Below are 72,089 nucleotides of genomic sequence, written 5' to 3'. Positions count from 1 at the left end.
TCGTGGGTCTCATGATCGCAATCAACAGAACCTGACATTCTGTTGGCGTCATGACTATCCACTCTATCCTAGGTATCCTATGTGTCACTCTGGCCTGGGTATTGGGCCTTTTACCTCATAGAACATCCCACCCAACCTGCAAAACAGAACAGAAGACCCCAAGGAACACAAAATATAATCCATATGCATGATGTGCAAGCAGAAATAAACATGATATGCAAGCAGAAAATAAACAGGACATGCGAAACATAAAATAAATACATAAAATAAATAAATGCACGTATAGACAAAACATAGCACACCCAGTAAATAAACAAACAAACGGATAGGCTAGGATCGACTCACTAAGGATGGACCAGCAACAGGTCTAGCAACATCCCCAGCAGAGTCGCCAGCTGTCGCACGCTCGCGAAAAAAATGAACAGAGTCGCCACCAATATATTTATCCCATAAGGGAAAGGAATATCAGAAAACCTAACAAAGGAAGGAACAGGGTCTTGCGACCAGAGAATCTAGGTGCGGGAGTCGGTTACGCGAGGGGAAGGTATTAGCACCCCTCGCGCCCATCGTACTCGATGGTATCCACCTATGTTTGTTTCTATCTAAAGGGTGTACACTATGTCTATGTCTAAATGCGAAATGAATGCAAAATGTAGGGAAAAGAAAGAATTGTACTCGCACGGGCCCTACCCCGCTGCCTACGTATCCTTTTCAGGAATCAGAGTTACCGTAGCTCGGCTAAAGATTTTCTGTTTGTTTTTGTGTTTTTTAATTGGGCGGAGTCAACGTTCACGTTCTTGCATAAGGGAAGACCTACGATGCGTACGAACGGAAATGACATTGCCCTTAGGTGCCAACGAGGCAAAAGAAAAAGAAATGCTTGGTTTGTGTCTTTTAGGGTAGATGAGTGATGAACAGTTCCCAATACCGGGCCACTCACCACTTTCTCTACTTTGTTTTAATTTGAACCATTGTTAGGTGTTTTAAAGTGTTTTTGGTTGGGTATTTTTTAAGGGGAATTTACTTCACGATTCGAATCACATAAAATGTATAATGATCGAGAAGCAGATTAGGGAATGAATCCCACTCGCTTCCATCCCATTATGTAATGTTTGAGAAACAGATTAGAGAATGAATCTCACTCATTTCTCTCCCATTAATTAATGTTTGAGAAACAGATTAGGGAATGAATCCCACTCGTTTCTCTCCCATTAAGTAGTGACTGAGAAACAGATTAGGGAATGAATCCCACTCGTTTCTATGCCACTAAGCGATCGAGAAATAGATTAGGGAATGAATCCCACTCATTTCTCTATCACTTGCTTAATGTGATTCGCATCTTCCTTTTATTAATGTTTTAAAGAGTTGAAAAGAAAAAGAATGCAATAAGGAACTATTTCTAAATCTAATCTATGTTATTCTAATCTACAAATGGCCCTAAGGTCGAGGATAACTATCCTATCTCAATTCCTCTTAACAAAGAAGGAAGAGTCTAAGGGAACATGGCAAGCAATAGTAAGGAGTAAGCAACATCAAAGCAAGGAATGAGAGGCTAAGCATGGAAAGGGGAGAAAGAGGCCCCAAGTCAGTAGCAAAACAAGGGATTGAATGTCCCAACTCAAATACAAAAGCACCACGGTATCACACAAAAATATCCAAAAGAAGTTACCAAAGTATCGCATACGTCATTACTTACCAATTAGCGGACAAACATCAATTAATCAAAACAAAAACAAGTGAACACATGATCTAGGCTTGAAGTCAGTAGCGAACTCATTCATTTAGTTCTAATATCCTATGTTAATCTAAATTAGTCAATTAGCATGAAGCAATACAAAACTCTAACTAAAACTAGACAACACTAGGTTAATACTAGCTAAACGGTTTCAAATCGTGAATGAAGTTAGAAACATGTAATCAAATGGTGCAAGTCAGTAGCAAATAGCCTCTACTAGATGCCTAAACAATCACAAAATCATGCCAAGGAGTTTCACACAAAATTACGGGTCATTTGTACAAGTTACGGTGCGATCGTCAACCAAAAACAAGTTATTTACATGTGATAAAGAAAAATCGAGTAAAATGGGAAAACATGATTTAAAATTTTCAATTCCAGGTCTTAGGACCTCTAAACATACCTAATTATATGTACAAAAAGGAACCAACATTATTGCATGAATGCATTTCAATTGGAGAGCACAAACGTCACAAGTATCTATTAGAAACGCATGTTAATCGAGTCAAACAACACTAACCAAATACCAATCAAAACAAAGAATTAGGAGTTCATTTTTTATACACAACATCATGGGTTAGTCTACAGCAATCATACAAAAATTGGTGGATGAATTCTGATCCTAAGGTGTTAAACGAAATTATTTTGCAAAACCTAGCGAAATCAAGGGAAACATGAACATACCAAAGTAAATGATTTATTTAAAATAGCAAGAAGGTTCTAAAAATCCTTAAGAAAATATTACAATTATTTACACACATAAAACTATCTAAAACATATTTTTGTTCATTTTTTATTTCATGGAAAAATGATTTATGGAACAAAAGTTATGAGGAAATACAATTTCTAAACATTTGCAAAATCTGCCTAAGTCTGGGGCGTATTAGCAATGTTAGCAAGAACTGGATTCATGTTGTAGCACGCTTGGGCCTGATTACGGGGAGGTGCATAAAGCATGGGCGCTAAAGCCCAACCCAGGAATGCGTGGTGCATCAACTAACAGGGGGTACGGTTTAGAAATTCTTCCAAGGCCCTAGCGTGTGGCCCAATCACTCTGATTCCATTTCATTTTTCTTTCATTTTATCATTATCTGCATGTTATTTCTATTACTCATGAAATAAGCGTGACATAGAACCATACTAAACATGTATCAATTGGTCAAGCTATATTTAAGTCATATAAGACAAAAGAATCCCGTGGCCAATCAGAATTAGCCACCTCACGTTCCTATCACATGAACAAAACCAACCTTTCCAGCAAAATGGGAGTAGCGGCCAAATACACACCGGACACGTCAGCGCTGGCATTAGTGACACCTACAATTCACGCCGGAGATCCATTTTCCGATCATCTTCTCCGGCGACTTCACCACGCCGGAGATACTTGATTCTCCCAGAAATTGAAACAAGCAACAACACCTGACTCGGATTTTCTCATAGATTCCAGATCTAGCCTTGTTTTCCTCTAATTCTTACTCTAGCAACCTAACCGAACCGAATCTCATGAACCCTAACTTCAAGAAAATCACTAAGAATCATTCTAAATTCGATTTTAAACTCACACGCATTCATAGAGCTAAAGCACATAATCTAAACATGTGAACCACATACACGATGGAATCACATCTCCGGAATCACCAAACAGAACGCAGAGAGAATACAACCAGCTCAGATACTTATAAATGCACATGTTGGCGCTATGATGCTAAAGAAAGATCCGAAAACTTACCTGTTGAAGAATCTCGAACGAAGAACGAGAGTAAAGCTCCGCAGCTCCTTCTACGATGAACGCGAGACCGAGGTGACGCGAGTTAAGCTTCAGAATCGAATTCACCTTTCCAGAAATAATGCTCAGAGGTCCCACACGTTAGAGTGGCGCTTGGATCCTGTTCAAGAATCTGAGAAGTGCATGATGAAAGTGATGATGACGAAAGCGGCTGGTGTATCAAGGAGGTTGGTTCTGGTGGTGTTACGATGAAGAATGAAGGTGGTTATAGTGGTGGTAGAGCTTTGGTTATGGAGTTTGAATTTGGAGAGTGAAGGTTGATGGTGGTGGATTGATGATGAAGGAGTTTGTTGAAGGGGGTTGTTACGGTGGTTTTGGTGGTGAGTGTTGAGAGATGGAGAATGGAGAGAAAATGAGAGAGAAAAGGGTTGCGATGGTGAGGGAGTGAAATGAGGAGAGAATGAAACTGAAAAAATGAGAGAGAGCCTTGAATTCGTGAAGAACTTTTGCTTATATGGTGAGGGTGCAAGATTGATTATGGTGTGGTTTCATGTAGGATAGCATTCCTCATGCTTAGTGAGCAAGTTTGTATCCATGTGGTAACCATTCTCATGCCTTTCACGTGTGCAGCCTTTTGCATGGTGATATGAGGAAATGCTTGGTGAGCCAATGTACGTATAACATGCTGCAGCTGGATAATTCAAGGCTCATGACTGCTTCTTGTACTCCACTCATGGTGCCCTCTTTGCACTCATGCATTTCACATTCTAAGACACCACTTGCACCACTCTTTGAATCATTGCAAAGAGGGCGTGGCAAGGAACTGTTTGATATCAATTTGGACCTCAATGGAAACTTATAGGCCTCTACAATTGGCTTCAAAGTCAGCACGCCATGTGTTTGATCAAATGCATGCGTGTGACTCAGGATTCTGGCTTGCGCTTCCGGAAGTGTGTAACATGGCAAGGGCTTGACTTTGAACATTCATAACTGATTCCATATTCAACCAATTGGCTCAATTCTTGTTTTATTACATAGAGGTCATGGCAAAGAGTGGAAGCATACCAAGTTTGCTTCCATGGAATTTTTGTAGAGCTCTAAAATTGGCTTGAGATTTGACATACTATGTGCTCGATGAAATGCCAGGTCATGACTTGGTTTGTGACTTGAATTGTGGCCTAGATCAGATGAATTTTCAGCAACTTCAAACCTCAATATCTCTTGATCCGAGCTTCAAATGAAAAAGTGTCCAATTACAAAGTTGTTCTCCTCCATGAGGGGAACAACTTTGATGTTGAGAATTTTTCCAAAAAATGCCATTTTCCACGTGTAAACTGATGATGAAGTGGACTGCTTACCAAGCTTTGAAGTGCAAAAAAAATTTCTAAGTATGAAAACTTTCCATTTTTGTCATTTTTCTATTTTTGGCAACTTTTTGTCAAACTCCTGATTTTATCCGTTCTTTGACTTTTCTTGACTGATTTTCTACCAAAAGTCAATATTTGAATAAATCTTCTGATTTTGACCCAAAAGTCAACTGTTCTGGTTCTCTCTGATTATTGATGAAATTCCCGATTAAATCTTTTCCAGTCAAATCCAGTCAAACGAATGTGTCCACATGGTCAATATGAAAGCTTCTCACTCATAAAATCCGTTCCTGATTAAATGTTGACCAGACAGTCAACTGGTTGACTTTGGTCAAAGAAACCCTAATTCAGGATAATCAGATGAACCTCAAGCTTGTACTTCCCAACCAATGCCTTGACTTGAAGGTGAGAAAACCACTGATTCACGAATGTCTCCAGACCTCAGATCCTCATGTTTGGCAGGAAATCCCTTACCATAAAAGCTCTTTCTCGCTAGTCTTTGATTGGTACCAATGATATGCATGTATGCAGTGACATGACCTAGGCGGATGTATGCTCAGAGACTGTAAACCAGATAAATAAGGGTAGGACAAATTTGGGGTATGACAGGTGGCTTCTCGGTCACTAGTTGTTACAAGTTGTTCAACGGAAGATTCCATCCCCAAGGCCCTTCAAATCTTTATGACGAGGTTTTGGTTTCGATTTGGAAGTCGAAGGTTCCGCTTAAAATCAAAGCTTTTGGGTGGAGATGTTTTATTAATAGGTTACCGACAAAATATTTATTAGATTTTAGAGGTATTTCTTCTAACAACCTCTCTTGCGTTTTCTGTGATGGTGTCGGTGAATCTTCAGTCCATTCTCTTTTATCTTGTTGTGTTGCGGGTTCGGTTTGGAAGGAAATGATCGAGTGGATTAGTTTGATAGATTATAAGGCCGGTGGGTTTAAAGAAATCTTTTGGAGGTGGAGCTCTTTTAGCAATCATATGAAAGTAAAAAGAGGCAAGGAAGGATGTGTGTGGTTGGCTACTTGGTGGAGCTTGTGGTTAATTAGGAATGATATGTTTTTTAGAAATGAACGGTGGAGTGTTCGAGAGGTGGTTTGGGGTTGTAAGGCCTTGGTTTGGAGATGGTCATTTATAGAGAAAATTACTCATCCCAATTGTAACTTTTATGAATTTAGCAAAAACCCTTTGTTTTATTTATCTTAGGTTTCAATTGGAGGGTAATTTTCTTTTTCGAGGTTCTCCTCGTTCTTTTGTAATCTTGTTTGAGAACATTTGTTCTCCTATCAATATAACCTGCTTACAAAAAAATATTAATAATTATTGTGGTTACCATTTTCCTAGAATGTTTACGCTTAATATCTTAATGAAAAAGCCTTTCATCTTAAAATAACCAATAATCTCTTAACAAATTTAATATTTAGATTAACTTTTTTATTACCCTACATATATTGGTTTCAAGGTTTTATATCCATTTATGGACATATACTTGTGAAAAATACAACGAAATGATAAATGATCTTCGAAATCAGAAAGAAAGAGAATTCGTTTGTGCTTAATCTACGAAATTTGTATATGATATCCCAACCTTACAAGTTTAGATTTTGTAGACGTGTAATATGGGCCGAACCATTGGAGGGAAACAAAATTCTCGCGCAACTCCACAACAAATAAGTAGGAATAAGGGGACAGTTCTTTCGTCTCGATTGAAAGGGAGGTTTCCTCCTTTGTAGCTTTTACAAACACCGGCTTTTTCAAGGCCACCTTATCCTCCATATATTAGAGAGGTAAACTAGTGATGGGCATGGATACAGTCAGGCGACCCGAGCTCTAGTCAGGTGACATAAGCTCACGCCTGCCCATGTACTTAAATGGCTCTTTCATAACATCTTTGTGGTGATCAGATCATGAGTTGCTTCCCGTAGGCCTAAAATAAATTTATTATTGTCCACATTGTCTCAAGCATGAGGCCTGAGAAGGGCTAAGTGATTGAATTGGATGAATGAAGTTCTCTTTGAAACTTAGGGAGGCGAGCCCCTCAGGTGTAGCTCGGGGGAGAGTGCCTCGAGCATGGATTGAAGGACGAGTCCTTCTAGCAACGCTTCAAGGGAAAGTTTGTTAAGTGAGGCTTGGAGGGATAGTTCCTCAAGTGAGGCTTAGAGGGTAAGTCCCTCAAGGGAGGTTTGGAGGTAAAGTTCCTCAAGCGAAGCTTGGAAGGAAGGTTCCCCAAGCAAGGCTTGGAGGGAAAGTCCCTCAAGAGAGGCTTGGAGGATTAGTTCCTCAAGCGAGGCTAGTTGGAAAAGTCCCCTAAATTATTTTTAGAGTGTACTTCCCTCAAGAAATGCTTGGATGGAGAGTCTCACAAGTGTCTATTGTGAGGAACACATGAAACATTAAATGATTTAATATGATGAGTTTATCTTGGGACACAAATGTTGTAAGCGTTTGATCCTACTGTATGCGTATATCATAATCCATGGATTCTCTACCCTTTACCCATAAGTGTGTACTTATATTATTGGGCAATGATAGCCTACACAACCTATGCACTTTGACTTTATAAATAACAGACTCGTGATCTATTTTTAATTAATGCCTTTTCCATTATCTGATTGAAAACCTCTTCTTTTGTTCTTCCTTCCCAGGTTGAACTTCATCATCAATTCATTATTATCCCCATCACTTGTGTTGAGCCTAGTCTTTTGCCTCTTACTCTCTTTTTTTAAGATTACTATGGATTTAGATAAGAATAGAATGTGATAAAGCCTTTTAATCATGTGGAGTATATAGAGATGTGGAACAACTCTGTTAGAAACTATAAGTGGTTATATGAGATGGTTTATTAAAACCATGTTGAATTAGGGATATTTGGAAGTTATGATAATAGTTCATATTCTACTTGTGATGTTGACCAAGTGACTCCTAACACAAGAGGGAGATGAGTTGTAATATTCAAAATTCGTGACTAATTTATAAATTTTAACATTTATGTTGCCGGTTAAAAATTAGATAGAAGAATGAAGGAGATAAGGACAGAAACACACCAGAAATAAAATAATTAATAGAAACTAAAGAGAAAAGAGTAATATCCCCTAAGATAACAAAATATATGTTTGACTTTGTTCCAATATCTTCATGTAGATGAAAAACTATATCTTGCTAATAGATTGACAAAATTGATATATCATGGTGTGTATAATTAGCAAGATATATCCGCAGTCGAATCTCACTGAGATATGGTACTTCAGAACCAAGTAATTTTTCATTCTTTTCTCGAGGTCTGAAAGGATTTTTCTCTAGAAGTAATGATCTAACATCCATTGGAGTAGCAACAAATGATATTTGTCCATATAGAATTATTTTAACACTTTTGATATATAACGTTCTTGAAGTACAAATATTTCATTGTCAAAATGCTCAATTTCTAAACTTAGACATAACTTTGTCTTTCCTAGGTCCTTCATCTCAAACTCTTTCTTTATGCAATTTATACCTTTTTGAAGCTCTTCATGAGTTTAAATACTATTTATGTCATCCACATACATAACTATTATAACAAAAAAATTCCAAATCTTTTCATAAAAATACAAGGACAAGTGGAGTTATTTGTATATCCCTCCCTTAGCAAATATTTGTTGAGACAATTTTACCTCATGCGTCCAAATTGTTTTAGCCCATAGAGAGACTTGTTCAATTTGATGGAGTAGCTTTATCAATATCCAAAATTATGTGCCTTTGGTATATTAAACCCTTCACAGAGTTTCATGTATGTTACCATCAAGTGAGAAATATACAAATAAGTTGTTACAACATCCATCATATTCAAATTAAGTCCTTCGTGTGCTACAAGGCTAACTAAATATTGAAATTTACTTGCTTCCACTACATGTTAATATATTTCATCAACACTACTATAAAAATAATATTTTAGCACATTTTGGAGAAGGATTCTATCATGGATGGTGGCTAGTGATAATGAAGGGTGTGGTAGTATTTTCCCTCCTTACTATCACGGACTGATAGTAGTAGTAAAAATACAATAACGCGTAATATATCACTACGGTTGTATAAACCCATAGTAAAATATGGATGACAGAGGTTCGATATCCAACGCCAATATTTTGAGAGATTTTCAACATTTCACCACAGTTGAACGTTCCAATAGTAGTGAAAGACTTAGCGTACAACTTTTCACTACAGTTAGACCTTCCAATCGTGGTGATATGTTCACTTGTGTTTTTTATAACTTAAGTGGAATGTTTATTTGACCAACTTCTGAATAAACATATAACCTTTGAATCTGATTTAGAAAGTAATAATATGATAAATTAAGTTATACTAGAAGAACAAATTACACCTGTCAATTTTTTCAAGTTTCCTACAACCCACTATCAGTATCTCGCTCTTTAACAGTTAAAATTTGGTTAAATTCTTAATAATTTTGGATAATGAACATGTAAAAAAAGGAAGTGTTGGTTGAAGAACTACAAACATTAAACCAAATTCTAACCGTCAAAGAGCGAGATACGGATAACAGACTGACGAAAGCTCGTAAAACATTGATCAATATAAGTTGTTTTTTTAACATAACTTAATTTCTTATATTATACTATTTTCTAATTCAATTTAAGAGGTTGTATATTTAATGAGGGGGTTGCTAAAACACTCAAGCCACATACGATATAATAAACTCGTCTTTTAAGACATGTTGGTTGAACGGAATGAAAGCTGCAATGTACAAGTAATAACATTAACAATAACATACATATACAAACACATCATACAAACAACAACATTTATCATAATACCTCAACAATAAAATTTATCAATATACATCAACAAAAACAATAGCATACTTCAACAAAAACATCTAAAATAAAACAAACAACAACATTTATCAACAAAATACAATAACTTACCTTTAGAAAATAACAACATACCTCAACAAAAACATCAACATACTTTAAAAAAACATCTAAAATAGCAGAAACAACAACATTTATCAACAAAAACATAAACTTACCTTAATAAAACAACATACCTCAACAAAAACATCAACATACTTAATAAAAAACATATCCAACAACACAAACAACAATATTTATAAAAAAAAAAAAAACAAACTTACTCTAACATAAACAACACCTTACTCTAACAAAACAAAAACATACTTACAAAATAACTTAAACACTTTACTTATCTCAACAAAAATAACAATATAAAACCTATAATCTCATCTTAACAACAAGTAAATAGTAAATTTTATGATGGACGAAGACAGATATTTCATGTATATTTGAACAAGAAAAATAAGACAATTATTTTGAACAACAACAACATCATAACTAATAATGTTTCAAGTACGTACCTTTTTTTGAAAAGATTTGTGAAAAATAAAGATAAAGATATGAGCTAGATACTTGTTTCGTGACACCTTTCATTGATTCCAACACCATTTTTCTAACAAAAGAATATAAAATTGCAGGTGTTGGAATTCGAAGTGTGTCACTTTTCACATATCACACCGATTATTTATTTTGACTATGGTTATAAGTGATTTAAAGAAAAATGAAAGGTGCCTAATGGACGTATATTACTTCGCTTGGTTATGAGACCATAGTAAAAAATAGCTGTGAAATATGCTCTTTGTAGTAGTGCAAAATCAATCTTAGGTCTTTGTGAAAATCATTGAGCAACAAATCAAGTTTTGCATCTCACAATTTCACCATTCTTAATTTGTTTTTTCTCACAAAAACACATTTATATCTAATTATTTTCACACCTTGAGGTATTCGGACTACATGTCCAAAAATGAGTCGCTTATAAAGTGAATTTATTTCTTCTTCAATTCAATTTGTTTATTTTGGTCAATTCTCACTCTATCTACATCTTTTAATGGACTTTGATTAATGATCCCTACTATCAAAATAGACTTTGGAGAGTAGAAAAATTAGATTTCTAACCGGAGTCGTGTCAAACTTAACTTTTGAGAGACTCCGTTACTAAGCTAAACATAGCTTTAGTTGAGTCTTAAATTTTTTTAAGCGACCTTATTTAACCGTAAATTAAACGTGAAAAGAATGTAAGGAGACTTTTTGTCCTAACTTCATTATGAAAAAGTTTTGAGGTCATGTGGTATAAATCTTTTTGCAATACCCTTAATACCCTTAAAGGCGACCTTACTTCTAGTTCAAGGTTACAATCTTATGGCAATTGAGTTTAGACACTTGATTTTACAAAGACAACACATTTTCACTTTAAGATTAACTCCCTTATGCCACATCACTACTATATAAATGATAGGATACAAAGAAATCTAACTATTATAAAATAGGAAAATCGAAAGTTCAATTTTATAAGTGAATAATTATTATGCACGGTGGATTAAAAATATTTTACACTCAGTTAGGCATCACAAATATTTACAGATAATACTTTATAAGTGATTAAAAAAAAGATAAATATTTATAAAAATTTTAACGACCATAATTAATTGACAGTTACACTGTTAGTGCGTGATTAAAGAAAAAGATAAATATTTATACAAAATTTAACGACCATAATTAATTGATTATTAGTGCATTTCAATTAAATTCGTTTTAAAATAAGAGAGATTAAACTTATTTTAGTCAAAATAGGAGATAAAAAAAGTATTTAAACTAAAATAATTTAATTGTAAGTTAATTATATTTTCCCTAATAAACTTATAAAATAACTATAATCTCATGAATAAGTCTAATTCATTGACAACTTTATAAATTTTTGTGGTTTAGTCAATGAGATTCGACCGAAAGATTAGGACAATGGTGACCTTAATAAATAATAATAATAATAATAATAATAATAATAATAATAATAATAATAATAATAATAATAATAATAATAATAATAGCTAGGCTAGCATATAAACATTTGGCAGCACATACAGAACAGTTTTAGCATTTGTTTGTAAAGAATCATTATGTGGTCCCATTTTGTCTGAGTTATATTATGATTATTAACAAATATAAACACTACAGAGTGAGAGAGAGGAAAGAAGTCAGTGTCAATAGCTGTAACAAGGACCAAACACACACCATTAAATACACTCCCTCTCCCTCTATGGCACAGTGAAAGCAATTGACATTAATTCATATATGGATCCATCCATCCATACATACACAAGAATCACGAGCCAGCCCTTTTTATTTTGTCAATTTCTTCATCTCTATCTATATATCCATCCATCATCAAGATCTACCATCATGCTTCATTCATTCATCACAAGTATGTATCTATCTATATCTTATGTTGCTTTGAGAGGTTGAAGCTGCCAGCATGATCTGGTAATGAATCAACCACATGTTTCTTTTTATTTTTACATATAGTGTGATTTGTGTCTCATAGTATATATTTTTCATTATTATATAGTATTTTCTTCAACTTAATTACTTATTTGTGTCATCTAAACTTCAAAACTATGTTTTAATATTCATGATATATGTTTTAAACTATAAAATCTGGGCTGTTAATGTTAAATTGTCCAGAAAAAGTACTATCAAAATTAATAGTTTTTTTCTAAACTATATATTAATAATTACTCTTTTTCTTAAAATAAAGTTTTGATTTATAAATATAACAACTTATCTACATTAATACACAAATATAAATAAATATTGTCGTCTGAAACTGAACTCTAGACCAGAAATTTACATTCATTTAACTCAAGTAGCATCAAATTTTTAGTTATAAGATGTGGTTCGGTTCGATCAGGTCATCTTGCAGCTTCAATCACTCAATTATCAACAGATAATTAACATCCTCCATTTCAATCTGTTCAATTTCACAGGTAAATAAATCTCTAATCCTTATCCTATAAATTTATACAATTTTAATTAATGAAAAATTTTCAACTTTACATGTGCAAATACATGTGCTTTAACTCTTGTCATTAATTATAAATTACTTTATACCAGCTACTCACATTCACAATCACATGCACGTATTTGTTTATTACAAGTAATAATTAATTTTTGTATATATATATATATTATAGAAGAAAGAACAGAAGAAGAAATATATATGGACATTAATGCAAGACAAAGTATGAATCCATTTTTATTTCTTCTTTTTAAGTGGTACTGATTATTTGTCTGGTAATCTCAACAACCTTTATCTAACTTTTTTGGGATGCATTTAGCACGAGTACTGCACAGACAAAATTTGAAACGGTTTCATTTGTTACTTTCTTCCATAGACAACTGTTTGTGGTGGTCCTATCTTCTGTACTGTCGCAATCTACTCATCTTGTCTTATGCACTATTTCATTTTTTTATAGCTAAATGTGAAGTTTCTATAATAATATCTTTGAATTTTGAATAATTGGCATTGTAGTTTGGTTTATCTTAACCTAGGTTTAGGTTTGGTTTGGTTCTATTTAATTGATGAGATGCTAGGGTCAGTTCAATGTACGTTGATGCTAACAAACTCTTATGTAATTTGTGAACATTTATGAACCAAGACAGGTTTTAGAACCAACTCCAAAACAAGGTATGATTATTATTATTTATGAAAAGGGTCCCTCTTTTGTACTCACTTGGTTGCTGTCCCTGTCAACTATGTGTGAAGCTTGTAAAGCAAGGGCCTTAGTGGTTCCATGATATGCCATGGAAGTGGAACATAAGAGATAACGGTTTTAGATTGTGTTGATGTATAGTTACTTACTAGCTAATCCTGTGGCAGATGTAATAGGTAAAATATATTTATCTGGTTTTGTAAGTATAGTTCAAATGGATATATAAAAGACTATTTGAGATGTTGTGATTAAAATTCGAATTTACAACTCTTTGTTTCCCAGCACTTAATTAGTTGTATGGTTTTAAATTGCTCAATGTATTACGGTGTTAATTAATACTACTTCTGGTATTATTTATATAAGAAAGTTAATTATGGTATTATTTATGAGAAAGTTAATTATTTAGATATATATTGAATAATGTATATAGAAAATATATAGACTATATATAATAATTATTCAATACATTTAAAAAAATAAATCTTTTTATAATATAAAATTGGAGGGAGTATTTTTTGTAAACTATATAAATTAATATATTGCGACATGTGGCACTACACTATTTGTCCATGGGAACAAAGTTTCACTTTGCTTAATAAATGTTGGATGCAAAGGTTCTTGAAATACACAATTGATGTTGAATGCAAGGTTCTTGAAATACACAATTGAGATAATATTTGAAGCAAATTGAAATTTAATGTTTTGTAAGTTTAATATTTGGTGAAATGATTTGAACAGTTATGGTTGAAACAAGGTCGGTCCTTTGAATTTGGATGTCTTGGGCGAATTAAAAGAGTGGTGCCCCTATAATTTTTTTAATAATAAATATGTAAGGATAAAAGGAATAATTGGATAAAAAATATATTTTCATATTACATTGTACAAAAAGAATAGAAATATGGATCTTTGAATCAATGTTTATACTACATCAAAACATAACCCACTGTAAAGAGATTTATTCTTCTTCTTTTTTTTATCTGATCTTTTTTCCTATAAAAAATTGACCAAACCTTTAAAATTATTTAAATATCATCCTCTTAGCATTTTTTGTTACAAAATCGTTAATAGTTTGTTCATAATCAAAGTTTTTCAAAAAATTATTTTCAATTGGAATCAACGCAAGACTATTTAATCTATCATGTGAAATAGTAAATCTCATTTAATATTTTAATAATTTTAATTTAGAAAAACTTCTTTCAGCAGATGCAACACTGATAGGAATAGTCAATGTTACTCTATAATTCATGAATCACAATCAAGTAAACATACACGTAACAAGAATACATGTAAGATATGTGAACATAAATCACAATCAAGTAAACATACACATAACAGGAATACATACATGGCAAACATGTAACAGGAATACATGTAAGATATGTGAACAGGAATCACAATCAAGTAAACATACACATAACAGGAATACATACACGGTAATACCAACAAGCAAGGAAAACATGTAACAGGAATAAATGTAAGATATATGAACATGAATCACAATCAAGTAAACATACACGTAACAGGAATACACGCATGGCAAACATGTAATAGGAATACGTGTGAAAGATATCAAGCAAACAAGCAATGCAAATACTTGACCAAGTCAAGAAAATTAATCCACACAGCTTGAGGAGTATCCACTCACTCAAATAGCACACACCTAACCATGATATTCGCCATCAAGGTAGGACAAAGATGGAGCTTAACCAAGATTCGAGTCATCGAGGTAAGCAAAAAGGGATAAAGCTTTTAACCATGATATCATGTCATCACTGCAAGAAGAGTATGGGATGAGATTGCATCGTAGCATCAACGTCGACCAACGTGAGCTAAAGACAAATTGTGGGGTACCGATTGCTGGCCCTTTTTCACTTGACCGACTCAATAACAACAGCGCACTGTTCGAAGCATCAACGCGTGGTGCGAGCTATGACCGGCCTGGGACTTGAAAGGTGGGGGCCGATTGCCTTCTTTGAGGACTTATCGCGGGGATTTGGGAAGGGGACGCCTTCTTTGAGGTCTTTGGCACAAATTGTAAACACACAGAATTGTCTTCTTTTAAGGACTTAAAACACGTAAGCCCAAGTAGGAATTTCGTTTCTAAAGGTCTTTTAAAAAAGCATTTCCCACCTAAAGTAGGGACTACCATGCATGCACATCTAGTCCTACTTCTCATGGCAAAGAAAGTGGTAAAATATGGAAATCCTAAAAAGGAGGAGCAATGTACCAAACGGATAACAATCCGTAAATAGCAAGCAAAGCAGTAAAACCTGGAAAACTTCGCGTAAGTTGTCATCAATAACAAAAGAAATCAGAAATCCAATATCCGGCATAAGTATCAAAGCATCGTTGATGTGACAATCGGAACATATCTGATACATCCGAATATCTCACAGTAAATCTGCATGAAAACACAAGTCCATACAAAACACAAACAATGTATACATCTCATGCAATGAGATAAAATCAATCGCGCCGGAAGCAAAAACAAATCCACACATGAAGTGGAATGCAAATGCTTTTCAATAGAAATAAATGATCGAAAGCTCTCTTGAAATGTCTTGCACAAGTTAAAAAGTACCAACGAACTCAAATAACTGGTCAAACATAATTAAATCATCACACAAGTGCCACTTGCCAAGTCCGGGCAGCAACGAACGTGCCCGAAAAGTCGAAATAAAAACAAGCGAAAGAGATACCAATCTCCACCAAATATGCTAGCAAGCTCAAATAACCGATGCGCGCAAATTAAATCAAAGCTTAAGGTGCATTTGCAATTTCCGAGCAGCAATGAACACATGTTGGTGTTCGTTAACAAAATAGTTTAAAATCACGGTTTTATCTCACAAGAAGCGAACACCTACACATGACATCTCTAGTGGAATTTGCAAACGCAATGCAACAAATTAATTCACACCGGTAGCACGATATTCAAGCTTCCAAAACAAGTTTCAAGCACATGTAGATAACCAAAATCAAGTCGGAAAATCACATAGCGACACATAATAGTCAACAAATCAACAATTCAACAATATTGGAACCAAAACTTAATGTCGGCCGGCACATGAGCGAATTACCCATTAAAGCGGTCCGACGCCAAAATTCGAAATATGAACAACAAATAATATCAACAATCTGGAATTTTGAATTGATCCATGAAATCGATCACATCTCAAACAAATATTTCGGAACTTTCAACTCATGAACAAAAATCAAGAAACGCATTAAATTTCACAATAAATCAACAATAATGGAAATCGTTTCATGAATTACAAGTAAATTCACATTCGCAAATTATATGAACGATATCCAAAAATCAACATCCTTCCACAATCAAGAACTTGATTCATGAACGAAATTTAGCAACAACATTATTCACACGATTAAACAATCGGTACCAAAAGTATTCATGAATCAACAAATTACATGAACAATTAGCTTCACAAAATTGAGAATCAACATCAACAATGTTCAACATCAAGAATCAAATATTTTTCAACATTAATCATCAATTAAAATTCAACATCAATCATCAATTACTATTTAACAATTAATCAAAAAAACAAAATATCAATTCATGTTCAATTCAAGAAATCAATTCAAATCAAGATTCAAGAATTATTAGATGAAGAAGTTACCGAATTGTGAATCGCAGAAGAGAATCGAAGAGATCGCGGGAAGAACGGAGGAGAGAGGCGCGATGAAGCTCTGGAGAAGGAAGGCGGCGGCGGGTAACGACGGAGAGAGGTGGTGGCGCGTGGCGAAGGGAGAGAGAGAGAGAGAGAGAGAGAGAGAGAGAGAGAGAGAGAGAGAGAGAGAGAGAGAGAGAGAGAGAGAGAGAGAGAGAGAGAGAGAGAGAGAGAGAGAGAGAGAGAGAGAGAGAGAGAGTTGGATCTTGAAAATGTTCTTGAGTTTGGATGAAGATTGTTGAAGAAGTTGTTGTGTTCTTCAGTGTTTTTGAAGAAATTTGAGAGAATAGAAAAAATAGTGTATGATCCTTGAGAGAAGAAAAGAGAGAAATTTAGAGTGTTTTTAGTGAATGAGTGAATTGTTATGAGAAATTTGAATGAAATTGAATATATAGGCAAGTGCAAAAGTTGAATTTTCGGCTTATTTTGTGTGTCGATGTCGCACAAATAAAACCCCATAAAGCTCGATGCATAATCTCGACATTGGACCAAGAGCAAAAATGTCGGCGTCGAAATTCCTGACGTGATGCCGAAAGAATGGACGCAATCGGATAAAAAATGAGAGATTTAGACGTTTCTGAGCGACGAGAACATGATATTAAATATTTGCAGTGCAGATTTTTCTGCTTATTTCCGTGTATAGTGCGCGGAAAAACCACAAGCTCGTGCCTTTCAGTGCAGAATTCGAACTTGGCGCTTGAGGCAAAATCGTAATTGATGAAATTTTTGAAATTCTCCCACCGGAATCGTTTCAATCCGATAAAAATCAAGAAAGTTATGATTTTTTGAATGACAAAAAAATGTGCATCCAGATTTCTTTCTTTTCGGTCGCGCAGAATTTTCAGCTTATTTCCGTACGCATACTGTGAAGCGAGCCACAAACTGAAGTTTTTGGAGTACGTATTTAAAATAAAAATTTACCGAAAGCATACCAAAACTGAAATTTCCTTCTTTCGTAAAAGACAAATATACTTTCGCTTTGCTTTTCCATACACCCAAATTTCCACCTTTGCCTACTAGCGAGCTTGCCTTGTCTTTTCGACCTTTGTTCCCAAGGTGGCTCGTTTGTGGGTCTTTTTAAAAGTTTTGGAAAATGAAAGTAAAAAAGCAAGCCCAATGAGTAATTCCGACTAAGTATACAATATACACAATTATCAAGTTCACCTTCATGTCGAAATTAGGCATGCTCGCATTTTATCCACCGAATCTGCAAGTGAAAAATGAAAAGCCTTTGGGATTGAATTCCTTATTCTCTTTATGTTTATCTTATGCGATTAATTTCAAAATCATGCAGTTGTTGCTCTTAGGAAAGCCAAACAAGGTCTTGCTGATGCTGGTGAAAAGTCCGACCAACCATTGAGGAAAAATAGGTATCTCTTGAACTTCTCTTTCTGTTTTCTTTATCAATTAAGGTTTTAATGACTTTCACTTTGTTGTAGAGTCAAAAATGAGGTATTTCAGTTGTCGCTACCTCAAACAAAAGAACTTGAGAGAAAAATTATCCAGTCGAATGAGAAGAGAACCAAGTATAATTTTAGGTATATGTACCAAATTGGGTTTCTCTCAATCATACTAACGATTGTTGATGCTTCAGTCTAAAGTTGAACACCAAGGCCGCCCTCTTAAACAAATTGAAGGTGTAGAGATTATGGATTTTGAGGATAAAAAACCATGTTGAAACATCAACCATTGAACCAGCAAAGATGAAGAAGAGGTCAAAAACCCTTGGGGATGGACAAATTGTAGCCATAGGCTCCTCCACTTGAGTTGGGGAGTCGAAATAGCAACAAATGTGGAACAAGAAATATGTAATGCTGAGATAATAAGCTCTTTTAGTTCATTAACAAGAACTTCTAATGCGGCGAGGCGGGGAAGACTTGCAAGAATAGCACTCTAGCGTTCAAATCAGTGAATTTTAAGAGATGTAATTTGAGAATGAGAGTAAGATCGTACCTGTAATTACCACGTGATAAGTTTTTATTTGTCACACGTTTGAAGTCGCCCACGTCTAATCTGACATGTGACGTGAGAAACTGTCCTACTAAATATAATGGTAGGAGATTCTCATATGATTAGGATCAAGTGTCCAGTATCTCGAGGAGACTCCACCTGGCCATCCATTGGGCCATTAAAACTGGACTTATTGTTTTAGACTTTTGACCGAGTTTATTTGTATTTTTGTTCTATACAAAATATTACTATTATTGTTTGAAGGTGTTAAGTTTTGATTGTCATAGTTATTTGGACTATTTAATATGTAATTCCTAATTAAGGTCGTTAACCCTATACCTTATACTATATTCTTGTCACACAATTAAATCATTTTAAAACCAAAATATAATTTTCCCCAAATACTCATAAACACATTTGGTCATGAATGGTGTTATACTATCAATGAAAGCAACATATACAAAATTAATTATTCATTAGCTACAACTGTCACACCAAGGTCATTTTCTGGTGTCACTATACAAGAAAGCATCAAAATATTTTAGCACCAATTAGAATTTCATTAATCTTTATACTCTAAAATAGGTAGTAACTAAAGAAACTATTCCCATGTGGTTTGAGACCTGTTTGTCCCCACAAGAGCATAATCAAAATTAAACAATGTCTGGTAATTAAATGTAATTAAACGGCATAAACTGGCCAGGTTGGTGAAATCAGGTGAGGATGCTCTCATTTTGTATTTAGCTTTGGTTGTTTTCTTTGTCTTTGGTTGACAAACAATGGCATATGGACATGCCAAATGGAAAACAAGGACCACATATTTTTCAAACTTTTTTAAAAAATTGTTCTTAGTGATTAGGAGATAGTGTCACATGGTTTTGTTTTTGTAGTTTTGCCCAATCAGATTGATATCCTCAATTGATTATGTTAGTTGTGACTTGTATAAGGTGGTTGTGAAGAAAACCTGTCATTAGAGATGTTTCCTTACCAAACGTATTAGGGTTATCTTCTTATTTTCTGTCTTAATTGGTCCCACTTGTGCATTAGGTGATGAATTCTTTTATATTATGATAAAAGTTTTTCAATTCATATGGACATTAACACCATGCTGGAGAAAGAGATGTCTCACTGAGTTTAAGAAAGGGTCGACCCCAAGGGCAAGATTCACTGTTGCTGACAATGAACCCTTAAAACCTCAACTTGGATACGACACATGCCGACCTAGGTTCCATTCCATAACAAGTAGAAATCATCTTTAATCAAATTCATGTTATAGTATGTTGTTTAGGTAATTTTCTATTCTATAAATTGATAACAAATAATAAAGAATATCGAGACTTTTCTTAAATTGAGGATGTTATGAGTGATTAAAAATCGAAGACGTATGTATCTAAGCCAAACCAGATTTTTTTTTCAAATTGACTTTTTAAAAAGCCTATTTAACTAAAAATGGTAGGCCACATGTCATACAAAAAGTCTCTTAAGCCTAGTAGGCTGGCCTATTTAAATTATATATATGAATAATTTAATTATTATAATATTATATTCATACTTTGAAGTAAAATACAAAAATCAAGCTTAGTCATTTTGATGAACGGATGAAAATTAACTGCAAAAACTTTATGAACAATGTCATAAGTTATTTTCTTAAGTTCTTTCAAACAAATAGTATCAAAAAAATTATGTTAATAGGTAAACTTGAATAAGTCAACGCAAATAAGCATTTAGTCTTGATCTTTTAATTTGTTAGTCTATTTAAACATTAGTTAAGTTTCTTATTTACAAATGGTCAAATAAAATAGGCTTTTATGTAGGCTCTTAGGTCAAACAGACCTTCGAAAAGGCCAGATTTAGGCCTAAAAACAAGCTTTTGATAGGCCGCAGGCCAGGCTTAGGCTTTAAAATTTTTGACAGACCTGACTCAGGCTTGGCAAAGCCTAATTCGGCCCAGCCTATTTCCACCTCTAATCACTATATTTTATGACACTTCAAATTGAGTTAAAATTAAATAGAATTTAAAGAAAGATAATTAATTCTTTAAGGCAAGGCATTAATAATCAGTGACGAATTCAGAACAAAAGTGGAATTAAGAATGAGGTTTAATTATCATTCAAAATTGACTTGAAATAAGTGGAGTGGAATAGAGAAATGAGGGAGACATGTTGTATCACCTCCCCTATGCAAGTATGGCGGCGTAGAAAATCAACTAAGGGGAGGCGATACAACATGTCTCCCTCATTAGTCTGTTGGACTTGATACTTCACACACAAGAGGGGGTAAATTGTGTGGTTTGCAAAAACGTGGTTTTGAAAAAATTCATATTAAAAATAGAGTTTGAAAATATTAGGCAGCGGAAAGTAAATAGCAGAAAAAATTTCGAAATTTAAAGAGTTTAAGGAAAGAAGAAGAACACCAAGAATTATAGAGGTTCAGTCAAATCAAAAGGACTTACTCCTCCCTAGCTACAAGAATTGATCTTGAGAGTTTCCAATAATAGTTGAGAGATTTTAATAGGAAAGACCACTAGTGCATAAAGTACTTTTTACATCGGGCAAAAAGTGCTTTTTACATCGGTCCTGAGCCCGATGTAAAGCTAGGAAATGTAATAAGTCTGAGACATTTTACATCGGGCCAAGGCCCGATGTGAAAAATTAACATGACAGGCCCGACTCACAAACTCCCTTGTACAAGGAGATGATAGTTGATCTTCAACTAAATAATACAAGATGATGGATGTGGACATTTGCGTATTTTCTTCAATATATTGTTGAGAGAGTGAAACGGTCGATCTTCCTTCCCAAAGGTAGATTAAAGCGATTATCTTGTTTTCATAAACACGGACCTTGGAGCGATTAGTCTTCAAGATCCAAAAAAAATGAGGTAAATACTTTGGTTTTAGCCAGGCTAACTAAAAACTTATGAGATTTTAATCGGGCTGATCTTAAATCTGTGAATTTTTTAATATTTGACTGAGCTTTAACCTATCTTGGTTTTAGCCAGGATAACCAAGAACCTATGAAGATTTTAACAATGACTAATCCTCAACCAAGACTTGGACTGGTCACACAATCCCCAAATATAAGCTCTTATAGGATGAGCTTATAACTCATATAAATCCCTAAATGGATGTATTCAACCAAGGTGTATATGAAAGACTCCCTTGGTAAATTTTAAAATTTTATCTTTTTCATAATTATAGATATATCCTCGCTCACAAAGGCATTTGGCTAAAATATTTAATGAGAGAAAGTTAAATAAAACTTTAGAGACAGTGTGAGAGGTAAATTATCAAAACACAATTTTGGATTCCTTGAAAAGAGAACTGAGACCTTTATTTATAGGTAAGATGTTGGCTTAAAGAGGAATTTGTATTTATCGCATTTTACCGTTAGCTAATCGATTAGACCAAGTTGTTAATCAATTAGATGGTGCAAATATGCGATTGTAAGTTCTCAAAATGGAAAGTTGGGATATCTAGCCGTTGCATAGAATCAAGGCGCGTTCAAACTATCTTGGGTCTTAATTTTATGCAAATTTAATTGATTGAACATATGTTCTAATCGATTAGAAAAGTTAAATTTCCAGCATGGCTTATTTGAATGCTCTCAATTCATCTGATACAACTTCTAGATGTTTTTCAAAGTATTTTCTTTTGGAAAATCCTTTTGAAAAAGGTGTCTTGTGAGTGTGAGTGTGAGTGTGAGTGTGAGTGTGTGTGTGTGTGTGTGTGTGTGTGTGTGTGTGTGTGTGTGTGTGCGCGTGTGTATTTTAGTCTTGTGCTTTTATGAAAAATCTCATTTGTTTTTACATATGTTCACTCACTTACTAAAATAGGAGATTACTTCTTTTCTACAAGTTTTGCCATATATTCTTCTTTACTTTGACACTACTTGAGATCTCTTGATATGAGATTTTAAATTGTTTCCATTTAATTTTCCTTCATTGGATAGTCAAGTTTATCAAACCATAATACTTAGATCTGCATCTTTAATCGCTTAATCGTTCATGTTTGACTTATTGTTGAATGCAGTATAGGGCAAGCAACAAAAAAAAAGATTTGGAAATATTGATTCGGGAATTATCGTCCACAGAGATGGAGAGATGCCATTCAATAGTTTCTATGGTTTCGAGCTCGGGATTGAATGAGAAAAAAGTAAACAAAGATATAGACAGTAAAAGAATAAACACATTCTTAGAAGAGAAATAACTTATCAGGAATGTAAATATATTCACTCTTCACAAACATACACTTACCAACCCGTTATACTCAACCTACGATACTCATCTATGTTATCACGTATCTCTCACATAAGCGTCCATCTCTAGAGCACAAACGAGATCATCTCATAACTAAGGTTATCTCTAACGCGAAGTCGCGAGAACATCCGTATTCTCGCGTCAGCGATCTCTCGCGCGCCGCTCAAACACGAAAGCATTAAGTACATATACCCACAGTGAATGCTAGCTCTAAATCTATCTCTAGAGTTCAGAACCAACAGATTATCATCCTAGATAAGGATTCAAGAAGTTTATCTCTAAAGCAACCCAAATCCCCAGCATAGAGCAAAAATCCAGAACAACATCAACACAGATTTGTAAAGCAAGTTAAACATAACATTATAATCTGTAAATATACATAAGATTCAAGTAAATATACAAACAAAACCCAACCAAAGAGAAATACACAAAGAAGAAGAGAAATGAACCAAAAATCTCCCGGTTTGTCAGCTCCGGTCGAAGCTCAATCCATCCCCGATCATCCGTATGCAACCTCCGAAGTTGTTTTCTAAGCTAATCTACCCTAAGAATGAAGGTTTGATGATTTGGGAACAATTACCCCAAAACATAACCTAAAAATGTGATTTTTACCCCTATTTAACGAGCTGATATCTGTCATGGTCGCTCAGCGGAGGTACTCCCGCTTAGCGGCTGACAGCAAAAGTGAAATCTTGTTTTCACCGTAAATTGAGAACCGTAACTCCGAATTGCGTCCGGTTCGAAGCGTTGGAAAGCTTATTCAATGCTCTATCCAATAATGAATGAATGGAAACCAAAATGATGATTTTGGTCATCCTTATTTTGAGCCTATGGAAGTCCGCTTGACGGTGGCTAAGCGGGCTTGCACCAAAACTGCGAAATCGAAGCCGTGCCTCTGACACTTTATTCCTCAAGGCTCCAATAAGCATGAATACCTATAAAAACAAAGGAAAAACTATTAAATGGTATAAAAGTATATGAAAATACAACTACTCACAAAGTATACGTATTTATACACAAAACGGAGAATTATTCAAACAATATTAACAAAAGTATCGATAAGTGCCACTATTTACATACTCAAAACATCGACATTTTGGCACTTATCAAACTCTCCCCAACTTGAAACTTTGTTTGTCCTCAAACAATGTCAAATAAATCAAAGAATCAAAAGTAATAAACCAAAGAATTGTGAATCAACAAGTTTTGAAAACCAAAAACAAATGTATGGTTAAATACAAAAACGTATAAACAAAGTAAATACTTACCACTATCCTACAACGACAACATGTAAACGAAACAAATCCTAAGCACAAAAAGCATACAAAACATTCTAACACAATACATGCTCACATCATGAATCACACCTAGCAAAAATTCATCAATGGATGAAGAACACACAAAGGTGAAGGACTTTTAACACTCATCCAACAATCTTGCAAACAAAAGATTAAATTATGCATTCATCCAAAAATCACATTGAAGATACAAAAGCAAGAATCACAAGGACTTTTCAAGGTTGTAATGTGGCTTGGTTAACAAACAAAGGATAAGTCCTAAGGCTAATCAAAACAAAAACTTGCCTAAACCTAAGGGAGTGATCAATCCACCAAAGATTCAAACAACAAAATCTCGATTAAACTTCTTCCTTAACCACAAGTTTCTCAAACCAATCACAATACTTATTAGCACAATTATTAGCTTCTCTTTTCTTTTTGTTTTTCAAAACTTTTTCTCCTTTTTTTTCTTTCTTTTTCTTTTCTTTTCTTTTCACTTTTTTTTCTTTTTTTTCTTTCTTTTCAACCTCATATCAACAACCACATAAGTAACAACCATTTCTCTCCCCAACTTGAATTCAACCACACCATCATATGAATACTCCCTACTTTCTAAGGCAAGGTAAAAATTCATAACAAAAATCATGGTTGAGGGTTCAAGAAAACAAAGAAACAATCATCCATGCAAAAATGTGAACTAAACACTCAATGATAAGCATTTAGCAAAAACAACATGGACATTGACAAAAAGGCTCAAAAAGGGTTTACAAATGATCACGCACTCACAAGGTGAATTGACTATTTGGTTATGGTAGTTGTGCTCAAAATGAAACAAAATGCCTTGATCCTTTTCATGCTTTCATAAAATCAACATAAACAAAAGATTAAGCATAATAAAATCCAGTTAAAACAAAGATTGTGGCCTCCAGCATATGTAAACAATGGAAAGCTTCCTCACATTTATGGTTTGGGAACTAAAGTGATTCAATCAACAAGCAAGTAATGCAAAAGAATGAATGGTATGATAATTGTACAAATGAAAAGTTTCCTAAACATGCTATGTTATAGAAAGCGATAAATGAGTACCTTGAATTATACGCTTCAAAAACACTATCCTACCATACATCCGCAAGTTGAAACACTCAAGCTTTGGAAAATCACCTAAAAAATCTTCAAATTATCGAAAAAATTCGAGTACAAACAACCAACAAAAGAATTAGAAAAACAAAACTAATATATACTATTAATTAGCCTTGGTGAGAGTGGGAAAAATGAGTGAACCAAGTGGAATAGGAACCCCACTGGTACAAAGCAAGAAAACAGAATTTTACTGTCATCGCTTAGCGGAGCTAGGCTCGCTTAGCGGATGACAGAAAAACCAGAAAAATCATAACAGCAACAGTTGTTCTAATTTTCTTCCACTTCACCTAAATACCTCTTAAACATAAAAATAAACAAAATTTACAACCGCTGGGGTGCCTCCCAACAAGCGCTTGTTTTACGTCGTTAGCTCGACGCCTTTATTGTTTCGGTGTATGGAAAGTAGCTTCCTTCCGTCATGCCATGGTGATGTCTCACCGCGCAAGCCTAAAGAAAGTTTCCTAACCAACCACTCAACAAACGTTACGAGTACAAATATATACAACAATTATATAAACATAAAAGAAAACGTAAGTATACAATTATGTACACAAACCAACACATATATACAAGTATGAAACACATAACAATAACTATCATACAAAAAGTTAAAGTTGGTGAATGTTAACAAGTAAACATATACAAGTGAAAATATAAAAGTGAAACTATACAATATATACGTTATATACAAAGCTCAAGACCACGGAAACTATTGCGATGCAATTCAACAACCATCCCCGGCAACGGCGCCATTTTGTTGAATGCAGTATAGGGCAAGCAACAAAAAAGATTTGAAAATATTGATCCGGGAATTATCGTCCACAGAGATGGAGAGATGCCATTCAATAGTTTCTATGGTTTCGAGCTCGGGATTGAATGAGAAAAAAGTAAACAAAGATATAGACAGTAAAAGAATAAACACATTCTTAGAAGAGAAATAACTTATCAGGAATGTAAATATATTCACTCTTCACAAACATACACTTACCAACCCGTTATACTCAACCTACGATACTCATCTATGTTATCACGTATCTCTCACATAAGCGTCCATCTCTAGAGCACAAACGAGATCATCTCATAACTAAGGTTATCTCTAACGCGAAGTCGCGAGAACATCCGTATTCTCGCGTCAGCGATCTCTCGCGCGCCGCTCAAACACGAAAGCATTAAGTACATATACCCACAGTGAATGCTAGCTCTAAATCTATCTCTAGAGTTCAGAACCAACAGATTATCATCCTAGATAAGGATTCAAGAAGTTTATCTCTAAAGCAACCCAAATCCCCAGCATAGAGCAAAAATCCAGAACAACATCAACACAGATTTGTAAAGCAAGTTAAACATAACATTATAATCTGTAAATATACATAAGATTCAAGTAAATATACAAACAAAACCCAACCAAAGAGAAATACACAAAGAAGAAGAGAAATGAACCAAAAATCTCCCGGTTTGTCAGCTCCGGTCGAAGCTCAATCCATCCCCGATCATCCGTATGCAACCTCCGAAGTTGTTTTCTAAGCTAATCTACCCTAAGAATGAAGGTTTGATGATTTGGGAACAATTACCCCAAAACATAACCTAAAAATGTGATTTTTACCCCTATTTAACGAGCTGATATCTGTCATGGTCGCTCAGCGGAGGTACTCCCGCTTAGCGGCTGACAGCAAAAGTGAAATCTTGTTTTCGCCGTAAATTGAGAACCGTAACTCCGAATTGCGTCCGGTTCGAAGCGTTGGAAAGCTTATTCAATGCTCTATCCAATAATGAATGAATGGAAACCAAAATGATGATTTTGGTCATCCTTATTTTGAGCCTATGGAAGTCCACTTGACGGTGGCTAAGCGGGCTTGCACCAAAACTGCGAAATCGAAGCCGTGCCTCTGACACTTTATTCCTCAAGGCTCCAATAAGCATGAATACCTATAAAAACAAAGGAAAAAATATTAAATGGTATAAAAGTATATGAAAATACAACTACTCACAAAGTATACGTATTTATACACAAAACGGAGAATTATTCAAACAATATTAACAAAAGTATCGATAAGTGCCACTATTTACATACTCAAAACATCGACATTTTGGCACTTATCACTTATCATAGTTGTCATCATGGTAGTTGTCGTCATCAAAAGTATTTATCATATTACCTGCAAAACAAGGTTCCACATAGTCTCTTAGTCTCCCGTTAATTGGGGAGGACACTCGCTACATGGTTATGTCGCCCATTTTCTAGATAACTTACCCGATTTGCAAGAACTTTGCAAGTGGCATGTCTCGGTCCATAATGGTGCGAAGAGAGAGTCATAAGGGGGTAGTACACATTATTTTGAAAAATAGGGAATTACCTGTCTCATTTCCACGCTCCTAGAGGTGATTTCTATTTCATGGGAGTCTGAAATCCAAGCCTAGGAACTTCTTTATATACCTCAACCCTAAGGTTGAAAAGAGGGATCCAATTCATGATACACAAATACCACATACCAATTGTCACCTCCTTGTGTGAGCTAGCTCTAACCTTAAAACAAACCTTACAAACCTTTAACGGTCCTTAACCACTAGGGGTTGGAACATATGGTAATTTTAGCCAATACAATTTGTGCAAATCGTAGGGCCCATTAAAACTGACCTAGACTGCGCTCATAGTTACCCACCATTTTTTAAATATTCCCCTCAGGATTCTTAAACAAAGCTCTGAGACCCTTGTCAACCCCATCGTCAGGGGTTTTTCTAGTGGTGTAAAATCTAGCTCTTGCCATAGAAAATATGTCACACAGGTTTTGAAGGCAAACGTCACACCAACTAACATCACCAAAACCTTGGGAAGAGAACGAGAACCCAAAATCACCTTCTCTAATAAAGACGTAATTGGTGTTCTCCCCCACAATAATGATTAGGATGGAGTGTCTTCCAAGGGTTTCAGCTTGGCCCAAATGGCGTATAGCGTTCCAAGGTTCTCTAGTTAGTGTGCCAGGTGAACAGGTACAAGAAAATGGCCATGTAATGCTCGGGGGGACGTTTGGCTCAGCTGGTCATAAAATGCCCCATGCAGGCCGATACTCGAATTTTGGGATAGTGAGAAAATCAGGGGAATATCGAATGATATATTCCCTCTATACTAGGTCATGGCACTGTCTTTAGGGTGAAATTGAACAAGTTGCATTTTTCTGATCCTCTTGCTTCTAAAAATTTTAGAAGGACGTCAACCAGTTCCACGTTCTCGTCGGGGTCAATTATGTGGACCTATGTGCTTGCAAGTATCGTCAAGGTGATCTAAGGTGGTGAAGTTTATTGGTAGCAAAGTTGCAATCAACTATTTGGTTATTTGTTTTTGGGGATTGTCTTAGGAAGTCTTTGATTGGTTCGTGAGTTTTGCCAAGAAGAAAAACTCTTTTTTGGTTCATGAAGACCAGACATAAAAATCTTCATTACGGCTCCTGAGCTCAGTCTGGTGTAAAAGCTTTATCGGTTCGAAATTAGTCTATATACAATATCTTCTTAGTTCCTGAGTTCATCATGGTGTAAAAGCTTAGTTGATTCAATGTTATCCCGTGTAAAATCTCAATTTAGTTCAATATTATCCCGTGTAAAATCCCAACACGATTCATGGTCAGCCCGTGTAAAACCCTGGTTTAGTTTAGAGGAAAGTCAACTTAAAACTAAAACTCTGTTCAGAGGATAGACAGTGTAAAACTCTTACTTGGTTTGAGATCAGCCTGTGGAAAATCTCGATTTGGTTTGGAGGATATCCACTCTAAACCATGTTCATTGTTTAATTGGAAGTTAGTCTTTAAACTTTATTTCCTTGTATAAGGAGGTTCATGGACGCATCCTTCTAAAAGCTATTAAGATTAGTAGATACTCTCAAGAGGAATTCTTAGGGATAAGAGTAAGTTAATAGGTCAAACTTGTATAAATCTCTATTGTCCTTCTATCTCCTGTATCTCTTTTACTTTTTAGTCATTTTCTCTTCGTTGGATTTCCATCTATCTTTTATTCTATTGCTTATTACTTGATTGTTTTACAAAATATTTTTAAACTCTAATTTTCCAAATGACTTTGTTTTTGAACCAATGTTTTTCAAACCTCCATAATACACCCTCCTTCTTTTTTATGGAGTCGTGTGTTAAACAAGTTGTTCTGACATAGGTGCACATTCCTATTTATTTTTTGGACTTCTCATGGGATAGGGGTACTCTTTGATCAGTCTAGTGAAGGTATTTCAAAATGTAATATCTTCTTCTTCGATGTCCCCGACAACGACGCCAATTTGATCCGCTATCAGATACGGGTCAAAAACAAGTTTAGGAATAAAACGTAATAAAAGGGAAGCCACACTCAAATATCGTATCTCAAGGACTCTTGGAATTATTATTAACCTACTAAAATCAATTGGGGGTTTACGGTTCAGTTTAGAAAAGTGATTATAAAATAAGCTACTCTACTAATTCGGATTCCTACTCATCATCGATTACCATAGGTTTAATTCCCTAAACGGATTCTCAATCCTATTCGATTACAACACCGATTAAACAAGCTCAAAAGATATTATTTGAATTATGTTCCTGTTTGCCGAGTTAAGCATTCGGTTAGAGATAACGCGAATTAACAAATAAGCTGAGTTGAAAAGCGATTACAACTTAGGGAACACAAATATCAATCGAATTTAACAATTTATATCCTATAACAACAATTGAATAAAGAAAACGATTGCACATGAATTTAGCAAACGATTTATAGGAAAAACTTGAAAGGAAATTGAAATTTAATTGAACATTATAATAATCTCAAAGATTGAAACCTTAATACAGTAGATCAACTCCTTAGGTTTAGCTCTCTATGAGAGTACAAGCTATAATTTTCGGAAATAGTCCATGGTAATTTAGTATGGCAGCGAAATTTGTTATAAGTACTAAAAGGGAATTCGGACCCTATTGGCATCTAACCCGAAAACATAAAGAAAAGGACTCAATTCTAATTATTTTAACTAGTCTGGAATTTCAACTAATTATTTGACACTTCTTCACTCTGAATCAGCTTTTGACTTTAATATGAAATTCGTAGCTCTTTCTCTTAGCTTTCCAACGCCTATCAGAACGAGCCAATCCGATTCCCGTAACTCAAGTTATGGTTTGCACGATAAACTTGTATCAAACAACTGTTAATGCTGAAAATAAAATATGAATTCAAATTAAAGGCAAAAATAAACTTAAATCTAAAAATACAATAAAATAGTAAAACTAATATAAAAAAAACTAGAGAAATGTCTAAGTAAAACAGTGGAAGAATGTACATGAAAATGCACTGATCATCTTTGGAGGATGAGGAAAGTACAATTCTTTGGCAACAATGGCCTCTAGCCTTTGATCTTCCATGTTCTTGTTCGAAATGTATCGGGAGTGTTTCTCGGCTCGGGGTAATCGGGCCTATGCTTTAGGTTACCCTTAGCCCTTCCTTGCTGTTAGGGCGAGTTGTCAATGTAGTTAGTGATCACGTTGTGCTGGATTCTGGGAGGTTGGAAATGGGGGTAATTTGAAATTTTAACCTCTCCAAGTTGTTTGTTTTGGAGCTCAAAAAGTGTTGATTACCTGTTAACTACCGCCGATAAGTCTATAAGTAAGGTGTTCAATTCATCATTTGATATTCGGCCCTTTATGAGTAAGTTGCAAAGTGTGTTATTTCTCACTTAGGGTGAATCCACGTTAGTGACCACATGAGTTTAGAGCTAGTCGTTTAAAAGAAAAGGTGTGGGAGCCTTGTTTGCCCGAGCTCATTGGATTTGGCTTATTGTGCTAGATGATGAAGTTGTAAGACCCTCATCTTAATGCGGGCTCCTTTTTACGACTGCGCTCGCCGCGAATCATGTATGGTTGAAATTGCAAGTTGGTCTTCTTCCCTAGTTTTCCATTTCTTGAAGTTTGAGAAGGTGGTTGGAACGTTATTTTATGTTCCCACATACGATACTGATGTTCCTTTCGATAAGGAAAATTCTTCTCAAAATAGTCAAGTTTTGATTGTCACCAGTATGAGGATCGTTCCTATCTTGGTTGTTGGTTTGATTCTGTGGGGGTTATACCTACAAATAGTATGACGCTCAAGTCAGTGATTGTCAAATATGAAAGGTATAAAATTTTATAGAATTTTGTGTACCTTGATTTGACATATGTTCCTTTTTATAAGGATTTGATTAGGGTTTCTACAAGTCTATTAGTCTACGTCCCTTAACTTCACTCATGATTGTCCAGGGTAACAAGTGTCAATATATAATTTATTATGTTATCTTACGGTCTTAATTTGGTTTCCTGCCTGTATCAAGTGCTTTTAAAGACATTTTTATACCTATTCCACATGTCCTAGAACCATCATCTTTGTAACCAATATTGAAACAGATATTTTGCCTTCTTCTAACGCTATTGTTCTAACATCATTCTTAATACAAATATCTTCACCTTTTGAACTTTGTGATTACGTTGGGCTCCCTTTTAGTGACCAGGTTTTAGGCCAACTAATCATTATAGGAATCTTAGAATATATAATTCTCACATTCATGAAGACATTAATTGTGTGCTTTGATCCATGATGATGATTTAAAGATGGCCTAATCCACCGAGACTAACTATCTCTTTCTCAGTCGTACTCCTTTCTTGATTACTATTGATAGAGAAACTATTATGAAAAAAATAGAATGTGCGTGACTCTCGTCAAATCATCACTACCATCTATAGATGTTATTCATACCCATTTACAATAACACTTTTTTTTTATAGATGTTATTCATACTTCTTTACAATAACACTTTTTTTTCATAGATGTTATTCATACTTCGCAATAAAAAAATTTATATATAGATATTATTCATATCCCTTCACAGTAACTCACGGCCCTAATCATTTTATCTATTTAATTATTCTTGCACCACAAAATATGTTTTCAGAAAATTCCAAAGCCTATAAAAATACTAATGCACATAAATCGATTAAATCAATGACTTTGTACCAATTCATTAGGACAGGATGGAAGAGAGACGTTTCAATTGCTAAGTCATTTTTCTTCAATTTCTATACTTGGCCACCCTTTATCAGCTTGTAACTTGACAAACTCAGCCAATATCTTGATATCTTCATCTTCCAAACGAGCTCCAAATGTACACTGCCCTCGAGGCTTGCACTCTTTACCAAATCCCTACATGAAACTAAAGAATCTCAAATGTGCGTTTGTGAAAATGTAAGCCCCTAAACATAAACTATGAAGGATGAAGGATAATCATTAAGACAAAGAGTGCATTCTAAATTCTCAAGTCTATACAACAGAGTTGTTTTAAATTTTTGGAGATTCTGTCTAGATAAGCTACTGTTTAGTCATGGCAAAATAAATAGAAGCACTATTTAAATACTATTTAAGTACGATTTAACCTGACAAATATCTTGTAAGCTCCTATTTAATTATAGTTCAACCCTAAAAAATTTGAAATTCTGTGCAGTAGTTATCGCCTTACATGCCCTCAAAAAAGGTCGTACTAAACACTTATAAGATATCTTACCGGCATTCTTCCTTTGCCATAGTATGTGACGCGGTGGATTTCTTCTTCTGTATCAACTCCATTTCTGTACAGCAACATCAAAAGAAAGAAACATTGATTCATGCCTTCACTTTAGGCCAGAGCAATTCACAGTGAGAGTTCTCAGGTTTCTTCACTTACCTTTGTAAATCCTTTGTGAATAGAGTTGATCCCTGTAAGAAAAAAAATTAATTTGTATTTGCTAGAACATTAAGAGAAGTTATATTGAAGAGGATGATGCTTACTGGTTGTATAATGTTTCCACCTGCATCGTGACATCCAATACACGTTTGTTGGAACAAGGAGGCTCCTCTTAGGATATCTATGGTTTGGGCACTTGAAACTGTAGAACAAGAAGCTAACAAATATTAACTTCATGCTCCAATAACATTTATTAGAACATGGACACCGGAAATATTATACTGACACATCGATATCGATATCAGGAATAATTTAAAAAACATCATTAATAATTTTTAAAAATAAATAAATTAAACATAATCACCTATCTATGAACCCTGACACAGCCACATTTCAGAGATTTCATTTCTAGTTTGTACAACTAAGTAAATGTTATTACTAAAAAGTAAAACAAACGAAGAACTGATTGGCTGGGCTAGTAATGCAATTTGAATAAAAATGCAGGGGCAATTTAGTATTTTTATAGCAGCTAACCTGGAGGGACGCAAATAGGAGAAAAAAGCAGGAATGCAGCCGCAAGAGGAGGAGCCAGGGTTTTGAAAAACTTGACTTGTTTTGTCTTTGTAGGAATGAGCTTCAACTGGTTCTCTTCCTTTTTCAAGTTATCCTGTAATCAATCTCTTAAATTACTATTTTTATGAGGCTGAGGTCGCATGCATCATCATTCATGATTACATATGAAGATTAATTGAGAGAAGCAAGAGCATTGTACCTTAACGGGGATGAGATTATTGTAACCAGTACAACCGGAAATTAAGCAACCATGCTTCATTTCGTTTCTTATCTAATATGAACTATGCGGGCACATATAGTCCACTTGTTATAGAATGGGATAGATGTTCCTTTGCAATGGCCATACCATAACATAACTACATAAGTTACCTCTTCCACGTGGATGTAGTCCTATTTTGAATCTATTGATAAAAAATTTATAAATATTTTTTTTTATGAATAAAAGAAAATTTACTTTTACATTCATTAAATTAAATAAATAATTTATTTATTAAGATTGTTTTAAAATTTTTAAAATATTTTTTTATAATAGAGACCATATAGAGTAATTACCTAAAGATACTACTTCAAATAAATTAAATATATTCATTTGATATAAGGATAAAATAATTTTGTTAATTAATTACGATGGATTAGCTCAACATGATCCACTAGAATAACAATGGCCCAACATTAGAGAAAAGGACTCAAAATTCAAGTTTAGAGACATGGGATCTAAGAGTATTCTACTTGTCACCCCCACCCCCGAAATATTATATGGCACCCCCTCATCTTTCTTAATTCTATAAATACTCTTTCTCAAAAAAAGAAAATAATTTTTGAATCAAATTTTCGATATAGTTAAAAAATTTTCGGTATCACATAAACGTCCGGTAGTTCATTTGAAATTTCCGGTATCTTACAAAATTCTCTAGAAATTTCAAAAAATTTTGAAAATTTCAAAATTTACCAGTCTATACCAAAACTTTAGTTGATAACTGAAATTCCCAGTAATGTATTTTGTCAAATTTTTTGGATGATCAGGATTTTGCCGACAGTTTTATAGGGCTATGATTTCATCGACAATTTTTGTATGGTCTAGAATGAATCCAAGATTCTATAAATAGTGGCATATGTTATATAGAAAGACATCTTTAAAAATGTCTCTTCCTCAATTCCTAATTAAGACAGAAGTGTATTTCAACGGAAACAATCCTCCTGTTGAGTTCAAGCATCCGGATGGAACCTGATCAGCCTCCACCGGAGCAGAAACTCTAGCAAGTCAGCGTCGGGGTGCACCGAACTGCCCATGTCCCTGTGCCTGCTCAGTCATTCGTTTCCGATGAGAATAGGTCTAAGCATGTCGTACAACCCATAGTTGTGAAGTCTCTGCCTCAGCACCTCTAGAGGCAGGTGTCGGTCTATTAGCGGTTCTACCGGCAATGGTGTTGTCCTTTCCTCTTGTCCTCACTGAAAAAGAAAGGAAAAACAAAAAAATAGTTATAAAAAATGATATGGAAGATATTACCGAAAATTTTAAAATTTCTGGAATTTTTGGAAATTCTAAATTTTTTGAAAAAGTATTCTGGAAATTTTGAAATTTTCGATATCGCTCAATTTTTTTCAAAGAATTTCTGGTATGATTGAGAAATTTTCGGTATGTCACTTACAATTTGCAATTAATTTTCGGTATCGCCCTAGAAGTTTCAAAAAAAAATCAATTTCAATTGTAAAATTGTGAAATGGTGAAAAAATTGAGTAGGGTTATATTTAACTTTCACTTGTTTGGGGGGGGGGGGGGTCATATATATAACTTGGGGGTGGCATGTAGAATCCTCGTGATCCAAGCATGTTGGGAAAGGATAAGTCTAACATATGTCTTTTTGCTCGGTTATATTATATGAAACTCTTGATGTGGCATTAACGGTTTAAAGGAATTATATTTGACCTTCACTCTCCATGTTACATAGAAAGGAGGTTGGATCACACCTTAGTAATTAAAGGTTATAGAGAGAGAGATAGAGGATTCATAATCCTAAACACTTTACGTCCTTAGTACGACACTCAGTTGACTGGAGATAAACTATCAGCAGTATTAATTCGAAGCTAGACAGTCCCATTTTACAACTTCTCACTTAATCTCTATCCAATGACCCTTCTACCTAGATCCTCTCTAGATATGGAATATCCTCATCCCACTTCCTAACACCGCAGTGATGTTGTACAGTTCCCCAGTCTCAAGAGTTGTAGCAACGACCTAAGATCCAACATTCTAATTACATAGACAAACAGTTTGGAAGACATACTTCCATGATAATCCCTAGCCAAGACTCTTGACTATGAACCCTAACTTGGAGTTACTTCAAAGTTTCCTCCAAGAACAATACACCTCTTACCTACACACTTCGAGGTTCACATAGGTAACATTCCCACAAGCCGGGAGGTTTACCTCGACAAACCCTAACGAATAAATCTTTTCTATTCTCGGTTGTCTCTCTAAACTTAGGTTACAATGCTTCTATTTATTACCTATACCTAACTGGATTTGGGCCTTCAATCATGACTTATTTGTTGTTACAATAATAGCAGTTACTTCTGCTACAATCAAGGTCTTCAATTTGTTAGTTTTCGTGAATATCTCCATATTTAGAAACTATATAATCTTCAAATATTCTGATTTGATTCTTTTGATTTATTCCTCAAATCTTCTAAATAATTCTTCATACCTGTTACGTATATATACCTTTATTTTATTTGCATATTATCCCTGAATATTATGCATTCTTCTGTAGTAATTAAATCACACAGATTTAATTAAAACACTTCACTTCAGCTCAGGCATAATGTCGCAACATCCCATGTGACATGTTATTCCAGATGTTGAATTACTTCAACATAACATGTTATTTCATTTTAGTGGGACTTCTTTGTTGTACCTGTTTTTCTTATTTATTACATTATCGATATTCTTATTTGTTTTACAAAAATTAAGCCAATCCTAAAAACAGAGAACTAACAACGATCAATTAATTTTTTTTGAGGTTTTAAGGGTTTGCATTTTCCGATTGACGGTGCTTGAAGTGGTAGGAATTTTCGGAGATGCATCTCCAAAAAAATTCAATGTTTACCTAAAAACCGGAGATGCATCTCTGGAATAAGTATACCTGCAGTCTTTTTCCTTTTTTGAACACGAGTCATTGTGTAACGTTTGTCTTATCTGTTTATAAGAGATATGGCTGACAGATAATCCATATTGAGACACGGTAGGATTGCACAACATGCATCTGTTCGGAGGGAAAAAGTCAACCATCCCAAGCTCCTATTACCTCTAGATAGGTTGATGCGGAGGCGGCTTTAGGTTTCAGGGCTCATGTATCTCTGTCTTCTTCTTTGTCCTCTTGTAGTAGGCGAGGTTCCCCTGCTCATATCTCCCCGCTTCTATCATTCAATTAGACACACGAGTTCACCTATTCAGGTAACTAAGGCATGAGAGACATCAAAGTCCCAAGCGACACCTGAGGTACCCCAGTCCCAGGCCACACCGGCGGTATCTAATGCATCATAGTCCTAGGCGACACTTGAAGCGTCATAGGTATCTGAGTCCCAGGCGATAATTGATGCATCACTGGCCCAGACGACACCTGAGGCATCATAGGAATCTAAGTCCTAGGCGTCACTTGATGCATCATTGGCCCATACCAAAGGCCTCACTTGCGACATCTTAGGATTTTGGAGGAGGCCCTTCAGACTTATCATTGTTGCCTCTTTACTCGAACGATGTTGCCAAACATATATGGGACGAAGAGGTAAAATTTAGTTGGAATTATTCATTTAAAACTGTGTTTGTTTTATTATTAACTTTTGTTTGTTTCAATAATTCTTATTAAACCTTGTATGCAGGAACATGATCCGCTAAAAATCATTAACGATATGCTGAAGATAACTCGCTTGGAAGAGCCCAATGAGTTATGGTTTTAGGAATTTTTGTAGCAATTGGGGTTGCGTGATTTGAGCAAGAATGATTATACTACAATTAACCATGGTATAATTAATGCTTTTGTAGAGACATGGCATGCGAAGACATCATTCTTCCATCTACCACATGCTGAGAAGTTTATCACACTGGACGATGTCGCGCGTCTGTGTCATCTTCTAGTTAGGGGGATTTTTATATCATGGGAAGTGTGACAAAAGAAGAGGGACTGAAGTTGATGGTAGAATGCTTAGGAGTTGAACTAAATAGTGGTGTGAAGGAGTTTCACAAGACTTGCGAGACTCATGCTAGGTTTAGCTATTTGTAAAAGGTGTTTGATAATGAGATAGCGAAAGCACATCATGCAGATGATGGTAATGTCGAGCAGGTAGGGCAGCACAAAGCGTATGTTACGAGAGCATACCTATTGTATTTGGTTGGCACTGCCATTTTGTGGACAATAGTGCCACTTATGTGGATGTCATTGTACCTTCGGTACTTTGAGGACTTTGAGCAGACCCATGAGTACAATTAGGGAGCCGTTTGTTTGGTCTACTAATACTCTAAGTTACATGAATGTTGTATATGGAACAAGAAGTAGGTGACAAACAATATCACACTTTTGACGGTAACATTTCCCGGTCTTCTATTGCTTGTGTGTCATTTTGTTAATTATTGCAATACCGTTACTAAATAATGATTCTTGTTTTCAGGTCTGGATCCTAAAACACTTCCCACGCATCTCTGGTTGGTCACTCGAGCCGACTTACACTGAGGATGAGCTGTGTGCTTCTACATTCGTCCAACTCAGAGAAAACAAGGCAACAAAGCCGTTTAGAGTGTATATGACAACTTGATCTTTGAGGATATACTTCCATATATACGTCAATCACCAGATGTGGTTCTCTTTGATGACATTGTCTTATACTCTGGATGGTTGGCTTACGGGTCGCGTATGAAGGCTCGTCATCTGCCTGAGCGCGTCATGCATCAGTTTGGCTTCATGTAGTATATTCCCAAAGATCTTTTCGTATCTACTACTCCTACTCTGAAGCGTATAGATATGGATGCAAAGTTTGATGATTATATTAATCATCTGGTACCAGATAAGGCACGAAGTACCATAACACCGAACAACTAGAGCTACATAGACTATTATACGTCTGATGGTTCTTCCGGGTGTCACATTCTTATGTGATACAGGATGCTCTAAGAGACCCACATAGACCAACTCATCAGTAGATACTAAAGGAGAATCAAGCTCAGGCTGATCATGCTAATTATGTCTTGTCTAGGTGTCGTCAGATCATGAAGATTGGGAAGGTGCATATTGATGGATGACTCATTCTGGATGGCTCTAAGGCGAGGGGTATTATAGATGCCATGATGACGGAGGCTCGATAGGCTCTATAGTACAGGAGCAGTGTAGAAACGTGGGGAGACGAAGGCGAAGCCGACTCATAGTCTGTCATACGCAATAGATTATTGTATTTGTACTTTTGATACATTTTGAATTGTATTTTGTTTATTGACTTCAGTGTAACTTTTGGATTAAATTTGTGTAATCTTGAGTTATAACTTTACATATGTCGTTTTATTCATATCGTTATTATAGCCAAATCTTAGAATATGATATAACATTATTTGATATTAGAATCATTCACAAATCGACCACATTACATATATGTATCTCCAGAATAAATCTGACGATAAAAAAAAATGGTGCGCCTAAAGATATATCTCTAAAAAAATTAAGACTTTAAAATAAATAGTGGTGATTATACGAAATTCTCATAATTAATGGTAGGGGTGTTCAAAACCAAACCGGCCCAATAGAAAACCGCAAAACCGAACCAAACCAAACCGAAACCGCAAAAAACCGCATTTGGTTCGGATGTGTTTGGGCCATTTTTTAACAAACCGCGTGGTTCGGTTCGGTTTGCGGTTTGTATTTTACAAACCGAACCAAACCAAAACAAACCGCATTATGTTACAACCCCCAAACTCCAATTAACTTATATCCAACCCAAACTCACACCTATTATGCCTTAACCTTACGATTAGAAATGATTTTCTCTTCCCCACGCTTAAGGTTTCAGTTTAAGTCTTCTCAAATCTCTCCTAGCGATATTGCACCTTCTTCTCATATTTTTTTCCAAATGCATATCACATGTTCTTTTCTAGTCTTTCATCTCTTAAGTTCTTTCCTTTTCATCTTATTATTTTTATTCTACTATTCTCTCTTCCAATTACGTTTTTAATGTTCATTTTCTAATCTAATCGCATCTCTTCTGCTCTTTCTTTTTCATCTTCTCTAATATTTCATCTCCTTTTTTTTATATTTCATTATAATGTTTTTGATATTATTTTATGCTACTATTTTATGTTTTTTATTCTACTTTTATCTAATATTATTTTTGTATATTAAATAAAAAGTTGTTATCCAAATATGATGAATTTTATTGTTATTTGATAACGCATAAGTGACTAAATACAAAGTTATGTTGTCATCAATATGTGTATGTATGGCTCAATAAATTTTTGTAAAAAAAAACCGAACTAACCGAACCAATCCAAACCACATTGATTTGATTTGGTTTGGTTCGGTTTTATTTCTAAAAGCCAACCGAACCAAACCGAACCGCACACTATTTCCTCTTGCGGTTCGGATGATTTTTTACGTCAAAACCGCACCGCGAACACCCCTAATTAATGGTGCGGTTTGGTGCTGCTTTTCTCAAATTCAACTTATAGTTATAATTAAAAACAAAAAAAAACAATATAAATATGAAGGTGAATTCTTATTTACCCATCTCAAAAAGGTGGGTAAGGTTACCTTTAGTGTAAAATACATTGAAAACATCAAACAATTGTTCTATAGGATAAATAATTAAATACATACAAATTAAATGGTGTCATCTGATTGGTAGAATGTACACTGCCTATCTTTTTATGATGGGTAGAGAAGTTGTCCCAATTATGAAACTGTGAAAAAAAAAAAAAAAATAGAAAGTAAAGTGGAGACATCAAAACTTAGTTAGATATCTTTTTCAAAGAATAAATAGTATTTATTAGAATAGCGAAATCCACGTAGAAAGTCTGACACAATTAGCAATCATCCAGCTCAAAGTTTTATCCATCTCCATAATCCGTTTCATTCCTTCCTTCTTCCTCGCTGGCGTATTCAACAACACCTTCCCCAAATTCAAACCCTAATCCCAATTCAACCAATTTCATCATTCTCATTAGGGTTTCCATTTGTCGATGACGATGTTGTTGGAGGACGTCATTCGATCCATCGAGCTATGGCTGCGTCTCTTGAAGAAGCCCCAATCCCAAACCTACGTCAACCCTGATCTCGATCCTGTGTTATTGGTACCCGGCGTTGGTGGATCAATCCTTAATGCTGTTAATACCGACGGTAGCCAGGAAAGGGTTTGGGTTCGGTTTTTATCCGCTGAGTATAAGCTGAAAACTAAGCTTTGGTCACGTTATGATCCTGCTACTGGTAAAACTGTAACGATGGATCCAAAATCGACTATTGTGGTTCCTGAAGATAGGCATGGACTCCACGCTATTGATGTTTTGGATCCGGATTTGGTATGTGTGTTTTAATTTTGAACTGAGTTGTTGTGTGAATTGCATTGCTGATAGCTGAAGAATTGATTGTTGAACCATGTATGTATTCGTTTTGTGATTCAGGTGATTGGAAGTGAGGCTGTATATTATTTCCATGACATGATAGTTCAAATGCAGAAATGGGGGTATCAAGAGGGGAAGTCACTTTTTGGCTTTGGATATGATTTTCGACAAAGCAATAGGTAGTTAACTAATCGTAAACTGGAACAGGAACGGTTAATGATAATGATTTGATTGAACTTGAAAAATGAGTCCATTCCCTTTTCATTACTTACCCAAATTAATTTAGCTTAATTTTTTTTGGACATTCCATTCTTTGTATCTTTATATTTTATGAGACTAGCAATGTTATCAAATTTCCGCAATTTCGGCGCTATGGCGTATATACATGGCTGTTTTTGGGCTTGCCGCAATGGCGAATATCGGCCAGTATTGCGGGGTTTTCCGCTATAACGGCGCCACAAAGCGTCTGGTATGGAGGAATTTTGGCTCTCCGCCACTGGAGATTAGTTCATTTTGTCTTTATGCAAGATAAAGTTAGATTCTATCTCATTTTTATAATAAACTCTGACCCTGTTTGTTTAAATAGCTAAATTTGTAGTTTAGTGCCTGGAAAACGCTCATGTATAAGCCATTTCAAGACCAAAATATAAAATAAATTTAAATTGGTTTTTATATAAGCTATACGCTATTTTTATCAGCTATCTTGCAGTGAAAACAACTATGAAGCCATAAGCTTTTTTTATAGGTTCTGTCAAACCGTCTCAGAAGTGCTTATGTCTGTAGATAGATGCTTAGATGACAATCTAAAGAGGCACTTCATTGTTAATAATATTTGTATCCTGTATTTATATTTGTGGTTATTTTTACAAAAGCAATAGTGTTCTCAGGAAGTTGTTATCTGTCAAACAAGCATACCCTAAAGTAGACTAAAATTTTGTAAATACTTTATCTGAATCGCCATCGCCAAATTGTTTTTTTGTTTTGTTTTGTTGTTAAATTTCCCAGTGATATCATTTTCCATAATCCTAAAGATAAAGTCGTTAACAATTGTGATTATTTTCATTCAGGTTGCAGGAAACAATGGATCGGCTTGCTACGAAGTTAGAATTAATTTATAATGCTTCCGGAGGGAAAAAGATAAATCTCATAAGTCATTCTATGGGTGGTCTTTTGGTGAAATGTTTCTTGTCCCTGCATAGTGATGTAATACATACATCAAGCTTCCTAAATCAATTTTACTTTATTTTGTAGTTTTCTTTAACCTTGTCATTTATATCCATCAAAACCTTGGATGTTTTTCACTGCTGATATGTAAAGTTCGCAATTTTGTTGTCGTTTGCAGATTTTTGAGAAATATGTTAAGAATTGGATTGCAATTGCTGCACCATTCCAGGGTAAGAAATATTCTATTCTGTATATACTCAGAAGATCAGAAGTAAACATTAAGGATATTTGACGAATATGATTCTTCTAGCACTTCAATGCAATTTGTAAAGCTGGGACTGTTGGAAATTTGATTTCCTTAATCTTATTAGAGAGAGCAATGTCATCTGTATGCGGTAGAGAGTAAATAGTTGATGCACAAAAATTTGCATCAAAAGGAGGGTTGTTACTTGTTAAAATATTGGAGGAAAAATAATAAAGAAAAGGAAATATAGTTTATTTATGGCGTTTGTTACCATCATGCCTTTTAATGGTAACTCTTCACGTTAGCTCAATTCTTTTTCGCATAATTTCTTCTGTTTTGAAACTCTTCAGATTCTCTCTGATTGGTTTTTATATCATCTGCCTTCTTGCAGCTAGATAGAGTTTTCTTAAATCATTTTTTTACCATCATGACGTAGCTGTGTGTTGTTATGCAGGTGCACCTGGATGTACCAATTCTACCTTTTTAAATGGAATGTCATTTGTGGAAGGATGGGAGCAAAACTTTTTTATTTCCAAATGGAGCATGCACCAGTTGGTACTGATCAATTATTTTGGCCTTCTGAATTTGTGTGTTAACTTCAATTATTAGTGCAACCAATCCCTATTACAGGGACTTGTCATAGTCATCCTACCTTTCTCTTGTGGTATATATTATTATCTCTGATATCTGTTGGATACAGATATTTGAGGGTGCTGAGTATTTAATACTTGTATGATTTCTGAGTTTATTCGACTGTCTCAACAGTTTATCCTTCAGTGATATAGCTGTGCAGAGGTATTAAATGTTAATTGACCAGCATGAAGGAAAAGGAAAATACTGATGAAATCAAAGCCAAAAGGCAAAATAATTAAATGATAATCAAAATTCACAATCATTCTTTTGATTTCTATGCTCATATCAAAAGCAAAATAGTATGCAGTGACATAAAGCACAAGAAAAAAATATAATCTAGTCTTGGCTACTATTATTTATAGTTTGTACAAGTTATAATATTATAGTTATATATAGTTTTTCGTGCATTGATCACTTGACATTGATTGCCCCATTTGTATTTTCCATGTATTGTATGATGCAGTGTTCTCTGTTATAATGTTTTTCTTCTTTCCTATGCGCAAGATTGTATAAACATAATGAAGTGTCTGTTATAATGTTTTTCTTCTTTCCTATGCACACGATTGTATAAGCATAATCTTGCATGTGTATTTTATTTTAATGTGCGCATTTTGGTATGAACTTATAATACATTTTGAGCTTTTTCTTTTGGGATTTAGATGCATTGGTTTTCAAAATTACTTAATGAAGATTGTTCCGTGTCACAGCTGATTGAATGTCCATCGATATATGAACTGATGGCCTGTCCTAATTTTGATTGGCAACACATTCCTGTTCTGGAATTGTGGCGTGAGAGACTTCATTCAGATGGGAAATCTCATGTTATTCTTGAGTCATATCCGCCATGTGATACTGTCGAGGTTTTGAAGCAAGCTCTTTTAAACAACAAAGTGAGTTACAACTTACAAGCTCTACCTTGCTCAGCTTGCAGTTTACTTGAACTTAGCAAATATGATTGGGTTTAAATAATGTATTGCAAAACATTTTTTGTTCAAATTCCACTACACTATAACTGCTATTTGACAACACTGGCTGGAAATACATTTATATGTTTGAGAATAGATATGTTACTATTCAAGACATAGTTGTCTAGGATATTTAGTTGTATGCACCTTAATTTAGATTGGTTTGATGTCCAGCTTAATTATGATGGTGAGGAATTGGATCTGCCCTTCAACTCAGAGATTTTGGAATGGGCAAACAAAACACGGGAGATTCTATCTTCTGCCAAACTTCCGCCGGGCATTAAATTTTACAATATTTATGGGACCAATCTTCGGACGCCTCATAGCATTTGGTAATGTCTCTATCAATTCACTGGGTCATACCGCTTTTGCCCTTAGATTGCGTATTAATTGCACTGGGATTGGTCTAGTACATTCTCGTAGATATTTGGTATTCCTTTTAATATGTGACCGTCACTTTACATGACAACTATTCTGCAGCTATGGAAATGCAAACAAGCCTGTTTCAGATCTGCACGAGTTACGTTATTTACAGGTACATTTGTAATTGTTTCAATTTCCAAATATACATTCATATGTATTGGTGCATCTTACCTATCTAAGGGTAGCCAAGGCCATATGGTTCAGTGGACACATTATTGATTCCCCTAGTTTGCAGTACAACTTTTTATCCGTACTTCCTTTGGAAAAAGTCTGGCCAATTTGCATATGTGATTTGGTCCTTATTTTATAATTTTTTTTAATTAGTTAAAAAAGCTTGTGTGTATTTTGATTCCCCTAATTTTTGTAATAGCTTTTAAGCCTTCAAAATCATCTTGAATTCGGAATGCGGCAACCTCTTCTCTTGCCTCAACTTAAATCTATAACTACTTCAACTCATATCTATTTCCTTTGTTTTATCTTCTATTTCGTATGTGCAGATTTTACTTTATTGTGTTGTGTAACATCTGTGTAAACTACTACCTAGGCATTTCATTTTCTTAGTCTACAAAGTCTGACTTTATTTTATAATATTCAGCCCAGATTGGTGTGTGTTGATGGTGATGGAACAGTTCCAGTAGAGTCAGCTAAGGTTTGTTAACTCTCCTCATATCTTTATGCAATTGGTGATTTATTGAATCTAAGAGTGTCATGAAAGGTATTCTTAGGTTTCCAATCTTGTACCATTTTTCTTGATGTTAAACCAATTAAGTTATTTCTACAATTGAAGAAAGAGTCTGGCTAAACTGTCATCATGCATCTTATGATCAAGTTTAGTTATGTGGGAAAATTTTATTTGCTAATAGAATTTGTGGATGTTCTACTATTTACCATAATTTCACAACTGTATTTGAAATTCCTTCCACTTTTTTTATCACCCGTGTCATTTGAAGAGACACTACTCTGCTCATGAGATCACATTTCTGGTGTAGGTTCTACAGTAGTACTCTTTTATAAAAAAAATTACAGTATATGCTAATTAATTCCTCTTAGGCATCCTTACACGTCTGCGCTTTTTTCTGTCCATTTACCTCTAGTACATCCACCATTATCATAAAATACTGTTTGTTTTAATAATGCTTTATCTTTTGGCCTTGTATGCAGGCTGATGGCTTCGATGCGGAGGAAAGGGTTGGAATCCCAGGGGAGCATCGAGGAATCCTTTGTGAGCCTCATCTATTCAGGATTCTCAAGCACTGGCTGAGGGCAGGAGATCCTGATCCCTTTTACAATCCTGTCAATGATTATGTGATTCTACCCACTGCTTTTGAAATAGAGAGGCATACCGAAAAGGGTCTAGTAGTAACATCCCTTAAAGAGGAATGGGAAGTTATTTCCAATGACCAAGATGGTCAAAGTATTACTGGTGATGAAATTTCCTTGAGCTCAATATCAGTTTCGCAAGAAGGAGCCATTAAATCGCATTCTGAGGCTCATGCTACTGTCTTTGTTCATCCTGGTAATGATGGTAAACAGCACATTGAACTGAATGCACTAGCTGTTTCAATCGATGCCTCATGAACCGTTCGTGCACGTGAACATGGTGGGAATACTTGATGTATATTTGTTTGTGGCCAACATCTCTGTATATATAAAAACATTCATATGATGCTGCCACCATATTCCTCAATGTTCTATGCTGTATAACTTGTCTGTGTCAGTTGTGATAAAATAATAACTTTGTGAAGAGTGGCGTGCTATTAATATTTGTATCAGCCTATGTACAAAGTTCAATGGAAAAATTATATTTATTTGCTTCACAACTTTTTCTATTAATATCTTTTATGTTTTTCATTTTTTGTTATCCTATGGAATAACTATTGGAACTGGAAGGAAAATGAGGATCTGTAACTTGAACTTTCTTAAACTAATTCAATCCTTTGATATAATGATCAGGGAAGATAGTTGATGCTGATGACTTACAGCACTATACCAGTTATGTTTGCTTTTAAACATCTGAGAAATGATCATAAAATTTAACTAGGATAATTTTCATTAAAAATAGATGGTCATATACAGCAGTATAGTATGCATAATATTATGAACTTTCCAAAGGACTATTCATGGTGATTTGTTTGTTTTATTTATTACAAAAGAAACCAAGCTTTCTTGCCACATTACATAAACATTATTCCTATTCCTTTGGTTTGATTGCAATGCCTTTGATAACAAGACCCTGCTTCCACATACCACCTTCATATTCAAACATAGATATCTCCATCTCACCGCCATCTTTTTCAGATGCTACAAACTCACCAACTGGAACCTCTATCCACCTTCCTCTTAACATCTCCATTAGATTCATCTTGTATTGCTGCTTCTTTCCTCCTGGAAGAACAAGTCTCACATTTACCGGCAGTTCCCAACCCTGAGCTGGATCTATCAACTTTACACAAAACAAAACTTGATATAGAATTCCAGGTGAAAGCTTTCTAGTGTCGAATTTTCCATGCACTTCTAGCCAGCAAACACTCACCAGTTCAGCCACCTCAGTCATCCCGTCACTACAAAACATATCTTGCTATAATTAGGACTAAACAATTATGTGACATAATATGCTACAACACTGAAATTATCATAAGATATATGTACCTTGCATCTTTTTGCTGTTTCCATTCCCAGTAAAGTGGATTCTCTGCCCAAGTGATTGATAGTGCTCTTGCATACAACATAAAACAGTTGGCCTTGGACTTCTTCTCAACCCAATATTTCTACAAACAACGATAATAGTTTGTTCGATACATAAATAACAGTTTCATTAACAAGTAAAAATAAAAACTCAAAGATTCATTTAGTTTGAAACTTGCCTTAGTCTTACGATGTAAGAACACGCCAGCATTTAGTTGATCAAACATCTTCTCCCTGGATGACTTATTAACTGGTGAGTCTGCATCCTTCAATATATTCTCATAGTTATGTGGAAAACTTAGTTCTTTGATCAAAGGTTTAGATGCTGCTGATTGAGTCTCATATTTGGCTTTCACAACTGGGCCATTTTGTACCACCTTTCTGGAGGGTTCTGTGCTTTTTCGAGGAGACAGCAACAAATTTTCGCTTCTGGAAGGTGATCGGAATTCTTCCTTATTGGTTGGTTCATTTGGTTGATGAAGATTTTGTCGTGGCTGTGACTGTGAATGATGATGTGTTTGAGGCTGTTGTTCTGGTTGTTGCTGTTGTTGTTGCTCTAATTCTGATAGATTAGCCCCCATTTCAATTCATATGCTATATGTTATTATTTGTGCTTTTCTTCTTTATATACAAAACTAAGTAGTAATATTTTAGAAAGTAATATATTCTCTAATAGGGAATATTTGCCTCAGACCGTGAGTTAGATGATTTTGGAATATTTTATTTATTATATTCCTGTTGAACATATTGTGAGATAAGTTTTAAAATATTTTGGAAGGTTGCACTAATTAAATGTTTATGATGTTTGAATTATGATATCATATGTTTGGTTGGTCTAATGGTTAAGAGTTTAGTGCTTGAAGAGACGTGCAAATGAAAATTTTTATTCTTCAGAAGGTTGCAATAGGGGCAAAAGCTCCTCAGAAAATTCTTTGATAGCATCGGCATACAGGTAATTATATAGCATAATGACATAGGAAAAGTATTTGTTAAATTTTTTCAAGAACACCAAAAATAAAATTGGTGATATTCTTTGTTTTTTTAAAGTCTAATTGGTGTTTTAACTTCTTTGTATTTAAATATTAGATAAATAAGCAATCAAAATTTTAATATATTTTGTTTGAATTGACATTTTGACTTTTATTTATAACAGAATAGACATTAAATAACATTTTCTTGTCTAATCGAGGTAGTTTTGACATGTTCTATTATTTTTAATGGATGATTTTCTTAAAATATTTTTACTGATGCAAAGGATTGATGGTAAAATATTTCTTTGAGAGAAAAACTTCAACAAAAATTGTTTCACCTTCTCTCAATCTCATCATTTCATATCGAGTAACCTTAATATAAGGTTGAATTGTTATTTGGTTATGAATATGATAAGCAATGTCCATTGGTTCTATCCAAAAGGGATATAAAAGATGTTTGACATGGATCATTACGCTAATCATTTATTGCAAGGAACGATTCTTTCTATTGACAGTTCCATTTTGGTGAGGTCTGATGAGGGCAGAGAGCTCATGAAAAATTCTTTCAGCAGTGCAGAAAGAAGAGAAGTTGGAGCTCTCGAATTCTCTGCCATGATCGTTTCAAATGCTAATGATATTGCCAATCTTCTCCCTTTTCACGTTGTAGAGGATGACAAAAAGTATCAAAACAACGAAGGTGTCTGACTTTTCATAAATAAACTCCACCTAGGTGTATTTGAATTAGTCATTAACACACACAAAAACACATCTCTTACCTCCAAGACTCTCAACTTGCATAGGTCTCATAAGATTCATATTAAATAATTCAAAAACATGAGTAGCTGTAAGATGTTAAACCTTCTTAGGTGACATCTTGGTTTGCCTCCCAACCTGACAATTCTTCACAAATTTTACCTTCTTCGATCTTGAGATCATGTATGCCCATAATAGTTTTTTGGCTTAATTGCAACTTTAGTCCGCCTATTTTGTTTTTTTCTTGATTTTGATCCCTCTATTTTAAAAACCACTATTTTAGTCACCTTTTTAAGTTTTCTGTGCAATTTTCGCCCCCTATTTTGCTTTTTTCGGTAAAATTAGTCCCTATTTCTGTCTCTTTTTCAACAGAAAATTCAGAAGGGAGACCAAAATCGTGGTTTTAAAAATGGGGGGACCAAAATCGAAAAAAAGACAAAATGGAGGGACCAAAGTTGCAATTAAGCTAGTTTTTTTTTTTACAATAATTTTCCTCATTCTTCTGAGATTCAAGTGCCCAAGCTTCCTGTGCCACAAATTAGTTTCTTCAACTTTAGATATGTGTAATAGTGCATTCTTAGCTATTAAACTTAATGCTTGAATCTTGATCACATAGTTAACTGATGATGATGAGAATGACAGTAAGACCATCAACCAACAACACATAAGACAACGAAGACCAGGATAGTCCAACTGGCCCTTTCCAATAACTTTTCCTCTAACAACAACACCAAAAGTAACACAATAGTTGAAAAAGTTCCTTCGTATTCTTTGTAGGTTTGCTTATACTCCAAATTTCATCAAGTTTATCATCTTCATAATTTAGCATGCATAAAGATTTTGTCAATCCTTCAAGTTCAGAATTGAGATGTCTAACGTCTTGCTTCAAATCAGTAATAGTGAGCATGAGTCGAGTTTTGTTCTAAAATAATTATATTTGTCATATAAAATGTAAGTCATTGAGTTGTATGATTTATTTTCTCAGTCGAATATGTAACTACAATATGCAACTTAAAAACGTTGTGGGGGTGGCGTTGAATTAGTGTTGCTGAAGTTTTCTCGTTTATGCGCAATGTTCTTGATTTTTCTTAAGAAATGTATGCAATGAATCTTTTGGTTATTAGGATAATAATAATGGTGAAAAATAAAGGACACAAGTCAATTATACTAGTTCCCTTTATCAATCAATGATATATCTAGACCCTTCAGACCTTGAATGATTTACCACTTGAAGGATAGAAAAACACTTAGAAAGGGGGGGATTGAATAAGTGTGACTTAAAATCTTGAGCGATAAAAATAAAATGCACAATTATTTTTATCCTGGTTCGCTGTTAACGAAGCTACTCCAGTCCACCCCCGCAGAGATGATTTACCTCAACTGAGGATTTAATCCACTAATCGCACGGATTACAATGGTTTTCCACTTAGCCGCAACTAAGTCTTCCAGAGTCTTCTGATCACAACCTGATCACTCCAGGAACAACTGCTTAGTTCACTCCTAAGACTTTTCTAGAGTCTACTGATCAACACGATCACTCTAGGCTTAGTTCACTCCTAAGACTTTCTGCTCAGCCAACTGCCAAGACTTCCTGCTCAGCCAACTGCCAAGACTTCCTGCTCAGCTAACTGCTAAGACTTCCTAGAGTATACTGATCAACTGATCACTCTAGTTCCTTACAACTTAATGTAATCAATTCAAGAGTTTACAAATGCTTCTAAAAAGCGATAATCACAACTGTGATATTTCTCTTACAATTTAAGCTTAATCTCACTAAGATATTACAACAGCAATGTAGTGAGCTTTGATGAAGATGAAGATTCTGAGTTTAGATTTGAACAGCGTTTCAGCAAGTTAATTTGAATTGTATTGGTGCGAAATCGTTGTTAACCTTGCTTCTCATCAGAACTTCATATTTATAGGCGTTGAGAAGATGACCGTTGAATGCATTTAATGCTTTGCGTGTTCCGTACAGCTTTGCATTTAATGTTATACGCTTTTGTCAACTACCTCGAGCCTTGTTCACGCTGTGTCTACTGACGTAGCCTTTAGTAGCTTTAACGTTCCTTTTGTCAGTCAGCGTAGTCTGCCACGTGTACTTCCTTCTGATCTGATGTTTGTGAATACGACGTTTGAATATCATCAGAGTCAAACAGCTTGGTGCATAGCATCTTCTGATCTTCTGACCTTGAAGTGCTTCTGAGCGTGATACCATCTTCTGATCTTCAGTGCTTCTGATCTCATGTTCTTCTGATGCTTCCATAGACCCATGTTCTGATTCTGCTTCGACCATCTTCTGATGTCTTGCCAGACCATGTTCTGATGTTGCATGCTGAACCATTTGAGATACATCTTCTGAGCGCTGAATTATGCGTACTCTTTATATATTTCCTGAAAGGGAAATTGCATTGGATTAGAGTACCATATTATCTTAAGCAAAATTCATATTATTGTTATCATCAAAACTAAGATAATTGATAAGAACAAATCTTGTTCTAACAATCTCCCCCTTTTTGATGATGACAAAAACATATATAAATGATATGAATTTGCGATCAGAAAGAGTAGACGGCAAAAGACAAATATTACACAGCTATAGCAAAAGCATATGAATATGTCTCCCCCTGAGATTAACAATCTCCCCCTGAGATAAATAATCTCCCCCTGAAATAAATACTCGAAGAACTTTAATAAAAGACTTCCCTGATTATTTCGGTAGAGACGATCATATGAGCTTCTGCCTTCAGAGAATTCATAGCTTCTGACTTCTGCTTCCATTGGACAGCTTCAGAACTTGAATTTCTTTGATCTTCAGAACATTCACAGCTTCTGACTTCTGCTTCCATTCAGGACAGCTTCAGAACTTGAATTTCTTTGATCTTCAGAACATTCACAGCTTCTGACTTCTGCTTCCATTCAGGACAGCTTCAGAACTTGAATTACTGGATCTTTTAGAACATTCACATCTTCTGATTTCTGCTTCCCTCGGATAGCTTCAGAACTTTGAATGTCTACCAGCATCACTTCATGCTAGATTTGTATCAGAACATTGTTGAATGTACCAGAGCATCATTTGAGCATCTCTACATCCTGAAATGTTACAGAACAAAAACTAAACGACAAAAGTCAGCATGAACGAGTTAGAACATAAAATGTATATTCAAATACATGATATGTATCAGAGCCAAATGTATCAGAGCATTTAGGCTAAAAACATGTATCAGAGCAAATAATGTATCAGAGCCATAACATTATATGTATCAGGGCAAATAGAATTTTGTCAGAACAGGATAGACAATGATATTCAAATTCTATTATCAGTGCTTCTGATTCATTCTTCTTTCTTGCTTCTGATCTCTGAAGCTTGATAACACTCAGCTTGCTTCAGTTTCAATGGTTTTGCTTCTAGTGTTTGCTTTGAAGATTCACTTCACTTCTTTGTACCTGCAAAACACTTAAACCATATAGAACTTGCAGTTCTTGTTAGTGAATGTGTGGGAGCCTTTACCCAGCAACTGATAGATTTAATCAAATCATTTATCATTTATCTTTCTCCCCCTTTTTGTCATAACATCAAAAAGAATATTTAAAAAGATTCAGATGTATAAAACAGAACACATGGAGGAAGAAAATGATTTCATTAAGGTTCAACCAATTGGTACAGAAGTACGAGATGAAAAAATCAGATGCACAGAAACAAAACAGATGCAAAGAAAAGAAAGAAACAACATAGACTCAATCTAAGATGGCCCTAGTCTTGACAAGATCTTGGCCAGCATCTGTTTGACATCATTGTTGTGTCCTTCTTGCCTCTCAATGAAAGCATCATACTTCTCATTGAGTGAGCTTTGCTCATCCTGTCTCCTCTGAATCGCTTCTATGGTCGGCGTCCCTTCAACTGCACGCGCGCTTATCCATGAATAGTAACGACAAGTTTACCATCCCGAGATAAAGCGTAACAGCTGTTTTGCTTTAAAAGAGATTCTGAATCAACTTAGACAATGAAACGTTAGTAATAACCGAATCATAATTTCTAAACGAATTCAATCAGAACTTCTGAAAAAAAAAAAAAAAAATGTTCCACATTCATTTCAGAAGATACTCATATATGAGAAATTCTCATCTTCTCATTCTGGGCATAAATCCATACTGATGTTCTTCAGAATGAACTTAAACCTATCTTCAGCCAGGGGTTTTGTAAAGATATCAGCCCATTGATGGTCTGTATCAACAAAGTTTAAAGAAATAACACCCTTCTGAACATAGTCCCTTATGAAATGATGTTTTATCTCAATATGCTTAGCTTTTGAATGAAGAATAGGATTCTTAGATAAACATATAGCAGAAGTATTATCACAGAATATAGGAATGTTACTCTCAAATATCTGATAATCTTCTAACTGACTTTTCATCTAGAGCATCTGTGTACTACAACCAGCAGCTGCGACATATTCTGCTTCTGTGGTTGATAGAGCAATGGTTGCTTGCTTCTTGCTGTACCAGGAGATTAAGTGACTTCCAAGAAATTGGCAACTTCCTGAAGTACTTTTTCTTTCAATTCTGTCTCCAGCATAATCAGCATCGCAGAATCCTACTAAGTTGTATTCTTTAGATTTTCTGTAAACTAAACCAACATTAGTAGTACCTTTCAGATACCTTAGAATCCTCTTAACAGCAGTTAAATGAGATTCTCTAGGATCCGATTGGAATCTAGCACACAAACAAACACTGAACAGAATGTCAGGTCTAGAAGCAGTCAGATATAGAAGAGATCCAATCATACCTCTGTATAGCTTCTGATCTACCTTCTTACTTACCTCATCCTTACCTAGGATGCATGTTGGATGCATAGGAGTTTTGGCTTCTTTGCAGTCTAGAAGATTAAACTTCTTCAGAAGTTCCTTCACATACTTGGTTTGGTGAACATACGTTCCTTCTGATGTTTGATTTATTTGTATTCCAAGGAAATACTTGAGTTCTCCCATCATGCTCATTTCAAACTCAGCCTGCATAGACTTAGCAAACTCCTTTCCAAGTGTAGCATTAGATGTTCCAAAAATAATATCATCCACATATATTTGACAAATTAAAATATCCTTTTCAAAGGTTTTACAAAAGAGAGTAGTGTCCACTTTTCCTCTAATGAAACCATTATCTAGAAGGAAAGAACTTAAGCGTTCATACCAAGCTCTGGGAGCCTGTTTCAATCCATACAATGATTTCTTAAGTTTAAAAACATGATTAGGAGACATAGAGTCTTCAAAACCAGGAGGTTGATGGACATAAACTTCTTCATCTATATAACCATTTAAGAAGGCACTCTTAACATCCATCTGATAGAGAGTGATGTTCTGTTGAGTGGCAAAAGAAATTAATAGACGAATAGACTCTAACCTGGCCACCGGTGCAAAGGTTTCTGTGTAGTCAATCCCTTCTTGCTGACTATAACCCTGAGCCACCAGTCTGGCTTTGTTCCTTACCACTTCACCTTTCTCACTAAGCTTGTTTCTGAAGACCCATTTTGTACCAATTATGTTGAATCCATCTGGTCTAGGAACAAGATCCCAAACATCATTCCTTGTAAACTGATTTAGTTCTTCTTGCATAGCAATTATCCAGTCTGGATCTTCTAGAGCATGATCAACAGAAGTTGGCTCGATCAAAGATACAAGACCTAATTGACAGTCTGCATTGTTCCTAAGGAATGCTCTTGTTCTGATTGGATCATCCTTCTTTCCAAGAATGACATCTTCTGAATGACCAGAGATGAGTCTGGATGATCTTCTGACAGATGGTTCTTCAGAAATACTTAGATCCTCCAGAGAAGCTGTTACTTGATCTTCAGATTCTTTGCTTCTGAGGAGCTCTGCTTCTGATGCGTTGCTTCTTGGCTCAGCAACTTCTGATATGTCAATATCACAACCTGCAAAATTATCAACTTGCTTTGGTTTTTTAGAACCAAGCTTATCATCAAACCTGATATTGATTGATTCTTCTACAACCAATGTTTCAGTATTGTATACCCTGTAGCCTTTTGAGCGTTCAGAGTATCCAAGAAGGAAACACTTTTGAGCTTTGGAATCAAACTTACCAAGATGATCTTTAGTGTTCAGAATAAAGCATACACATCCAAAAGGATGGAAATATGAAATGTTGGGCTTTCTATTCTTCCACAATTCATAGGGAGTCTTATTTAGAATAGGTCTGATAGAGATTCTATTCTGAATATAACATGCAGTGTTTATTGCTTCTGCCCAGAAATGCTTAGCCATATTGGTTTCATTGATCATGGTTCTGGCCATTTCTTGAAGAGTCCTATTCTTTCGTTCTACAACCCCATTTTGCTGTGGAGTTCTAGGACAAGAGAAATCATGGGCAATACCATTTTCTTTGAAGAATTCTTCAAAGGATTTGTTCTCAAATTCACCACCATGATCACTTCTGACCTTTATGATTTTACACTCTTTTTCAGATTGAATCTGAATGCAGAAATCAAGGAACACTGAATGAGTCTCATCCTTGTGTTTCAAGAATTTTACCCATGTCCAGCGGCTATAATCATCTACGATGACTAATCCATATTTCTTTCCTCTGACAGATGCTGTTTTGACTGGTCCAAACAGATCAATGTGCAAGAGTTCTAATGGCCTTGAAGTAGAAACAACATTCTTAGACTTGAATGCAGGTTTGGAGAACTTGCCCTTCTGACATGCTTCACAAAGAGCATCTGATTGGAATTTCAGATTAGGGAGTCCTCTGACAAGATTCAGTTTGTTAATTTGAGAGATCTTTCTCAAACTAGCATGACCTAATCTCCTGTGCCAGACCCACTGCTCTTCAGAAACAGACATAAGACAAGTCACCTTCTGACACATAAGATCTTGCAGATCTGTCTTATAAATGTTGTTCTTCCTCTTGCCTGTAAATAGGATTGAGCCATCCTTCTGATTTACAGCCTTGCAAGACTCTTGATTAAAGATTATATCATAACCATTGTCACTTAATTGACTGATAGATAAAAGGTTATGTGTTAATCCTTCTACAAGAAGTACATTAGAGATGGAAGGAGAGTTACCAGATTTTATAGTTCCAGAGCCAATTATCTTGCCCTTCTGATCTCCTCCGAACTTGACTTCTCCTCCAGATTTAAGCACCAGGTCTTGGAACATAGACCTTCTTCCTGTCATGTGTCGCGAGCATCCAGAGTCCAGGTACCATGACATGTTGTGCTTTGTCCTTCTTGCAGCCAAGGATATCTGCAATAGGAATAATCTTATCCTTAGGTACCCACATCTTTTTGGGTCCTTTCTTGTTAGATTTTCTCAAGTTCTGATTGAACTTGGATTTAACATTGTAAGCAATAGGAGGAACAGCATGATAATTCTTAATGTGAGTTTCATGATATTTCCTAGGTTGTGTCACATGCTTCTTAGTGTGTGTAATGTGAAAACTTTGTGCATGTGAAGTGTGCCTAATATCATGTGAGTGGCCATACTTGAACTGATCATACAATGGCTTGTATGTAATTTTCATTTCATCAACAGGTTCAAGTTTGTATGGGGTTTCACCCTCATAGCCAATGCCAACTCTTTTGTTTCCAGACACAGCATATATCATAGAAGCTAGCTGACTTCTGCCAATACTTCTAGATAAGAACTTTCTGAAACTTAAATCATATTCTTTCAGAATATGGTTCAGACTAGGAATGGATTTTTCTGAATCAGAAGGAGATCCAACATTATTGGATAGTTTTAAAAGTTTTTCTTTTAATTCAGAATTCTCCAATTCAAGCCTCTTTGTTTCAAATTCAAATTGCTTTTTCAGCTTTTTGTATTTGAGACTGATCTGAGACTTGAGTTCCAGAAGTTCAGCTAGACCGGAAACTAACTCATCTCTAGTAAGTTCAGAAAATACCTCTTCAGAATCTGATTCTGATGTAGATTCTGATCCGTCATCTTCTGTCGCCATCAGCGCACAGTTGGCCTGCTCATCTTCTGAATCATCTTCTGACTCATCCCAGGTTGCCATAAGACCTTTCTTCTTATGAAACTTTTTCTTGGGACTTTCCTTCTGAAGATTTGGACATTCATTCTTGTAGTGTCCAGGCTCATTGCATTCATAGCACATGACCTTCTTCTTGTCAAATCTTCTTTCATCAGAAGATTCTCCACGTTCAAATTTCCTTGAACTTCTGAAGCCTCTGAACTTCCTTTGCTTGGTCTTCCAGAGTTGATTTAGCCTTCTGGAAATCATGGACAGTTCATCTTCTTCTTCAGATTCTGATTCTTCAGGATCTTCTTCTCTAGCCTGAAAAGCGTTAGTGCATTTCTTGATATTAGATTTTAATGCAATAGACTTACCTTTCTTTTGAGGCTCATTTGCGTCCAGCTCAATCTCATGGCTTCTCAAGGCACTGATAAGCTCTTCCAGAGAAACTTCATTCAGATTCTTCGCAATCTTGAATGCAGTCACCATCGGACCCCATCTTCTGGGTAAGCTTCTGATGATCTTCTTTACATGATCAGCCTTGGTGTATCCTTTGTCAAGAACTCTCAATCCAGCAGTCAGAGTTTGAAATCTCGAAAACATCTTTTCAATGTCTTCATCATCCTCCATCTTGAAGGCTTCATACTTCTGGATTAAGGCAAGAGCTTTTGTCTCCTTGACTTGAGCATTTCCTTCATGAGTCATTTTCAAGGACTCATATATGTCATAGGCCGTTTCCCTGTTAGATATCTTCTCATACTCAGCATGAGAGATAGCATTCAGCAAAACAGTTCTACATTTATGATGATTCCTGAAAAGCTTCTTTTGGTCATCATTCATTTCTTGCCTTGACAGCTTCACGCCTCTGGCATTTACTGGATGTTTGTAACCATCCATCAGAAGATCCCATAGATCACCATCTAGACCCAGAAAGTAACTCTCCAGTTTATCTTTCCAGTATTCAAAGTTTTCACCATCAAATACCGGCGGTCTAGTATAACCATTGTTACCGTTGTATTGCTCAGCAGAGCCAGATGTAGATGCAGGTGTAGGTATAGTCCTTTCACTTTCATCAACCATCTTTTAAATGAAGCGTTTTTCTCTTCCTGAATCTTTTCTAAACACGGTTAAGTGCTTGCACCTTAGAACCGGCGCTCTGATGCCAATTGAAGGATAGAAAAACACTTAGAAAGGGGGGGATTGAATAAGTGTGACTTAAAATCTTGAGCGATAAAAATAAAATGCACAATTATTTTTATCCTGGTTCGCTGTTAACGAAGCTACTCCAGTCCACCCCCGCAGAGATGATTTACCTCAACTGAGGATTTAATCCACTAATCGCACGGATTACAATGGTTTTCCACTTAGCCGCAACTAAGTCTTCCAGAGTCTTCTGATCACAACCTGATCACTCCAGGAACAACTGCTTAGTTCACTCCTAAGACTTTTCTAGAGTCTACTGATCAACACGATCACTCTAGGCTTAGTTCACTCCTAAGACTTTCTGCTCAGCCAACTGCCAAGACTTCCTGCTCAGCCAACTGCCAAGACTTCCTGCTCAGCTAACTGCTAAGACTTCCTAGAGTATACTGATCAACTGATCACTCTAGTTCCTTACAACTTAATGTAATCAATTCAAGAGTTTACAAATGCTTCTAAAAAGCGATAATCACAACTGTGATATTTCTCTTACAATTTAAGCTTAATCTCACTAAGATATTACAACAGCAATGTAGTGAGCTTTGATGAAGATGAAGATTCTGAGTTTAGATTTGAACAGCGTTTCAGCAAGTTAATTTGAATTGTATTGGTGCGAAATCGTTGTTAACCTTGCTTCTCATCAGAACTTCATATTTATAGGCGTTGAGAAGATGACCGTTGAATGCATTTAATGCTTTGCGTGTTCCGTACAGCTTTGCATTTAATGTTATACGCTTTTGTCAACTACCTCGAGCCTTGTTCACGCTGTGTCTACTGACGTAGCCTTTAGTAGCTTTAACGTTCCTTTTGTCAGTCAGCGTAGTCTGCCACGTGTACTTCCTTCTGATCTGATGTTTGTGAATACGACGTTTGAATATCATCAGAGTCAAACAGCTTGGTGCATAGCATCTTCTGATCTTCTGACCTTGAAGTGCTTCTGAGCGTGATACCATCTTCTGATCTTCAGTGCTTCTGATCTCATGTTCTTCTGATGCTTCCATAGACCCATGTTCTGATTCTGCTTCGACCATCTTCTGATGTCTTGCCAGACCATGTTCTGATGTTGCATGCTGAACCATTTGAGATACATCTTCTGAGCGCTGAATTATGCGTACTCTTTATATATTTCCTGAAAGGGAAATTGCATTGGATTAGAGTACCATATTATCTTAAGCAAAATTCATATTATTGTTATCATCAAAACTAAGATAATTGATAAGAACAAATCTTGTTCTAACACCACTATGTTTAGATCTTGTACAAGTCTCATACCAAGGCTTCTTTACAACCTTCTAAAACATACACAAACACAAAATCTATGGTGGACTTTGAATCACTTAAACTCAAATAATATTTTCACAAACACCAAATATTATGATGGATTTTGAATCAATCAAATTCAAAAGACCTTTTTACAAACAAGAAACACTATGATGGACTTTGAATCAGCTCAATTCAAAGGACCCTTTACCAACAACTTATCACCACAAAAATGATGATTAAGTCACAATACACTTTAAAATGATTTAATATGCAGTTGTTCTTGAAATGATTTCCAAGATGGATGATTTGCTCTTCTCTTTCCATTGATCACAATTCAAACTTAAATACTGAGAAATGTTTAATGGAAATTTTATAAGATATATGAAAGTTATGGACAAGTTCCAAAACATGATAGTTTGAACACTTTGAAAAATATTTTTAAATTGTATGCAGAATGATATGTGAAAGAGGTGATTTGAATTTCACATGTATCTAGCCTTATATACATCCTATAAAACTTTTATGAGAAGATGCATATGTTTGGAACAAAACCATGAAGTTTTGCCATGATTTGGAACGAAATTGGTTCATGAAAAGTTTACAGTGTGTAACTGATTACCAACAGAACGTAACCGGTTATGACTCTTTCAATGTTCAAAAAATTTCAAACAGAATGACCATGTAACCGGTTACCATATAATTAGACAATTACAACGGTTATGAAAGTGTTATTACGACAGTGTAAACTACCATAATTAACGAAAAATAGAATGAATTGGTAACTGATTACCAGTTTAGTGTAATCGATTACACTAATTGAAAAATGGAAAAATAAACTTTTTAACTGTAATGCTTGAGTGTTTTGAATGCATGATGCTAAAATTATAATGAACCTTTTAAACATGATCCATTAGACTGACTTTTCTGTAGATTAGTTTCATCATAGGTCAATACTTGTCCATCAATATCTTAACCTTTTTATTCTTTGATCACCATTGTCTTCATCAATCTTTATCATGATCAAACATCTTGATTAATCACTTGATTAAGCTTCATAATTGGCAAGCATTCATCATATGTCTTTTTAAGATTTTTCTTCTTTGATAGTCTTCATCAAAAAGATATTTGATAGATGATGTATATCTTCTTCACAATCTCCTCATTTTTTATGATGACAAAATATGCTAAACAAAAGTTTTTGTTTGACATTTGATATACTCCCCCTATCTTGTATATCTCCCTCCCTTTATTTTGCAATTCAAGCTTTGGTATCCTAGAATAAAATGAACAAAAACAAACATACATCTTCTCCCCCTTTTGACTTTATCAAAAAGAAGAAAGAGAGTAAAATCCAAAGCAAATTACTATAGAGAAAGATGCATTATGATAGATTAAGTGATTAGATGAAAGAGTATAATAAACATATTTAGACACTTATCTTCTTTGCAATGCTCTTTGAAAGTGTCACTCTTTTCAATTCATCTTCAACCAAATGAAATTGATCTTACCATATAATATGATTTCCTTGTATCTTGAACAACCAATCTTTATTTACAATTTCAACATATGGTTTTCAATAATACCTACAAAAGAGAATTAATAGTTATTTCTAGGTTCCCAATTTTCTTTGGATCCTTTTAAGTTAGTTCTTTTCTCAACCCATACATAACTGCCACCAAGTACACCAATATTTCTAATATAATATGCATTAGAATTATGATGTTTATAATTGCAATAAAAACAAGTATATGTCATGTTAGGCATTTTTTTATTATAATATAAATATTTCTTGTTATATGTCTTTTTAGAATACACATTATGCTATAATTTTCTATGAATATAGTTATCATCACTGCTAGATTTAATAGAGATAGTCTTTTAAATTTGACTAGAATTTTCAAATTTAGAATATAGTAATCCACTTTTATTATTAACATATTTTTGACTATTTAGCAAATTATCCAATCCATTTTTACCTTTTTCATAATTGCATATTGTAACACCCCAATTTTTAACAACGAGAGTGTATTTTTTCTTTTAAAACAAAAAATATCTTTGGAATAAAACATCTATGCTCATCTTTAAAATAAATCAGAGTAAAGTTTAGTAAGACAATGATCATAATACAATACATCTTTTATAAATTATTTTCTCAAATAAAGGTTTAAGAACACAAATCAAACATACTGTCTAAAAGAATATAATGACAATCTTTATTTTAACAAATAAATAAACAAGGTTTACCATAATACAAGTTACAGAGAAAACAGTAAGGAAGAGTACACAATGACTTCAACAACAACCCCTAAGCTGATCTTGAATTCCAAGTCAAGGATGACTTAGTACAAATGACTCATTATGACATTGAGTCTTGATGATTTCGATTTCCAAAGACATTCACATCTTGCAAGTCTTCACGACACCTGGATACCCTAATTATCACGATTCCTAACAACCTGGGGGCGTTCAGCCCAATAATAATAGTAGAAGGTCACGATCTAAAAATAGCATACATGAAAGAATACACACGTGCAAGTAAAACATGATATATAACAATCACAATATTTATTTCAATAAATATAATAATGTACCAATAACCTAATGCAGACTCTATATGGGTTGGTTCTCCCTAACTGGGTTCCTCACATGCACGAATTCCGGAATCCAACCTCTCCGCAGAGAGTCGTGGACCCTTTCCACTAAAGGCACAACATTCCCTGCTGACACCGACTCAATAAAATCCCGCAGGATTAGGTAGGCTCAATCCACTAGAGTCCTCACCCGGTGTAGTCCACTCGACATACACGCAACTATGATATGCATGAGTATATGTTTTCTCTAATGAAACAACTTACATAATCTTCACATATTTAATCATACCCACAAGTCAATTCATATATTTTTTTTAAAAACATATGAAAGTATGTTCACAAGTTTAGCAGCACGGCACAAACACATATTCATAATTGGACACACAACATTAAACATTCTTAGTCGGGCACACAATTATCACAAAACCCCCAATTGGTTACACCATCATTCATACCAACGCATATGCATTCAATCACATATAATATCATTAGAAAGTGTCCTTACCTTAGTATGCTTCAAACACATTTAACTTACGCTACATGCGAACGGTATGTCTCTCTCGACGAGGTCTCTATCCAGTTCACACTTTCAACCTTTTAAAATACACAATTTAATTAAGTTAACACTAACCCAATTACTTACATAATTAAGGCTTTATCTTTGCCACTTACCTAATCAACCAGGGTTAAGGTTTTCTTATAGATTTACTAACCTAAGAAGATTCCCTTAACTTGGTGAAGTTCTAGTTTAAACACTTAGGCAATAATGACACTTCAAAACTCTTTTCAAAACTTCAAATAGATTTAGGAAAAGCAGAGCCCTATCGATGTTAAAACAAAGTTACTTTTAGCACAAACTCGCAATTAAATATATTTTAAAGAGGGTACCTTCGGTAATTCGTTTTAACCGACATAAAATATTTCTAGTTTAAAAACGATGGTAGAACTGTTTCAAATTAGAAAGGTTACAACTCATTGAATCTTGGTCCGATCATTGCGGACAATATAACCATTTTGATTGTTTCTAAAATGGATATAATGGTTCATTTTTAAGTAAAATTATTAATTTAAAAATGAACTAAATTCACTTTTAAATTTTTCGGCCAACAGAGATTAAATAGAGGCAGTCTCACAAATTTTCACAAATGAGAAACTGAATCGCGGTTAGAACTAATTTAATCAAATCTAAAATTGAAAGATTTAAAATGATTGAAACTCTAAATTTAAATCTCCATGAACTCAATTTAATTACAATACTTATAAAATTACCAATCTTACATGTCAAGTTGTTTTTCAAATTTAAAGTTTGTTTAAAAAATCAAAATGTCATAATTTAGCTTTAAATAAAATGATTCCATTGTGTCAAATACTTTAATTAAACTTGGATGAAATTATTCAAAATAAAATATTATACTAGAATTACTATTAAATATACAAAAATAGTATTGATTGGAAACTAGGAATAAAATTTAGTTATTTATTTATGATTACCAAATAACCATTTTTTTTAAATAGTTAAAATCACAAATCAATTATTACCTCATCAATCAAAACAACGTTTTAGTTACTAATAAAATTATTAATATAGTTTAAACATGATATAAATCATTTTTGAAAAGCACTAGGCTTAAATATAAATATTACAGTAGCCATGTAGTTATTAGTAGTCATTATTATTATATTTCTCTTGTATTGTCATAAGATATAAAATCAAGTAATTGGTAGAAGTTATATCTCTAACAAGGAAGGAAGAGATCATACCAAGTTTACTGAGTTTTCAAAGTGTTGAAATTGAGGAGAGGAAGAAGAGACAATGTGAAAGAAGGATGAGAGAGAGAGAGAGAGAGAGAGAGAGAGAGAGAGAGAGAGAGAGACTTTTTAGTGGTGTGTGCATTTGATTTAAGTCACCTCATGTATTTATAATTAAGAGTCTTGATTTATGACCATCAGATGAAACAGTGTTAGAGATAAGGTTGTTCCCGAACTATTTGATCTTTCTCCCACGGCCACATGCAAAAGTCATCATGACATTAGGAAAAAATATCATGATATTTTTAGTTACCACTTGAAAGTGATAATTATCAATTTTCTTAAGCGATGCCAACGTAAGCAAAAAGACTAAGACTGCATCATAATTTAACCGAAATGAACACATAGAAAAGTACCCGGAAGGAATAAGTCGAACATGCATTTGATTGAAAAATAAAAATAAATATGTTAAAATGATTTAAGCGATACGAAGTTTAATAAAACAGACTGAAAATGATCAAAATCTTAAATAAAAATACCCGATTAAACAGGATCTGATTGGTAAAAGTATGACCGCAAATGGTATTAAAAAAATAAAATGAGCTTACCTACACGCTCTACGCGTAACATAGATTAATAAAATAGTCTGGTACAAATTAAAACTTGAAATATTTCGCCTGCTATTTTTCGCATAGTGTCGAATCTTTTTCATAGATATATAAGAACTATTAGAACATCGTGCCAAATCTTACTAAAGTTTTGATAGTGCTCCGGTATGGTTTCAATAACTCAATATTTATTTATAGACCATTATTTGGATTAACGATCGAAAAACCTCTAACTCCCTTATTAATCTTACACCCTGATACTTATAGTTACTTTAAAACTATGGGTCTTACACATATATTTAGATAAACAATTTTTGCTTCAAGGGATATAACCTCATTTTCATCTTCAGAGTAATGTGAAACCATTAATATCATGTATGTTTGTTTTCATCTAAAGGTAAACTTATTTCATTATCTTGTCATGCCATATTGCCCTTTTTTTTTTTACCTTTTTTCATCTTGTCACTGAAGTCTTTTTTTTTTTAATTAAGTGTGGGGCATTCACTTTTGACATGTCTCAATCTTCCACATTAAAAATAGGTAATTTTCTTTCTTGAAAATTCTTCAGTTAACTTCTTTCTTTGACCAATTGTCATCGTCTTTTCTCTTTTCGAGAATTTTTCATATTTCTTCACTAGTACATCATCTTCGTCATTATCGGATTGATACTCTTCTTCTTGATCACTATCATAATCTTTGACTTTAGTTTTTAAGGCAAAAGGCCTTACTATATGTTATTGTCCTTCGTGCTTTTCCAATCGTTCAAGTTCTAATTCATGTTCTTGCAACTTTACGAACAATGTCGTCGATGTCATCTTGGATAAAATTTTATTTTCAGAAACAACTATCATTTTCGGTTTCCATGCTCTTGTTAGGATCTAAGCACTTTTAGATTTAATTCATCATTTCTAAAGTTTTTTCCAAGAACATACAAGTGATTTATTAAATGAGTGAACCTCATTTGTAAATCAAGTATCATTTCTCCTGGTTGCATTCTAAACATCGCATATTCTTGAGAGAGTGTGTGTTTAGTTTAGATCTTTTAACTCCATCGGTGCCTTTATGTGTGACTTGCAAGGCATCTGGCATTTCTTTAGCGGCTTGATAATTTGACACCCTAAAGAATTCATTCTTACCCAAGGAAGATGCTAATATGTTTTGGGATTTCTTATCATGAATTTTTTTTTTGTTATCATCTTCATTCTAACATCGTTAACAAGTACAGTTGGATTGTAAGGACCACTTTTTACCGATTTCCAAACTTTTACACCTTCTGATTCTAGAAATATTTGTATTCTAATTTTCCAAAAATTATAATGCTCACCAATGAAACATGGTGGTCTATTGACATTGTCACCTTCTCCTAAGACGCTTTTACATAATACATTTTTACTTGTAACAATGAGATACAACCTAAGAGAGGAGGGGGTGAATTAATGTTGCTAAATTTTTCTCGTTTATGCGCAATGTTCGTAATTTTTCTTAAAATATGTAAGCAATGAATATTTTGGTCCTTAAACATATCAACACCAATTTGATGATTAAGTCACAATACACTTTAAAATGATTTAATATACAATTGTTCTTGAAATTATTTCTAAGATGAATGATTTGCTCTTCTCTTTCTCTTGATCTTAATTCAAACTTTTTTTTTAAAAGTTGTTGATTTATAAGTATCAACTACTTGTTTACAAATAAATGCTGCTCCCAAGATTCGAACCCTGGACCAACAGCTTCCTTAATTGATCTTAATTCAAACTTATATACATAAATGTTTAATGGAACTTTTATAAGATTTATAAAAATTATGCACAAGTTCCAAAACTTGATAGTTTGAACACTTTAAAAAAATGTGTTTGAATTGTATGAAAAATTATATGTGAAAGAGGTTATTTGAATTTTAGATGTATCTAGCTTTATATACATCCCTATGAAACCTTTAAGAGAAGATGCATATCTTTGGAACAAATCCATGAAGCTTTGTCATGATTTGAAATAAAGTTGGTTTATGAAAAGTTGTATTTTTACAATGTGTAAGTGATTACCACTCTTTCAACGTTCAAAAATTTCAAAAATAATGAACATGTAACAAGTTACCATAAAATCATATAATTACATCAGTTATGAAAGTGTTATTACGACTGTTTAAACTGTCATAATTTATCAAAAATAAAATGAAGTAGTAACCGATTACCAGTTTAATGTAACTGATTACACTAGTTGAAAAATCAACGTTTTAATGGCAACGCTTGAGTGTTTTAAATGCATGATGGTCAGGATTATCTTTGAGGGCGTGTAAGACGAATTACCGCACAGGACCAAAAATTTGTCACGGTTAAAAAGCGTGTAAGAGCCTCATAAAATATTTGTTATGGTTAAACAATGACAAAATAAGGCCTCAAATTGTTTTTCCATAGTCAAACCATGGTAAACTTACACGGGGCCTCCAAAAACTTGAGATAACTCTAACGATGATAAAAGAACTAAATGAAAATGTGTGAGATTTTTTTAGCATCTAAAGTTATATAACATGAATTGTAATGAACATTTAAACATGATATATATTAGTTTGATTCTTCTCTTGACTAGCTTCATCATAGGTCAACACTTGTCCATCAATATCTTAGTCTTTTTCTTCTTTGATCATCATTGTCTTCATCAATCTTAATCATGATCAAACATCTTGATTCATCCCTTGATTAAGCTTCATAATTAGTAAACATTCATCATATATCTTTTTAAGCTTTTTCTCTTTTAATAGTCTTCATCAAAATTAAATTTGATAGATGATGAATATCTTCTTCCGATGATATAATTTTTGAAGTGTTGAAAGTAAATCATGTTCTAATAGACAAGTGTTTTTGCCTTAACTAAAATTTTAGAAATTAAATTTTTATTCTTTTAATACTTGATTATTGTTTTGTCATTTAAGTGATTATTGTTTAATTAATTAGTTTTAATTAAGAATAATTCATTATTAGAAATTATTAGTAAATATTATAGTATATTGTCAATAAACACTAATTAATAGAAGAATATGTGTTGGATTTTGTTTGAGTGAAATCGTGACGCTGTTAAATTAAATAAAAAGTTTAATTATTTAATCGTTATTCTATTAGATATTTAATGATGTAAAAAAATCTAAATAGTCATGGGGATGAAATGATCATCCTCTCCTCCTTGCTCTCTCACCATTATAATCATCCTCTTGATATTATAATATACTTTAGTACGTCTTTATTAAATTCTTTCATCTTAAGATTCATTTCACATTACCAATGTATTTTCTTTATTTCTTTTTGTTACTATTAATTTATAAAAATGGATGGTCAATATTTATTTATTTTGGATTTCTTCTTTGTCCACTCAATTAAAAGGAATTGTATTCTTACCAACTTGCTAAGCAATTTCTATTTATATTTTGGAGAAAACGATTTCTATTTCTATTTTTAGGATATTAATATTTATTCAAAGATAAAGGCATCCAATTCTAGATACAGCATACATGTTACCTTATTCCTTCCATTTTGTATCTTTGTCATTGCGAGAGTTTCTCTTTTTTATTCCATGGTATCTATTCTTCCATAAATTAAAATTAAAATTTATATTTTGTCTCCAAATTTAAATGTTAGTCAAATGATTGATTAATAGTTCTCAATAATGATTTTTTTTTGTATTATTCATCAATTGTGATTTGTGATCAGTGGCGCTTAAAAAATCATGGAACATGACCTCATTTGTCCAATTGTCACATATTATTGGACTACAACTCCTCCTCGTCCCTCACAATACTTGTGGATCCTAGTAAATATGAAAAAGACTCATTTTTTTCTTATTCTATTAACATTTCACTCGTTTAATTTTGCCTTAACTGAGGAACGTTTATCTAACCCTAAAATTGAATATCATTTAATTTCAATTGGAACTTTAGTTATGTTTAGTGGTAAAACGAGTGAGCGGTTCAATACAAAGAAAATGCCAAAGGAACTTAAAACAAATCCTTATTCGATTGTTGATTACCTGTGCTAGTTTTCAAAAGTATCACTAGAGAGAAATATTATAACTGGTTGGGTATATACAACACAATAATGTTGTTGAATGAAGATATAACCTTTGATATTGATCATTTTTAAGGTTTCTTTACCTAGTCAGTAAGTTTGAATAGCTTGTTGCAGATGAAATTTTTTAGATTGACTTGTTAGAAAGAATCAAAGACTTCACATCTTGCATAATAGCTCTCATTAATATAGTGTGGTTTGTTAATAGAACGTTGGATTAAATGTTTGTTGAAGTAGTTCTCTTAAATTTGGGATGAAAAGATGTTAGATTCATACACTTTTGAAGATGTGCTTGCAGATGTTCGATTTCTCTTTAGTGTCATTTTTTGATGATGAGATAGCATAACCAAATGGAAAAAATAGAAAAAATAGAAAATAAAGAAGATAGATAAAGATATGAGTGATGATGGAGAAGGAAGAAGAAATGTACCAATTTATTGTCGGATTCTAATCAATTAGAAGCGGTCATAATCGATTAGAACATTTATGCAAATGATTAACTGATTGGTTAATAAACATGGTTGTAGAGTTTTGAAAATATATTCGATTAGATCTATAGTCTAATCGATTAGAAGGAGTTGAATTTAAATTTCAAAAGGTTCTAATGAATAACCTTAAGGTGTAATCGATTAGAAGGCGAGATTTGCAACTTCTAATTTTTGTTCCTGAAATATCTTTTGGCCAATTTTTATTTGCACCTCCTTTTTAATTTTCTAATCCATTTTCTTGTTGACATTCACTTGAGTACACAATTAGGGATGAAATGAACTGAACGAATTAAATTGGTAATTTAGCACTTGTTAAAAAAAATAAACAGAGTTTTGCATAATGAAGGGAGGTTGGTTATGTCCAATCAATCACCTTTAATTCCTCAAATGTTACAAGAACTTCATTCATCCCCTCAAGGAGGACACTCGGGTTTTCTCTAAAAATATAGAAGGATAGTTGTCAATTTATATTGGATTGGGATGAAGAATATTGTACATGAGTTTGTAAGAAGGTATATGTGCCAACGATAGAAATACCTTGCTGCATCACCAAGGGGATTTCCTGCTTGTTCCATACAAGATTTGGAGTGACTTTTCTATAAACTTTAATAGTGGGACACAGAGCCATATTGGTAGTGATGGATCATTTGTTAATACATAGTCACTTTGGACCCCTCAAACATTCCTACACAATCAAGAATATGTCATAAGTGTTCACTAAAGAGGTCATACGCTTGCATTGTACACCCGATTCCATCGTTAGTGATAGGGATATAGCATTTATGAGTCATTTATTTGAAGGGGTTATTCAAATTACTATGTACTTATTTGGAGATGAGTTTGACTTATCACCCGGAGTCGGATGGACAAACGGAGGTAGTGACTCATTGTCTTAAGACATATCTTCGTTGTTTCATAGCAGTGACTCATTGTCTTGAGACGTATCTTCGTTGTTTCATGGCAGATCAACCTAATTTATGGGTAGGGTGGCTCCATTGGGCACAATATTGGTTTAACACCGCATATCATTCAGAGATGGATAAAACTCCATTTGAAATTATGTATGGAAGGAAACCACCATTGGTTACTCATTAAGGGATAGGTGAAACAAGGGTGGAGGCAATGCAACGAGAATTACTTGACAAAGATGAAGCCTTGCATAAATTGAGAGCACACTTGTTATGCGCACAAGACATGATGAAATCACAAGCAGACAGAAAGTGATCAGAGAAGTGCTTTGAAGTAGGAGGGAGGGTGTTTATGAAGTTAAGCGCTGATAGACAACAGTCACTAGCAGCTCATATCCATGTCAAGCTGGCAGCTAAACACTTTGGTCCCTATCCTATTGAGGCTTGTATAGGAGTTGTGGCATTCAAATTGAAACTACCTGAAGGGTCCAAAGTTCACTGTTTTTCACGTGTCACTCAAGAAGGCAGTAGGAGGAAGGGCTACCAGACAATTTAGAAGGTGATGGTCCTAAGATAGTTGAGTAGTTACCTTTGGTTGTAAGATTTTAGTCATGAGAAGGGAGCTGCAAGCTTCCCTATAGGAGCATAGCTCTGGAAGTACCTGGGTACAATTCCCATGTCTGTAAACATTCCAATTTAACCATAATACAAAAACAGGGAGAGATTCAGATTAACTACCTTTTGTTCAAATCAAAATATACAAATAAATATGGATGTGTGATTATTCTCCAGCTCACAATTTTCTAATCCAAATACAAGGAATCATGCTACCCTAGCAAGGTTTACAGACATGTTTATAATACATTATATACTTTATACTAGATAACAATCACATATAGCAAATTTCATAACTTACTCTATTTTAAATCTACATGAAAAAAAATCAATTATCAGGATCAGACAAGTTAGAGGGGCTGTCAAGTTCTGCCATGCTAGCAGAAGCAAAAGATTCAGTAGAGTCCATCGTAGACAGGGAAGAAACGGTATCTGAATCTGAGACAACCTCGTCATGGATAATGATGTGATCTTCATCAATATCAGATGTCTCTGATCCTGATGCCCCGAGCAAGAGTTTGTTTATTGCCGACTTTGCAGTTTCGACAAACCACTCATCCGCAGGAAGTGCACTAAATGGTAATGGCAATTTGTTGAAGTCAGAATCCGGCAATGAAATGCAACTAAGAGTAAGGATTGCAAAACATGAACCGAGACCACGGAAATGAATAACAATAATACCTTTGTGGGTTTATGCCCCTAGCGGAGAAGGTCCGGATGGCACGAGCAATAATAGCCGATGCTATCTGATGAACATGTCGAGATGGATATCCCGCAAACCGTGCGATTTCAACCGTAAAGTGCATATCAAGTATCAGCTGCCACAAAAAGTCAGTTATGGTTTGTAAGATGGGGGATAGCAGTCTCTATAAACTCTACTTAGTCCTACTCATTTTTCAATGTCAGACTTAAATTTTTTCAATACACCGTCCTACTCATGTTTCAATGTGAGACTTAAATTTTTTTTAATACACATTATTGGTGTGTGGCCCGAATTGATAGGACTTGATACCATATTAGAATTTCAGTTGGGTTTAACTCAACACTTACAAAACTGGCTTGAAAGGTAGAGGGTGTCATTCTTTATAAACTCTTTATAAGCCTTATCATTTTTCAAAATGGAAATTAGATTTTTCCCAATAAACCCAAATTATAGACATCTGTTAAAAGACTTTTTCAAGTCTAGTTTGTTATGTGTTCCCGAATGTAATTTTGC

General features: G+C 34.5%; 4 protein-coding genes and 1 long non-coding RNA gene across 8 annotated transcripts in view; 1 reads left to right on the top strand and 4 right to left on the bottom strand.

Annotated features, from left to right (window-relative positions):
- Window positions 1-30,485: 30,485 nt before the first annotated feature.
- Window positions 30,486-34,313, bottom strand: LOC131607381 (cytochrome c6, chloroplastic-like). Of its 4 annotated transcripts, none has more exons than XM_058879392.1 (7): window positions 34,175-34,313; window positions 33,937-34,069; window positions 33,507-33,604; window positions 33,403-33,434; window positions 33,244-33,307; window positions 32,700-32,885; window positions 30,486-30,870 (listed from the first exon to the last, which is right to left on the bottom strand). In XM_058879392.1, exons 1-6 carry the CDS (start codon window positions 34,232-34,234, stop codon window positions 32,745-32,747), a joined length of 528 nt encoding a protein of 175 aa, XP_058735375.1. In that variant the 5' UTR covers window positions 34,235-34,313; the 3' UTR covers window positions 30,486-30,870; window positions 32,700-32,744. The 4 variants fall into 4 exon arrangements, with proteins under 4 accessions (XP_058735375.1, XP_058735374.1, XP_058735376.1 ...); XM_058879391.1 differs by having other exon boundaries at window positions 30,486-30,861; XM_058879393.1 differs by lacking the exon at window positions 30,486-30,870 and adding an exon at window positions 30,981-31,779.
- Window positions 34,314-41,017: 6,704 nt separating this feature from the next.
- On the top strand, window positions 41,018-46,818 carry LOC131602522 (lecithin-cholesterol acyltransferase-like 4). The gene is made up of 10 exons (XM_058874654.1): window positions 41,018-41,527; window positions 41,630-41,748; window positions 42,637-42,772; window positions 42,912-42,963; window positions 43,432-43,532; window positions 44,318-44,500; window positions 44,750-44,907; window positions 45,056-45,110; window positions 45,594-45,647; window positions 46,160-46,818. The coding sequence occupies exons 1-10, from the start codon at window positions 41,192-41,194 to the stop codon at window positions 46,574-46,576; spliced, it is 1,611 nt and encodes a 536-aa protein (XP_058730637.1). The 5' UTR covers window positions 41,018-41,191; the 3' UTR covers window positions 46,577-46,818.
- A 201-nt stretch (window positions 46,819-47,019) lies between these two features.
- LOC131602523 (protein PHLOEM PROTEIN 2-LIKE A1-like) lies at window positions 47,020-48,287 on the bottom strand. Its single transcript, XM_058874655.1, has 3 exons — window positions 47,863-48,287; window positions 47,648-47,766; window positions 47,020-47,559 (listed from the first exon to the last, which is right to left on the bottom strand). The coding sequence occupies exons 1-3, from the start codon at window positions 48,262-48,264 to the stop codon at window positions 47,190-47,192; spliced, it is 891 nt and encodes a 296-aa protein (XP_058730638.1). The 5' UTR covers window positions 48,265-48,287; the 3' UTR covers window positions 47,020-47,189.
- A 13,158-nt stretch (window positions 48,288-61,445) lies between these two features.
- LOC131602521 (uncharacterized) lies at window positions 61,446-64,329 on the bottom strand. The gene is made up of 3 exons (XR_009284110.1): window positions 64,209-64,329; window positions 62,953-63,041; window positions 61,446-62,312 (listed from the first exon to the last, which is right to left on the bottom strand). It is a non-coding gene; the product is annotated as an uncharacterized LOC131602521 (long non-coding RNA).
- Window positions 64,330-70,982: 6,653 nt separating this feature from the next.
- The window catches only part of LOC131602519 (exocyst complex component EXO84C-like), a 7,981-nt gene continuing 6,874 nt past the window's right edge, over window positions 70,983-72,089 (bottom strand). Inside the window, exons 6-7 of the mRNA XM_058874653.1 lie at window positions 71,555-71,691; window positions 70,983-71,445 (exon numbers count right to left, since the gene is read on the bottom strand). Coding sequence (XP_058730636.1) covers window positions 71,202-71,445; window positions 71,555-71,691 — 381 coding nt within the window. The 3' untranslated portion in view covers window positions 70,983-71,201. The remainder of the gene's footprint in view (window positions 71,446-71,554; window positions 71,692-72,089) is intronic.

Source organism: Vicia villosa, linkage group LG5, assembly GCF_029867415.1.
Source record: "Vicia villosa cultivar HV-30 ecotype Madison, WI linkage group LG5, Vvil1.0, whole genome shotgun sequence".
In the NCBI taxonomy this organism is placed as follows: domain Eukaryota; kingdom Viridiplantae; phylum Streptophyta; class Magnoliopsida; order Fabales; family Fabaceae; genus Vicia; species Vicia villosa.
The sequence above is the reverse complement of the archived record's forward strand: the minus strand, read 5'-3'. Positions and strand labels throughout refer to the sequence as shown.

What these genes read in the sequence shown, in the direction of transcription:
- LOC131607381 (XM_058879392.1), bottom strand. Translation starts at nt 34,234, where the DNA reads ATGAAGCATGGTTGCTTAATTTCCGGTTGTACTGGTTACAATAATCTC. An exon ending in ATAATCTCATCCCCGTTAAG is followed by an intron (nt 34,070 to 34,174) that starts GTACAATGCTCT and finishes GATTGATTACAG; the next exon opens with GATAACTTGAAAAAGGAAGA. An exon ending in GTGGAAACATTATACAACCA is followed by an intron (nt 33,435 to 33,506) that starts GTAAGCATCATC and finishes TTTTTCTTACAG; the next exon opens with GGATCAACTCTATTCACAAA.
- LOC131602522 (XM_058874654.1), top strand. Translation starts at nt 41,192, where the DNA reads ATGACGATGTTGTTGGAGGACGTCATTCGATCCATCGAGCTATGGCTG. An exon ending in AATTGCTGCACCATTCCAGG is followed by an intron (nt 42,964 to 43,431) that starts GTAAGAAATATT and finishes GTTGTTATGCAG; the next exon opens with GTGCACCTGGATGTACCAAT. An exon ending in AAGCTCTTTTAAACAACAAA is followed by an intron (nt 44,501 to 44,749) that starts GTGAGTTACAAC and finishes TTTGATGTCCAG; the next exon opens with CTTAATTATGATGGTGAGGA.
- LOC131602523 (XM_058874655.1), bottom strand. Translation starts at nt 48,264, where the DNA reads ATGGGGGCTAATCTATCAGAATTAGAGCAACAACAACAGCAACAACCA. An exon ending in TCTTACATCGTAAGACTAAG is followed by an intron (nt 47,767 to 47,862) that starts GCAAGTTTCAAA and finishes CGTTGTTTGTAG; the next exon opens with AAATATTGGGTTGAGAAGAA. An exon ending in AAACAGCAAAAAGATGCAAG is followed by an intron (nt 47,560 to 47,647) that starts GTACATATATCT and finishes TATGTTTTGTAG; the next exon opens with TGACGGGATGACTGAGGTGG.